Here is a 71515-nt window from a genome sequence, read left to right as displayed (position 1 = left end):
CACACCATGGTACCAGATGCACCCATCCTGGTAGACAGCTAGCTGGCCCTGCCTCAAATCACATAAGGTACCACCAGCTTCCATCTCAGGTGTCTGCTTTCAACCCCTGCATGTCCCCTCCACCACACCCTATCATCCAGACCAGCTAGTCCACCCAAACCATTTCAATGGCAGCAAATGACACACTTCCAGTGTGGTCAAGGAGGGGAAGGTGAGGGAAACTCTTGTCTACAATGGATTCTCAAGTCAGCACACCCACCCCAGCCTTCCCGCTCTTTGCTATTAGACAAATGATGAGACTAAGAGAGGAAAAAGGCCCTCCTTGGGATTACCCAGCAAGTCAGGAGCAGTCCAGGACTCTGGCTGCCTGCACAAGGCTGGCAGCAGTGGGACATGTCTGCCCACCTTTCATGGAAGCAGCCCAGGGAATTAGTCCCCATGCCAACGCCTGGCTCTGGGGTTCCTGACACCTTTTCTTGGATCTAGGCCCTTTCAAAAGGAGCATTTCAAATAGGAGCCATCAACACTTACAGAGGGTGAGTCTTAATCCACAGAGAATCATTAGCTTCACCCAAGTGATGGGCCATCCATCAGCACCTCCCCTTCTTCCACCAATTATGTATCTGCTAATTATCCGGGATTAAGAATTGACACGGAGTGACATGGTCATTAACCACATATTTGCACGGCTTATTCATGTTAGTGGGGAGTCTAATTGGACATGCCCACAATGCTGCACAACACATTTACATCAACCTGGTTGTCAGCAGCCAATGAAGGACCACAGGATGTGTTTGGTTCCAAAGGGACTCGGCTTTCGGCAGAAGCTTGTTTGCAGGCACACTGGGTGTCTTGGCTTTCTGGCACTGTGAACTACAGCTTAACTTAGAGCATACATTCAATCATTTCTCAAACAGGCACAGCACTGGCCCCAGGAGGGTCTACAAAGATAAACCGGGCACCATTTCTGCCACCTCGAGGAGGTTTACCTTCTGCTCTCCATGATGTGACTGTCTAGCAGGTCACCTCCTTCCCACCTGGGGCATGTGTGCCATCTACCAGCCCACTCCACATTCTCTGTGCAGGTCTCAGTGCTCTTCCTTCAGCCTGGAATTCTTGTGTCCATCTGGCTCTGTTTGAAGACGCCACCTCCTCTGTGAGGCCTCTCCTGATTTCTGAGACCACACAAATCTCTCCCTGGGCTGCATTTTCATGGCATGCTGCCTTCAGTCAAGGGAACGCATGCAAGCAGAGAGAGCTCAGAGGTGTGTGAGAGAGAAAAGCAGCATGTGTGGTCTCAGAAATCAGAAGAGGCCTCACAGAGGTGGCGTCTTCAGACAGAGCCAGGTGGACAGAGGGATTCAGGCTGAAGGAGTAGCACAGAGATCAGCAAGGAGAATGGTCTAGTGCATGGCACACATAGTACTGGTGGGAAGGGTGTGGCCTGGCAGACAGGGTCACGTCATGGAGATCTATGAGTGTTCTGTTAGGGTCTGGAAATTTCTCCTCTGGGTGTGAGGAACCATGGAAGAGATTTTGTTTTTTCAGTGTGTATGCATAGGTGGATGTGTTTTACTAAAGTTTTTATTGAAATGTGACATATGTATAGAAAAAGTACAAAATTTTTCACAAACTGAACCACATCTGTGTAACAGCACTCAGATTAAAACAACAACAACAACAACAACAAATTATTACTAAAACTCCAGAGATCCACTCTGGCCCTCTTTCAGGAACTACTTACATACAAGAAAAATAACCATCCTAACATCATAAACCAGTTTTTGCAATTTTCTTGTGTGTGGTTTTTTTCACTCCACATATGTTTGCAAGATTACCCCATGTTGCTAGACATACATGCGAATTGTTGTTGCTCATTGCTGGTTAACATCCCATTGTATGGATGCACTGCAATTGTTGATGAGCTTTGTGCAGTTTCCAGTTTGGGGATGTAAACCTTCCTGCAAATGCCTTTATGTGCTCCTCTGTGGGTAAATCTGCTGTGTACATACCTAGGAGTGGAACTGCTGGGTCATGGGCTATGCATATATCTACTTGAGTAGATACTACTAATTTCCCAAAGTTGTTCTACCCATGTACACACCCACCAGGAATGCACAGGAGTTCTCATTGCTCTATATTCTTGTCAACACTTGGTATTGTCAGTCTTTTTGTGTTTTATGCTTGTTTTTCTTGAGGGGAATGACCACCTGGGGGAGGTGAAGTCCCACTTGGGTTGAAGTATACTCACTCTGGCAGGAATGAAATCAGTGGTAATACAGCTAGAATGAAAAAGGCCAATAAAAAGAGACACCATAGAAGTGGAATATACAGGACTTGCACACAAGGTAGAAGTGAGCTTAAGAGGGAGATGGAGGAAGGTTTCTGTATGAGGTGGCTGGTGGGATGAGGGACATCAGATCTAAAGCCAGGAGAAAACATCCCAATTTAAGATACATCATGTTTGAAATGTAGGACAATGAGATTAAGATGTCCAATAAACTGTTAGCTATATGAGTCTGTTGCTTAGGGATGAGGTAAAGGCTGTAGACAGAGTTAGGAGTTATCACAGAGATGGGAGTTGAGGCTGGGGTGTGGCTGAGATTTCTCAGGGGGTTGTGTGGAATGAAAGAGAGAAGGGCTGAAGACCAGACACCCAGCTTAGGGGATGAGCGGAGGAAGAACAAGAGACAACATCGCTTCCCTCTGAAATGCTGGCAGGGACTGTGAAGCATGAGTCAGGCCCTTCCAGCCCCAGCAGCAGCCTCAACAGCCTGGGTCCATCTCACCAGCCACGCAGTTTTCTCCTGAATGAACTTGCATCACTAACCTCAGAAGCTGTGTTGCGAAATCCGCATCAGATTGCGTACCTCTGGTGGCGTCCTAGGGACAATGGGCACTAAAGACTGATAGCATCCTGGGGTTGGAGTCCTCCTCTCCACCTCCACAACATCCCTGCCAATCAGTTATCCAGCACCACAAGCAGGGAACTCATAACTTCCCACGGCATCCCATTTCCTCGTTGAGCAAGTGAGGATCTAAGAAAACCTTTTCTTGCAAATGCAATCTCACGATACTGAAAGTCAAAGGAAAAGATAACGCTATAACTTAATGGTAATGATCCACGACAGAGTGAAATGCAAGGACTCTGCATCCTGGAAAATCCATTTCTTTTTTTTTTTTTTTTTTTTTTTTTTTTTTTTTTTTTTTTGAGACGGAGTCTCGCTGTGTCGCCCAGGCTGGAGTGCAGTGGCCGGATCTCAGCTCACTGCAAGCTCTGCCTCCCGGGTTTTTACGCCATTCTCCTGCCTCAGCCTCCTGAGTAGCCGGGACTACAGGCGCCCGCCACCTCGCCCGGCTAGTTTTTTGTATTTTTTAGTAGAGACGGGGTTTCACCGTGTTAGCCAGGATGGTCTCGAACTCCTGACCTCGTGATCCGCCCGTCTCGGCCTCCCAAAGTGCTGGGATTACAGGCTTGAGCCACCGCGCCCGGCCGGAAAATCCATTTCTATTAACATACCCATTAGCATTTTCTTGTTGGGGTTAGGGTCATGGCGTTTGACTCCCCACAGGAAGCTGCAATTATTTCATTACCATTTACACACTGGTTGGGAATGTGCTCATCCGCTGCAGGCATTCCTCTGGCTTCATCAAGCAGTGAGTACAAGGGCCCTGGAATCTGGCCAGTCTCTCAGGACTGAAGCAGTGCATGCTACAGCACAAATCTACCAGGCTGGACACGTGGGAAGAATGAGCAGCTGTTAGATGAGAGCGAGCCCACTGCAAGGAAAGAGGGCAGAATACCATTCTGTTCACCATTTTTTCGTGTGTGTTTAGCAGCATGTGGTCTTGTGTGGGTCTCTGGAGAAGAAGAAAGAAGATGGAGCTAAGAAATGGTTGTCACCCAGCTGGGCGCCGTGGCTCACACCTGTAATCCCAGAACTTTGGGAGGCTGAGGCGGGCGGATCACAAAGTCAGAAGTTCGAGACCAGCCTGGCTAGCATAGTGAACCCTCATCTCTACTTAAAAATACAAAAATTAGGCCGGGCGCGGTGGCTCAAGCCTGTAATCCCAGCACTTTGGGAGGCCGAGACGGGCGGATCACGAGGTCAGGAGATCGAGACCATCCTGGCTAATACGGTGAAACCCCATCTCTACTAAAAAATACAAAAAACTAGCCGGGCGAGGTGGCGGGCGCCTGTAGTCCCAGCTACTCAGGAGGCTGAGGCAGGAGAATGGCGTAAACCCGGGAGGTGGAGCTTGCAGTGAGCTGAGATCCGGCCACTGCACCCCAGCCTGGGCGACAGAGCAAGACTCCGTTTCAAAAAAAAAAAAATACAAAAATTAGCCGGGCGTGGTGGCAGGCACCTATAGTCCCAGCTACCCAGGAGGCTGAAGCAGGAGAATCACTTGAACCAGGAAGGCGAAGGTTGCACTCCAGCCTGGGCAACAGAGCAGCACTCCATCTCAAAAAAAAAAAAAGAAAGAAAGAAAGAAAAGAAAAGAAAAAAAGAAAGGGTTCCCACCCTTGGGGAGACTGGCAGCAGAGGCAGAGACAGGCATGCAAAAGGAAGATGTAGCTGAATTTTTTTTTTTTTTTTTTTTTTTTTTTTTTTTTTTTTTTTTTTAAAGACAGAGTCTTGCCTTCTCGCCCAGGTTGGAATGCAATGGCACTATCTCAGCTCACTGCAACCTCTGCCTCCCAGGTTCAAGCGATTCTTCTGCCTCAGCCTCCTGAGTAGCTGGGATTACAGATGCACGCCACCATTCCCTGCTAATTTTTGTATTTTTTAGTAGAGATGGGGTTTCACCATGTTGGCCAGGCTGGTGTTGAACCCCTGACCTCAGGTGATCCACCCGCCTCGGCCTCCCGAAGTGCTGGGATTACAGGCATGAGCCACTGCGCCCGGCCCTTTTGCTTTATTTTTATAAATTAACTTGGCAGTGTTTTTTTTTTACAAGGTAATATTTATAAAGTGTTTTTATAATAAAATAGTATTGGCCAGGCACAGTGGCTCACGCCTGTAATCCCAGCTCTTTGGGAGGCCAAGGCAGGTGGATCACCCAGGAGTTCGAGACCAGCCTGGCCAACATGGTGAAACCCTGTCTCTACTAAAAATACAAAAATTAGCCGGGCATGATGGTGCATGCCTGTAATTCCAGCTACTTGGTAGGCTGAGGCACGAGAATCGCTTGAACCCAGGGGGCAGAGGTTGCAGTGAGTCAAGATTGCACCACTGCACTCCAGCCTGGGTGACAAAGTAAGACCCTGTCTCAAGAAAAACAAAGAAACAAAGAGATAAAAATAAAATAGTATTAAAATGATTTTTTTTTAACAAAAACCAGTGGTCCCTTGGCCTAGCCTGTTCTACCTTCAAGTCTTATTCTCAGGAGGTAGCAACTTCCAACTCTTTAAGCTTGCTCTTATGTTGGTTACCTGCATATTTCTAAGTCATAAGCTATGTCAGAGACTAACAGCTCTCTACAATCCATGTTTTCTTTTTCCTGGGTGTACAGCTAGATCTCATTCTTCAGCTCCTATTCCTGTCTCCTCTTACCCCTTCCAGGTCCCCAGCCCTGAAGTTAGAGGCAACTGGACTCTAGCCAATGAAATGTGAGCAGAAGTGCTACTGCCACTTCTAAGCCTGGTCCCTAAAACCACCATGTACTCCCATGTACTCCTCTATGATCTTTCTTTTTCTTCTTCTTCTTGTTTTAGTTTTTCATTTTTTTTTTTTTTTTTTTTTTTTTTTTGATGGAGTCCTATTCTGTTGCTCGGGCTGGAGTGCAGTGGCACAATCTCAGTTCACTGCAACCTCCATCTCACAGGTTCAAGCAATTCTCCTGCCTCAGCCTCCCTAGTAGCTGGGAGTACGGGCAAACGTCACCACGCCCGGCTAATTTTTTGTATTTTAGTAGAGACGGGGTTTCACCGTGTTATCCAGGCTGGTCTTGAGCTCCTGAGCTCCACCATGCCCAGACTATGATCTTTCTTCTTATGGCTGCCTGGAATGGAGACGATGTCCTGGCAGGCTCTGGAAGCCACATACTAAAGATGAAAGAGCATTCATTAAGCTGGGTACAGTGGCTCACGTCTGTAATCCCAGCACTTTGGGAGGCCAAGGTGGGCAGATTGCTAGAGCTCAGGAGTTCGAGACCAGTCTGGGCAATGTGGTGAAGCCCCATCTCTACTAAAAATACAAAAATTAGCCAGGCGTGGTGGCACATGCCTATAATCCCAACTACTTGGGAGGTTGAGGCACAAGATCATGACACTGCACTCCAGCCTGGGCAACAGAGTGAGACTCCATCTCAAAAAAAAAAAAAAAAGCATTCATCAGCCAGTGTCTGAATGAGGGAAAGAAGGAAGTCTGACCTACCAGTCTGCTTCTACCCGCCCAGTACCACTATGAAAAAAGAATTCTATTATGTTTGAGTTGGTATGCCTTTTGACATCTATTTGTTATAGCAATTAGATTACCCTATTACATATCCATATATTGATTATCAAGTAGAAAATGCACTAGTAACAGAAACCTGAAGATAGAGTGTTATTTTCTCTGACATCAAAAGTAGTTCAGAGTTAATATTGCAGTCTATGATGCCAAAAGGACCTGGCTCCTTACAGCTTTCCTTTTTATAGCTGTGATCTTCAGGGTGTGACCCTATACCTCTGTCTTAGTCTTTCAATAGAGTTGCCAGAGCTTCAGCCATGTCTGCAACTCGGGCAGGAAGCAGTAGAGGGATGAAAAGGCACAAAAGAAAAGTGCTAGTTGAGTCAACCGCCAGAGAAAGAAAGATTTATTAGGGACTTAGAGGGAGGGTGAAATAAGAAGTGACTGCTAATGGGTACACAGGATTTCCTCAAGGAATGATGAAAATGTTCTGGAACTAGATAGTGGTGATGATTGTAGAACTCTGAAACTATCCTAAAAAACACCTAATTGTACACTTTAGGCCAGGCACAGTGGCTCACACCTATAATCTCTGTGTTTTGGGAGGCCTAGGTGGGAGGATCGCTTGAGGCCAAGAGTTCAAGGCTAGCCTGGACAACATAGTGAGATCCTGTCTCTACAACAAGTTTTAAACATTAGTCAGTGTGGTGGTACACACCTGCAGTCCCAGCTACTTGGGAAGCTTAGGTGGTAGGATTGCTTGAGCCCAGGATTTCGAGGCTGCAGTAAGCTATGATTGCACTACTGCACCCCAGCCTGGGGAACAGAGTGAGACCCCATTTCTCAAAAAAAAATTAAGTCATCAAAGTGTACTAAAATGGTGAATTTTATGGTATATGAATTATGTCTCTCTCTCTCTCTTTTTTTTTTTTTTTTTTTTTTTTGAGACAGAGTCTCGCTTTGTCAGCCAGGCTGGAGTCCAGTGGCAAGATCTCAGCTCACTGAAACCTCCGCCTCCTGGGCTCAAGCAATTCTCCTGCCTCAGCCTCCCAAGTAGCTGGGATTACAGGCGTGTACCACCATGCCCAGCTAATTTTTATATTTTCAGTAGAGACAGGGTTTCGCCATGTCACCATATCATTGTCTTTCACCTCCATATTTTGTCCCACTGGAAGGTTTTCAGGGACAATAATACACGTGGCGTTGTCCTCTCCTATGATAACAATGCCTTCTTCTAGAATGCCTCCTGAAGGATCTGAGGCTATTTTACTTCCTTTTACATAAGTAGAAAGAGTATGCTCTAAAATAATGATTAATAGTATAATAAATACATAAATCAGTAACATAGTTGTTATTGTTGTTGTTATTTTTTTAATTGAAACAGAGTCTGGCTCTGTTGCCCAGGCTGGAGTGCAGTGGTGGGATCTCGGCTCACTGCAACCTCCACCTTCCAGGCTCAAGCCATCTTGCCACCTCAGCCTCCCAAGTACCTGGGACTACAGGCACACATCACCATGACTGCCTAATTTTTGTATTTCTTATAGAGATCAGTTTTCACTATGTTGCCCAGGCTGGTTTCGAACTCAAGCCATCCCCTATCTCAACCTTTCGAAGTGCTGGGATTATAGACATGAGCCATTGCACCCAGCCCATAGTCATTTATTATCAAGTATTATGTACCGTACATCGTGTATATGCTATACTTTTATAAGACTGGCAGCACAGTGGGTTTGTTTATACCAGCATCACCCCAAACACGTGAGTAATACATTGTGCTCTGATGATACAACAGCTGGATCTTGCTAGGCGATAGGAATTTTTCAGCTCCATTATAATCTCACGGGACCACCATCACATATTGCAGCCCATTATTGACCTAAACATCCTTAGGCTATGACTGTACTTGGGTTAAAGATGATAATTACTGTAATTGGTTGACTATTCTAAGGATAATAATTATAGATAAATACAAACATGTATGCAATATAATGGATATGATTAATGTTTATTTTTAAAAGTTGTTTGTTTAGTCAGCTAGTAAATATACATATATCTTGTTTTATTTAATATACTGATACTTTGTGTTTCAAAGCGATAGACATAAGCTTTAGATTTAGTAGTTATTTGTATTTTTATATAACAGCATATATCTAGATTCACATGTATAAAAGGATATCAGTAAATCATTTATTATACATCATTATGTAATGCTTATGTAAAATTACTCAAATATTTTATGCCCACATTAGTAAAGTTTCTTTGTCACCAATATATATATATATTTTTTTAACTCCTGGTGCTTTCTAACATACTTAGTTAAGTTCCTAATAATCATTGCTCCTAGGCCAGGCACAGTGGCTCAGCATGTGGGTGGGGAGGATTGCTTAAGCCCAGAAGTTCAAGACCAGCTGGGCAACATAAGGAGCTCTTGTCTCTACCAAAAAAAAAAAATAGACAAAAATTAGCCAGGCATGGTGGTGCACGCCTGCAGTCCCAGCTATTCAGGAGGCTGAGGTGGGAGAACCACTTGAGCCCAGGAAGCGGAGGTTGCAGTGAGCTGAGATTGCGTCGCTATACTCCAGCCTCTGTGACAGAGATAGACCCTGTCAAAAAAAAAAAAAAAAAAAAAATTGTTCCTTATTGCCATGTGTTACAATGTCACCTGCCTTGTCTTTAGATACTTTTTATACAGGCAAACCTTGCTTTATTGAACTTCACTCTATTGTGCTTTGCAGATATTTCTTTTTTTTTTTTTTTTTTTTTTTTTGAGATGGAGTCTCGCTGTGTCTCCCAGGCTGGAGTGCAGTGGCGTGATCTCGGCTCACTGCAAGCTCCGCCTCCCGGGTTCACGCCATTCTCCCGCCTCAGCCTCCCAAGTAGCTGGGACTACAGGCGCCCACCACCACGCCCGGCTAGTTTTTTGTATTTTTAGTAGAGACGGGGTTTCAGCATGTTAGCCAGGATAGTCTCGATCTCCTGACCTCGTGATCAACCCGCCTCGGCCTCCCAAAGTGCTGGGATTACAGGCTTGAGCCACCGCGCCCGGCCGATATTTCATTTTTTACAAATTGGAGGTTTGTGGCAACCCTGCATCAAGCAAGTCTATCGGTGCCCGTTTTTCAATAGCATATGCTCACTTCATGTCTGTGTGCCAGCATTCTTTAGCAATAAAGTATTTTTTACTTTTGTGGATACATAGTAGATGTACATATTTATGGGTTACATGAGATATTTTGACACGGGCATGCAACATGAAATAAGCACATCGTGAAGAATGGGGTATCCACTCAAGCATTTATCCATTGAGTTGCAAACAAACCAATTACACTCTAAGTTATTTAAAATTGTACAGCTACTATTAACTATACAGTCACCCTATTTTGCTATCAAATAGTAGGTCAGATTTATTCCTTTGAACATTTTTAATAAAGTATTTTAAATTATGGGTTTTTTTAGACATAATGCTATTGCACACCAACTTTTATGTGCACTGGGAAACCAGAAAATTTGTTTGATTCACGTTATTGAAATATTTGCTTTATTTTTATTTTTATAAAATACCTATAATATTTCCAAAGTATGCCGGTATCGTTTCTCCTCTAACTACACACACACACGCGCGCGCGCACACACACACACACGTATAGAGAAAGAGAGAGAGACTTGCTCTGTCGCCAAGGCTGGAGTGCAGTGGCTCCATCTCAGCTCCCCGCAACCTGCACTTCCCAGGTTCAAGCGATCCTCCTATCTCAGCCCCCCAAATAGCTGGGATTACAGGCATGCACCACCACACCCGGCTAATTTTTAGTGTTTTTAGTAGAGGTAGGGTTCCTCCATGTTGGCCAGGCTAGTCTTGAGCTCCTGACGTCAAGTGATCTGACTGCCTCGGACTCCAAAAGTGCTGGGATTACAGGCGTGAGTCACTATACCCGGCCATCCTTTAACCATCTTTTCTTGATTTTTGCCTTTCCCAAATCCAGGTCTCATATTCAAAACAACAAAATTGTTAAGTTGTTTTCATATCTAAACAACATTTGGGTGTTCTAAAGTAACCACCAGCTAACACAATGGTTTGCTCCTATACTACCTATGAAAAGAATGACAAAAGGAATAATTCGGTTTGTATAGAATATTGTGCATTATAGTCATAACTGCTATGAGAACTCCCAAATCAGGGTGGTGTGCAGGTTAGGGCAGAGTTTTGGGAGAGGTGAATTGTTCTGTACAAAAAGGAGAAGAATCATAATGCTGCGGGGAGGGGAGGGACCTGGGAGAGGGGAGTAAGCAGCCAGCAGGGCGGGGCACCGCCTGAATGAAGGACAGAAGGTGAGAGCCCTTAGGGGCACAGCAGCACAAAAGACTTTGGGAGAAAAGGAATTAATGAGAGGGAATTTTAAGTTGTTTGCCATGGTGTGTGCTATGGGCCTCCTTCCCTCCTGTCATCCTTACACTGTCTTTAGAAAAGTTATTTTTTGTGTGTGAAAGGGGATTCTCCTGGAAGTATTGAAGGATGCAGGAATGAACTGTTGGTTTGTTTCTGAGATGGAGTCTTGCTCTGTCACTCAGGCTGGAGTACAGTGGTGTGATCTCAGCTCACTGCAACCTTCACCTCTTGGGTTCAAGTGATTCTCATGCTCCAGCCCCCTGAGTAGCTGGGGTTACAGGCATGTGCCACCAGGCCTGGCTAATTTTCATATTTTTAGTAGAGACAGGGTTTCACCATGTTGGCCAGGGTGGTCTCAAACTCCTGACCTCAAGTGATCTGCTCACCTCAGCCTCCCAAACTGCTGGGATTATAGGCGTGAGCCACTGCACCTGGACTGCAAGGATGAATTGTATGTGCGTGTTGATGCAAGGCAAAAATACATCATGAAGGGAAGCTGGAATGGAAGTCTCCAGGGTAAATTCCTGGAAATGAGAAAGACTTTCAAAAGCTGTGGAATTGAGGGGGTGTCAAGCTGAGATCTCAAGGGGTAATGGACCCAATTAATGCCTAGGTTCTAGGTGGGAGAAACAGGAAGTAGCATAAGGGATATATCTGACATGATGAAAAGATGGAGTTGGAGAATAGGAAGGCCCAGAGAAGGATGGGGAGATTTAGAAGGAGCTAGAGGGTTAAGGGTCTTCTGGACTAAACAGTGGGGGTGGGGGAGACTATGAGGTCACCTGGCACTCTTTGTCCTTCCCATGCCCACCCTAGAGAAACTGAAGCGCAGACGCCAGCAGAGATTAAATCTTTTTTTTTTTTCGTCTCTCTTCCTACTTTTCTAAATGAATTATTACGTTAGTCCAGAGAGACAACTAAGATGGGAACTCTCAGGAAAGAAGACAGCATCATCTTTATGGACAGGGAGAGGTTAGGGTTGAGACTAGGGCTTCTACTCAACACTCACAGACCATCTATCTGGATGTGGTAGAGGGGTTCAGGGAAAATTCCCAGCCAGGGATTGAATTATTAAGAGTTCAGAATAACCGAGGGGAAGCAGAGTCTTCACCCTGTTCATCAGTCCTTTCCATTTAGTTGTGCTGGCCAAGCCTTTCTTTTGTTTTAGGGCTGATCTGAATAGCAACACTGAGCCTCTGAAAGCTTCCAGTCGGAGGCTGGAGCCCTAGTGCTGTCCTTGTGGAGCTGAATCCCATCTCATGGAGCAAACCCTATTAGAGATTTTGTCCCGTTCCTCAAGAGAGGAATACACAGATAACCCTCCTCTACGGTTTTCAAAAGAAGAAAATAGAAAACCGCTTTTACCCACGTTACAAATGAATAAAAAGGAAGTAACATAAAGCTCCGCTCCTGCAGTGGAGAAACACTATCCATGAGCACGGTCTACCTAGAGAGGAGAGACAGCACTGGACCTCAGCCCTCCTTCCTTTCTTGTCTTTCAGCATCAATGCAGAGAGAAGAGGAGCAGCAAAGAGGGTGCATTTCCAGGAAAGCGTCTTAGTCCGTTTGGGCTGCAATAACAGAATACCATAGGCCCATAGACTAAGTGGCTGAAATTGATCTCTCGCAGTTCTGAAGGGTGGGAAGGTCAAAATCAGGGCACTGGCAGATTCAGTATCTGGTGAGGCCCACTATGTCCTCCCATGGTAAAACAGACAACGGGGTTCTCAAGGGTCTCTTTTATTAGGCCACTAATCCCATTCATGAAGGCTCCTCCCCCACAATCTACTCACCTCCCAAAGGCCCCACTTCCTAATACTGTTGGACCAGGGATTAGGATTTCAACTCATGAACTGGGGGGATACAAACATTCAGTCAATAGTAGAAGGTTCTGCCTGTTCAGCCTAGAACTCTCAAGGTCTAACCTTAATCTCTCCTTTCGCATGAGGACCCCGGTCTACAGCCTCTAAGGCTGTGTCAGCTGCTAGAGCTCATTACTCTCAGAAGACAAAGCCCCCAGCAGGGACACTCAAAAAAAGGAATCTGAATCTGGAATACTTAGCTGATTGCCTGCTCTGTCCATCCCCTGAAATGAAAGAATGATAGAGATGGCCCATGGGCCTCACCCACTAGATGGCGCTGTGCGATGCAGTGGGAAGAGTAGCTAGAGGTGAACCTTTGAGGTTCTGATTTTGGACAAATCATTTAACTTCCCCTGAGGCTCAGATTCCTCCTTGAGATACACTTGGCCTGTATCCCCTACAGCACAGGTATGTAGATCACACGGGATAATGTGTAAGAAAGCACTTTTAAGTATAACACGTGGTGACATACTTGAGCTTGTGGACTGTTGTCACTGACCACTCCACTCTGTACCAGCGGCTGGGGCTGTCAGAGTCTAGTGTCCCAGGACCTTCCCCAGTCTTCTCTATGAACCCTTTGCTCCTACCTTCACCACATGTGACTGAGTCCCCTGGTTTCCCAGCTGGGAGAGATTGCCAGAAAGGAGCTTATGTTGACACTGGACTTGCTTGCTCTTTGGAAAAGCAGGTATTGATTAATCTCTTCGCCTTTCCTGTACCCCTTTTCCTAGCATGGCCTGTGTGACTCCAGGGCCCTAGTGCTGCTGGGGTTGGCATGGGAGGGGAATCCCACAGGAAGGGAATGTGAAAGAAAGCCCCAGCATGAGGAACAAGGGAAGTGCCACAATGCCCATGATGTGGCAGAATGTAACTCCCACCAGGCCTGCTGGGCCTTCTACCTATCCCCATTCTGCTTTTTTTTTTTTTTTTTTTTTTTTGAGATGGAGTCTTGCTCTGTCACCCAGGCTGGTGTGCAATGGTGCAATCTCACCTCACTGCAACCTCCACCTCCTGGGTTCAAGCGACTCTCCTGCCTCAGCCTCCTGAGTAGCTGGGATTACAGGCACCTGCCATCACACCTAGCTAATTTTTGTATTTTTTGTAGAGACAGGGTCACCATGTTTGCCAGGCTGGTCTCGAACTCCTGACCTCAAGCAATCCTTCTCCCTTGGCCTCCTAAAGTGCTGAGATTACAGGTGTGAGCCATCGTGCCCAGCCCCCATTCTGCTTCTGGCTGAAGCTTGTATCTCCTGACTTTTGCAGCCATCTGGGCAGGCTTCCTGATGAGGGCAGCTTGCAGCAAGATGATTCCTGCTGGGAGGGTCAAGTAGATTGACCATAGAAGCTGAACTTCTGCTGTTTATGGGGGCTGGGGAAGATGCTACTCCTTCCGGTTCCCCTTTAACTTCCACAGCTCCTCTGCCTGGGCCCTCTCTCCCTCAGACGCCTGTCTCTAGGCGACTCTGCCAGCAGGTGTTAAGATGGTAGCTTGTCTTCCTCAGCCCTGATATCCAGGAGCTCTAGAGATACAGGTCACAAAGAGAGTGCATTTCTAGGTTAAGGAAGAGAGAAATGCAGGAGGAGAGAAATCTTCTGGGTCTACTTTACAGTCAATGTCTTGCTGACATGCAAAACACCACAGGCTCCCAACTCTTGTGGAATACTGAAGACAAATCAGTCTGGACACTTCTCAGCAGCTCCCAGATCCCAAAACCTGGCAGAACCATATGCAACATGAATAGAGCCAGCTCTTCTGGGGTCTGCCCTCTGCACAGCGAGTTCCTGGAGGTTACAGTCCTGGTCTCTGGTAGTTGATCCCCACTAGATTTTCCATTTGTCTTATTCAGTGCTCTCCTAATGGCCCCCAGCCTAATTTAGGCTGAAGAATCTGCATTGCATCCCCTGTCCCTGTCCCAATCCCAGCCCCACCTCAGGCCCACCTTCAATCCTCTCTCCCATTCTAACTCTCACCCCAGATTAGGGCCTGTGGGGTATCTTTCCCTAGAGCCCAGGAAGAGGTAGAGTCTCTCAACCCAAGGGAAATTCAATACCTGAATTGGCACTTGTTGCAAAAGCAACTAGAATATTTGTGGCATTTACCTTTTTTTTTTTGGTCCAAAGATCTCAGGAAACCTTGAATCCTTCGGCTCTCAACATTGGCCTCTCAGACCTGAGCACCCATCTCCATCCTTGCTGGAGAATGTCCCATCAGCAGCAGGATCTGGGGGCAATAGGAGCACCACCATTGAAAAAGCATCATCCAACACCAGTCCCACCTGGCACAGATACAGCCTGAGAACAAATTCTCATCCAAAGGGCAAGCGTGGACACATACAGTCCTCTGTGGTAAGGGTCAAAGCAGCAAGGAAAGATCTAAGAAAGATGGCACCAAGGTGACTGGAAGCTTCCTGTGAGAGGCCCAGCAAAGTTCCAGTAGGGAATGACAGGCAGAGTATGGAGCCCAACTTGAGGAAGGGTAAAAAGGAAAAAAAAATCTATTCTGGTGCTTAAAAAGCTACCCCATGAGGAGCCTAAGGTCCGACTCTGAGGAGACAAGAAGTAGCTTGAAGTGTCACTAAAGGAATGACTTATCTGGGGTCCAAAAGAGAACCCAGACCAGAGCCATTCACTTGGACAAGAAGTTGGACGAATGTCCCAGGCTGGAGACCATTGACATGGCTCATGACTCTTGCCAACTATATACCGCCCCCTTCTGGGAAGTCCTGTATCTTCCTGGAAACTGAAACCTTGGCACCCTCAGTGAATCCAAATACTGCCTGAATACCTCTTGGAAGCTTTCCTTTCTTGATTCAAGTGCTACATAGGCACTAGAAGCCCAGGTGGTATGGTTTTGAGTGTGGCAGAGATAGAGGTATAGCTTACCTCTCAAGGTGGTTGAATCCATAAAACTTAAGGTGACAGAGGCCCAATCATGGCTCTTCCCAAGTCCACCTTTCTCCCTCAGCCACCCATGCTTCCATGATGGCTAAGCTGAGGTTGCTTAGATCCTTGAAAGAAACCGTTAGATAAGTTGAAGCCAGCAGACAAGAGGATCACAAAAAAATTCAGTCCTCACCCCAGAGATTCCTTCCCTGCTCCCTCAGCTATAAGCAGAAAGTCCAGAAGGCCCTGAGATTTGGTCACAGAGGACTGTGAGTCCAAGAAGTAAAGCAGGCAAACTTTTAAGCTCCTCTTATCATCTTCATGGACAAATCATGTCAGAGTGAGACTGTAAGGGGGACAAGAAAGGCAGTCCAAAATCACTTCAAGTCAGACAATGGCAGGACATACCCAATGGATGAGAGTGGAGTTATGTCCCAACAGACTCTGGCCATAGAGGAGCAGTACCTAGAGGCAGAGGACAGAGGGCAGAGGGTCTGAAGCGGCTCAGCACAGGGGAGAGCATCTTCTCAGAGTTTTCACTTTAGGAAAAAGATGTTGGAGATTTAGGGATTCCTTCAAGAGCCACGATGTCGAGGAGATAGGAAGTCCAAGGAGACTCCAACTACTAAACCACACCCAGAAGATGTCCTGAAAGCCAGTGAGCCAGGAGATGTCCAGAAGCTAAATGGCCATGAGTGGTCAAGGGCTCCAGTGACCAAGAAATGCCCCCCGTCACCAACAGTTCTGGTGCCCAAGATCTGGAATGTCTAAGCCTTAAAGATGATTTGAGGCTCAAACTGGAGGTAAAACTGCCAAGCCAGCCTCAGGCTTCACAATGACGTGCCCCTTGCCTCAAATAGCCTAGCTACTCCATTTCCTTTTTGAGTGAGTTTTGATAGTTTGTGTCTGTCCAGGAATTGGTCTATTTCATCTAAGATATTCAATTTATGAGCATAGAGTTGTGTGTAGTATTCCCTTAATCTTTTTAGTATCTGTAAGGTCTGTATTAATGTCATCTTTTTCATTCCTGATATATTAGGAATCTGTCTTCTCTCTTTTTGTTCTTGGCCAATCGGGCTAGAAGTTTACCAATTTTATTAATCCTTTGAAATAACCAGGTTTTTGTTCACTAATATTCCTCTGTTGTTCCGTTTTCAATTTCATTGAGTTCTGCTACAATAAATCATTTAATTTCTGTTTTGTAACTTTTCTCTGGATGCTTTCAAAATAGTTTTCACTACCTCTCATTTCCAGTAGATTAGTGATGATGTGTCTGGACATTGTTTTCTTTGAATTTATCCTATTTCAGATTTGTGGAGTTTCTTCTTTTTCTCTTTTCGTTCTTTTTCTTTTTTTTTTTTTGTTTTTTGTTTTTTGTTTTTAGACAGGGCCTTGCTCCTTCACCTAGGTTGGAGTGCAGTGTGCAGTGGTGCAATCATGGCTCACTGCAGTCTCAACCTCCCAGGCTCAAGTAAACCTTTCACCTCAGCCTCCCAAGTAGCTGAGACATGCCACCAGTCCTGGATTTTTTGTTTTTTCTTTTTTTTTTTTTTAAGAGACCTGAATCTCCCTATGTTGGCCAGACTGGTCTCAAACTCCTGGGCTCAAGTGATCCACCACCCTTGTTCTCCAAAGTGCTGGGATTATAGGTGTGTGCCTGGCCTTGCTGATTTCTTAAATCTATGTATCTTTCACCATATTTTAGGAGTGTTTAGCCATTATTTCATCAATTTTTATTTTTGCCATCTTTTTCACCTCTCCTTCAGGAATACAATGGCATGCATATGCATGACCTTTAATATTGTCCCATAAATTCTTGATGCTCTGTTCATTTTTTAAGTGTTTTTCCTCTGTGTTCTTCAGATTGGATAATTTCAATTTACCTATTGCAAGTTCACTGACTCACTAACTCTCTTCTCTGTCACTTTCACTTTGATATGGAGCCCATTAAACTGAATTTTTATTTTAGACATTGTAGTGTTTAATCCTAAAATTCCATAGGGTTCTTTTTTTGTAGTTTCTATTTCTCTCCTGAGAACTTCTATCTTTCCATTCATTTCAGGAGTGTTCACCTTTAGTTCTTATAGGATAGCTATAACAACTGCTTTAAAGTCTTTGATAATTCCAACATCTGAGTCATCTTGGGATTGGCATCAATTGGTTGTCTTTTCCATTGATAATAAATTTTCCTAGTACTTTTTTGAGTGATTTTGGATTATAGCTTAGACATTTTGAATACATCATATGTCATTTAATGACAGACATATGTTCTGAGAAATGCATCACCACTTTTGTCATTGTGCAAACACCATAGAGTGTACTTACACAAAACCAGATGGTATAGCGTACTACACATCTAGGCTACATGGTATATCTTATTGCTCCTAGGCTACAAACCTGTACAGCATGTTACTGTACTGAATACTGCATGCAATTGTAACACAGTGGTATTTGTGTACCTAAATATATCTAAACAGGAAAAGAAACAGTAAAACTATGATATTAGGATCTCAAGGGACCACTGTTGTACATGCAGCCCATTTTTGACCAAAACATTGTTATATGGTACATGATTGTATTATGCTGTGAGATGCTGGATCCTATTAAAGTCCTCTGGAGAACACTGATTTCTTTTTTAACCTAACAATTTTTCCCAGTTAGGTTTAGACCACAAATTATGACTCACTTTCTGTGGGCAGAGGTTCCAAAATCAGTTCAGTTTTCAAAGCCATCCCCTGTCTCAGCCTCCCATTTAACATCACTTGCTTTCCCTTGGCTCATTAGTTTTAATCATTAATTATTTACGTCATCCTACTGTATTTTTAAGCTATTTTCATATGTGACCTTGTATGTTGGCAAAGATCAGATATTAGGCAAAAAACTAAGAAATACAAATCTCCAGCTCCAGGATGATGAGGAGGTCCCTGCCTTGAGGTCCCTGAGTGCCCTGGATACCTTGCCTATCCCCTCTTGGACTCAGATCCTGCCTTGGTTCTGCCAGTTCTCTCATATCTCAACTCCTCCCCTAATCCCAGCAGAACCTGAACTCCCAAGTCCGTTGGCAACTCTACTGCACCTCCAACACAGGCTCTGCTCCATCACCTGCCAACATTACAGCATGGCCTTTCTCCTAGGTCTGCCCACCTCTGCATCAGTAGAGCCACCTTATCCAGAGGGGGCACAGCCAATCTTGGACTCCACGCCTCCCCTTTACTGTTGACTCAAGTGACTGAGCTCAGACTTCCCATTCTGACAGTGGCAAGGTCCAGCCCTAGGTATGCGGGAAGAGCAATTCCTACCACTCACATAGTCTAGCTCACTACATGCAAGTAGACAGTGAACCAGTGTGTGGAGCTGACGAGTGAGTGGAGGATCTGCAGGCAGAGACTCCAGACTGGATGAACCACACAGTTTTGGCAAGCATTGGGTCAAGGAGCTCTCTGGTGGCTCAGACCTGCCAGCAACATCATCCACATGGGCGCCTGTCTTCTGCCTGGAGGCACAGCACCTTATTCATAACCCTGTCTCTGGAAGAACAGAAAACATCAGTGCACCCTCAGGGACAAAGTTGCCCAGACTTAGCCAGTCTGCCTGTTCCAAACTAGCTCAGCTCCACAGCCAATGTATGACCTGGGTGGTTTTTGGTATTGTGATCCATATGTTACGCTCTAGGAAAAAGTAAAAATGCCTCTAACCATATTTACTAAATGGAAGAGAGGGAAGATATATAGTTATCTATTTAAATATATATGTCTTATTTATTTAATTAATTAATTTATTTATTGAGATGGAGTCTCGCTCTGTCACCCAGGCTGAAGTGCAGTGTGCGATCTCAGCTCACTGCAAACTCTGCTTCCCAGGTTCAAGCAATTCTCCCGCCTGAGCTTCCCGAGTAGCTGGGATTATAGGTGTGTGCCACCACACCTGGCTATTTTTTGTATTTTTAGTAGAGATGGGGTTTCACCACGTTGGCCGCGCTGGTCTCAAACTCCTGACCTCAAGTGATCCACCCACCTCAGCCTCCCAAAGTGCTGGGATTACAGGTGTGAGCCACTGTGTCCGGCCTAACTTATTTATTAAGATGCACTAACATATCCAATCCATTCCAGCTTGAGTTCTAGACATTTTACTTTCCTCATGTTCCACATATAAAAATAACGCATGTTTGTGATTAGACAGAAAATTCATAATGTACTGAACAGAATAAAGCAAAAAGTCCCCTTCTGCAGTGAGTCCCGAGAATCCGCCCCAAGGTAACCATTGTTAGCATATTTTTGTTTATCCTTCTAGAAATTTTCCACAGATGTGCAAACATAGGTTTGTATAACCTCCTCATTTTACATATATGAATGGGATAATACATACTTGCCATTTATATCCTATTCATATGTTTTCTCACATGGCTACATAAATACATCCTTTAAAAATAAACACTCTCTGACTTAGAAGCATGTGATATCCCAAAAATGTAACCTTTCTGTAGTAACCTTTCTGGAACTCAATATAACCTTTCTGTAAATAACCTTTCTGGAACTCAAAATGAGTTTCAGAAAAATAATGTTCTAAATCGAGGAGTGGGATCAGGGGTTTTTCTGTAAAGGGCCAGATTGTACGTTCAGTTTTGCCCACCAGTCTCTGTCATGTCTTCTTCTCTGGGTTGTTTTTGTTTTGTTTTGCTTACAATCCTTTAAAAATGTAAAGACCAATCTTAGCTCTCAGGTAGTGCCAAAACAGGCTGTGGGCCAGATTTGGACTTTGGACTATCATTTGCTGACCCCTTTTCTAAATGGTGGTTAGGGCTGCAGCTTAGCTCCCAGAAGCACAATTAATCCATAATATTACTGAGATACCAAACAAGATAATATATTTTAAAATGCATTGTAAAGTCTATACTAATATGAAGAATTATATAGTTTTTCAGAGTTTAGCATGGGATAACTTTTAAAAACAAAAGTTAACACAGAATTTAAAAATGTTTTTTATATCTTCAATTGGATGAAGAGTTAGATATATTAGTGAAGAATCTCAGAATTTTCAAGCTATCTATGAGGCAGAAGATAACATTGTATTACATCTAATCCTACTTTTTAAATTTTTATTTATTTATTTTTTTAGATATGGGGTCTTGCTCTGTTGCCCAGACTGCAGGACAGTAGCATGATCATAGCTCACTGCAGCCTTGAACTCCTGGGCTCAAGCAATCCTCCTGCCTCAGCCTCCTGAGTAGCTGGGACTACAGGCACACACCAGCATGCTTGGCTTCCTACCCTTTTTGTCACCACAACATAAACACACATTAACTCAAATGTGATTCTTGTGGTGTGAGTTCATATGCCAAGTGCCCCCCTCCACTGAAAAACAGAGCATATCACTGAGTTTCTGCACTGCGGGCATTGAAAATGCTCTTCTTCCATCTGGTGTTCACAGCCACATGCACTGGCCTAAACCTTGAACCTTCTGTGAATTGCATCTGCTGGAACCTACAAAGGCAGAGAAGGGGCAGAAAGGGTAAGAATAGGGTAAATGCTGGAGAGTCATTTTATGACTTACCTAGATCAGGAAACTAAATTTTTTGTTTTTGTCTGAGATAGGGTCTTTGTCTGCGGCCCAGGCTGAAGTTCTGCACCATGATCTCAGCTCACTGTAGCCTTGACTTCCTGGATTCAGGTGATCCTCCCACCTCAGTCCCCCCACCCCCTGAGTAGCTGGGACCACAGGCATGAGCCACCATACCCCGTTTTTAAATTTTGTGCTTATATAAATATATATACATTTGTATATATATTTGTATACCCCAAAAAAATTTTTTTAGAGATGGGCTTTTGCCATGTTACCCAGACTGGTTCCAAACTCCTGGCCTCAAACGATCTGCCCACCCTCAGTGGCCCAAAGTGCTAGGATTACAAGCATGAGCTGCCGTGCCGCAGCAGGAAACTGATTTTTAACAACATAAACATCTCTATTATATATTTAATTGAGCTTTAAAACTTATGACTTGCCCTTTCTCCATCATAGAGGTAGGGCTTGTTTTAATAACCTCCTGCCATAATTACAATTTTATTTTCATATATATATATTTTCATATATATAAAATAAAATTATTTATTTTTTTTTTGAGATAGAGTCTCGCTCTGTCACCCAGGCTGGAGTGAAGTGGTGTGATCTCGGCTCACTGCAAACTCCACCTCCCGGGTTCATGCCATTCTCCTGCCTCAGCCTCCCGAGTAGCTGGGACTACAGGCACCGCCACCACGCCCAGCTATTTTTTTGTATTTTTAGTAGAGATGGGGTTTCACTATGTTAGCCAGGATGGTCTCGATCTCCTGACCTTGCGATCCACCTGCCTCGGCCTCCCAGAGTGCTGGGATTACAGGCGTAAGCCACTACACCCAGTCTATTTTCTTATAAATGAAATGCAGAGATTTTCCTACAATACCTGGGCTAGGATTAGGAAAGAAAGTAGGAGAGAAAGGGTACTAAAAAAAAACCTGTGAGGAAGGGACTGAGCTGGTGACTGCCTGCCTGGGCAGTGAAGGTGGTCCATGGTACTGCACATCTGTAACCCCAGAAAGGAAACCCAGATGACAGGGGGAAGATGTTTTGTGGCATAACTGAATCCTTTAGGGAGGAGCACTTTATGATACTTCCTTTAGCAAAACATCATCTTGCTTGGTAAACATAGTCATTTTAATTTTATGTATTTATTTATTTTGAGACAGAATCTGGCTCTGTCACCCAGGCTGGAGTGCAGTGGCATGATCTCAGCTCACTGCAACCTCCATCTCCTGAGCTCAAACAATCCTCCCACCTCAGCCTCTCGAGCCCAGCCTGAAAACATATTTCTATAATTAAAAAGACAGGCTGGGCACGGTGGTTCATGCCTGTAATCCCAGCACTTTAGGAGGCCGAGGCGGGCAGACCACTTGAGACCAGGAGTTCGAGACCAGCCTGGGCAACATGGCAAAACCCTGTCTCTAACAAAAATACAACTAGCCGGTCATGGTGGCGTGTGCCTGTAGCCCCACTACTCGAGAGGCTGAGGTGAGAAGATGGTTTGAGCCCAGGGGCAGAAATTGTAGTGAGCCATGACAGAGCCACTGCATGCCAGCCTGGGCAACAGAGAGACTCTGTCTCAAGAAAAAAAAAAGAAAAAGAAAAAAAAATTAGCCAGGCATGGTGGCAAGCACCCGTGGTCCCAGTTACTCAGGAGGCTGAGGCAGGAGGATTACTTGAGCCTGGGAGATCAAGGCTGCAGTGAGCCGTGATTGCACCACTACACTCCAGCCTGGGCAACAGAGCAAGACTGCCTCAAAAAACAAAACAACAACAACAAAAACAGAAGTCATTCATACACTGAATTTTAGGGACCCCCTAGGTCCCCTTGAAGTCTGCTTATTTAGCCAGGTAAGCCAGAACAGAGTGGTAGAGAAAGGCTATCAATAAAGAGAAGGACAATAAAAAATATTACCTAGGTTTACAGGTCATTGAAGAGTTCAGAAGACACTTTCCCAAGCATTATCCTTGCAACAACTCTGTAAGGTCACAGAGCTGGAGGCAGGGTGCAGCGACTTGCCTAGCCCATGGCAGGGCAGAAAGTGCTTGAAGTTTCTGAGGCCAAGCCCAGTGCTCTTCACATTTCCCATCCTGCTTCCCAGGAGGTTCCATGCAGATCCTGTGGGAATGGGTGTTTCTGCGCTTATTCCTCTGTGCATTCTTCGTGAGTGGTTGGATTTCCATGGACTTCACTCTGCCAAAGAGTCCTGTGCTGAATCATATGAACTGCTGACCTTCCAATAAACCAGCATGATTTGCTAAGCATCTGCTCTTGTACTAAGGCAGGCGGTAAGGCCAGGCTAGTGGGTTAGAATCCTAGCCATGCAGCTGACCAGCTTGAGCACGTTACTTAACCTCCACCCAATGTATGAAAAGTGCATAGTCCAGTTCCAAGGACATGATAAAAGTTCAGTAATGCAGACTTTCATTTTTATTGAATCTTCTCCTGCTTTCTCTGGGACCGTAGCATTTAAAAAACCCTACCAATAAGAGGGCGACTCACGTCAACTTCATTTTCTTCTCTCCAAGAGAAAAAGTCACAAACACAGAAACAAAGTCAATGCCTTGTCCATGTGTGTTCATGGGCTTAGCTAATGAGTCACCTGGTTGTGCACAGATCCACTGCTGGAATAATCAGTCCCACCCCTGAAGCCAAGCTTACAATTTACGAAAAATTTAATAAGTGCCACTCGTCCTTCTAATCTCTTCTCACATGTGACTGACAAGCATCAGTCAGCACTGCTTGTACAAGTTACTGTTCTTCAAAGCTGGGGCAGGTGGGCCAAATGCCAAAATTACCTAACCAGCTTGAACTCCTGGCGTTTTCCTCCAAGCCAGTGAAGGGGGAAAAAAAAATCTGCTATCAAGGGCTCCCCCTACAGGTACCAAAAAGCAAAGGCTAAAAAGAACTGTTTCCTTTCTTTTTTTGAAAAAGTTTCTAAGGCAGTCCTGAAACCGTAACTTTACTTGTTGACATAATCCCTTTTCCAAAACTCTGGCCAAAGAGTCTTAAGAATCTAAAGGACCAAGAATCAAGCAACCTCTTCCTCTTGATGTACTCACCTCCCACCTATAAAGGACCTCCCAAATGTGAATTTGATACAAATAGGACACAAAACGACTCTAGAGCTGTAACACTATTTTTGATAGTCATAATTATGGCACTTTTGAGTTTTCTTGTAGCTCATTTCCATCTCATTTTTAGGATTAGTGTATATTTGTGTGTGTGTGCATGAACACACCAAAACAACTTCGATTCCGGACATAAAATCAATGACAGTTTTTAAACCACTTGATGGAAGGTTTGAGGGAACTTTTATCATTTACTTATTTTGTGCTACATTTCAGGTATATTTAATTTTCTGGGTTCATGGAATAAGTTCCACGAATAGGTTCGTAAATGGTTGCCTGTCTTGAAGGCTTCAAAAAAAAAAAAAAAAGCTTGGATGGATAAATAAAAAGTTTCCAAGACATAAAGGAACAGAGAGCTTGTTTCAAATTTGTGCTTCTATTTCTCTCTGAGGGATGGAAGTTCACCAACCAGAGATGCACATTTCCTCACAAAGGACACTTGAAGTTGTGCCCACAGAGACAAATGCTCATACGGGGACTCAGGAAGGACTGGGGTTCAGAAGAGGCTTGAGATCGTGTTATGAGAAACAGCTGAAGAAAAATGGGGTACTCAGCCTAGGTAAGACCAAGGGGTGGTATGACAGGCTAACTTGGGAGGGCAACCAGCCTGTGTGGCCTCTCTAGTGAGCAGAGCTGTCAGAGGACAGAGTGGATCTCATGTTCAGGAAGAATGTTTTAATAATGAACACTGCCCATAAAGAATAAGCTGCATAGGTCATGGGTGCATACCTCATCTCTGAGGGTGTTTAGGCGGGGCCTGGAAAGGCCAGATACTGGGAACATTGAAAAGACTCAAGAACTGGCAGAAAACGGAGGAGCCAGATTATATTTAATATCCTTTTTATTTTATTTATTTATTTATTTTTTTGAGACAGGGTCTCATTCTGTTGCCCAGGCTGGAGGGCAGTGGCACGATCTCGGCTCACTGCAACCTCTACCCCCTGGTTCAAGCGATTCTCCTGCCTTAGCCTCCTGAATAGCTAGGATTACAGGCATGCGCCGTTACCGCCCAGCTAATTTTTGTATTTTAAGTAGAGGTAGGGTTTTACCATGTTGGCCAGGCTAATCACGAACTCCTGACCTCAAATGATCCACCTGCCTCGGCCTCCCAGAGTGCTGGGATTACAGGCGTGAGCCATCGAGCCCAGCCTAAAATCCTTCTTAGCTCTAAAATCCTGAGACTGTATAATAAAACCCCAAATAACTTAATAGTCCTCTTGTTATAAGGCTGGTTGGTTACCATCCCCCAGAGTCATTAACCTATTAAACAAAACATTTTGTGCTTCAAGCCCTGATTAAGCTTCAAAATAACTTTTCAAAAGAAAAGACAACAAAATCAAACTAAAGTGTAGCCTATACCAGTGTCGACTTCCTTCCTTTAATGTTTACTATAGTTATGTAAGATGGAACCACCGGAAGAAGTTAAATGAAAAGCCGGGTGAAGGGTACCTGGGACCTCTACTATTTCTGCAATTTCCTGTGAACCTCTGATTATTTCAAAATAAAAAACTTTAAAAGATCAAATTAGCCCAGGCACAGTGGCTCATGCCTGTAATCCCAGCACTTTGGGAGGCTGAGGAGGGAGGGTTGCTTGGTGCCAATAGTTCAAGACCAGCTTGGGCAACGAGGTAAGACCCCTGTCTCTACAAAAAATTTTTAAAATAGTGGGGCATGGTGGCATGAGCCTGTAGACCCAGGTACTCAGGAAGGTGAGGTGGGAGGATTCCTTGAGCCTGGGAGGTTAAGGCTGCAGGTGAGCTATGATCAGGCTACTGCACTCCAGCCTGGGCAAAAGAATGAGACCCCCATCTCTAAAAACAAATCAAAAACCAAGAATCATATTAAAGATACTTCCCCAAGGAGTTCTAAGTAACATCAAAGGCAACTACAAACCAGTTTGGCTTAGGAGTACAGTGTCATCAGCCACAAACGACTCTGCACAAGCATCCACAGGCAGTAGGGCTCATTTCAAAACTATTCAAGACTATTCCAATCAGCTCATTTCAATCAGCTATTAAGATTTACAATCATGATTAGGAAAGCATGTATCGTGTTGACAGGCATCTAATTTGGTTATGTTGATCATAAATCCTCAGTTATCTGGGATCACATCATTAAAATCACCTATAGGCAACACATTCTTACAACTGCTTCCTATGTGATACTACAGAGGACCCATGTATAATTACTGTATTTCTAAAACTATAATACAGTAATTTGTTTATGTCTTTTTTTTTTTTTTTTTTTTGGAGACGGAGTCTCTCTCTGTCGCCCAGGCTGGAATGCAGTGGCGGGATCTCAGCTCACTGCAAGCTCCGCCTCCCGGGTTTACGCCATTCTCCTGCCTCAGCCTCCCGAGTAGCTGGGACTACAGGCGCCCGCCACCTCGCCCGGCTCGTTTTTTGTATTTTTTAGTAGAGACGGGGTTTCACTGTGTTAGCCAGGATGGTCTCGATCTCCTGACCTCGTGATCCGCCCGTCTCGGCCTCCCAAAGTGCTGGGATTACAGGCTTGAGCCACCGCGCCCGGCCATTTGTTTATGTCTTATTTCTTCTATTAACCACAACTTGCAACAAGAACTACATTTTGTTCATCTTATTTTATCACCAAAACCTAACCCATAGTAGCTTCTCAATAAATAGTTGCAGAGTGAGTATATTAAAAAACAGTAATTATAGGCCAGGCACGGTGGCTCACACCTGTAATCCCAGCACTTTGGGAGGCCGAGGTGGGCGGATCACGAGGTCAGGAGTTCAAGACCAGCCTGACCAACATGGTGAAACCCCATCTCTACTAAAATTACAAAAATTAGCCAGGCGTGGTGGCACACGCCTGTAATCCCAGCTACTCAGGAGGCTGAGGCAGGAGAATTGCTTGAATCCAGGAGGCAGAGATTGCAGTGAGCCGAGATCATGCCACTGCACTTCAGCCTGGGTGAAAGAGTAAGACTCCATTTCAAAACAAAAACAAAAAAACAGTAACAATTTTCTTGAACTTCTGGGGGTGATTTCCTTTTCTGATACAAAGACATCCAAATAAATCTCAGGGAGTCTCTATTTTAGAATCAGTATTAAATATATATACATATATATGTGTGTGTGACTATGTCACAGAGTCTCTGAAACACAGAAGTTTAATCTCAAAAACTATCTCCAACTACTTGCTTCTTATTTATTAGTTTCCTAAGATATAGGTTTGATTTGGAATCAAATAGAAAGGTCACGCTTCTCCAGACAGACAGGAAAACCAGTATGAATTATTAAACAGATCCCCTCAACTTGAAAGTCTCTGCTGGAATGACCTTTGTCTAATTTTATCAAGTGCACCAAGAACAGCTTCTTTCAGAAATTAGAGACAGCATCACCTTTGGATTCTTTAATATCGACAGATCAAAAAGCATTTGGTGATTTCTCTGTATTTTATATCTCTTAGTTAAGTTTATTAATTGCATTTTTCAAATAAACATTTTGAATAGCCCAAATCAACAAAAGCCATGAGATCACAAAGTGTTGCTTCTCGGCACAACATTAGCTTGTTCAGAAAATCCAAAAGCCACATCCAAAAATCAATGATGCTATCTTAAAGACATGAGGGAGGCTCCTTAAGACCCTAGAGACACCAAGGACCCCACAGGGTCCATCATATAAACAGGCTCAGAAGCCGGCTTGATCCTGAGAACCTCTGCAAAGCCATCACCAAACCAGCAAGTGACATGCGCTATGTCTATGGTAAAGTAGAAAAGGCGGTCCTGGCAAAGCTTCCGGCGGTACACAGACCGAGGATCTGCTGACAGCACAGCCTCAATGGCACGCTTTGCTTCCTCTGCTGACTGAAAATATTTAAATGACGCCTGACCAACATCTGCAATGAAAAAAACACAACTCAATGAGCACTATCATGCAGGTTGAATTTCATTACAGCAAACTTCAATATGGAATTTGGTTGGTTCCTTAAAGATCACTTGGCATGGAAAGGGTTTGGAAATCTATTTGATCATTACGGAGACTGTCACCATCAAGAGGTGTTTATTGTCATTAGGTTTAACTTATACACCCCCAAAGTTTTGTTTTACTGAACAGAAAAATCATGGTAGTATTTTTCCTTAGTCTTCTAACTAGGAGAGGTGAGCTTTCATTTTCTGTCAACCAAAATGTCACTTTTCTGACAACCAAAATGTCACTTTTCTATACTCAATGTAGACTTTAATTCCTTGTCATTTTCTTCTCAGAACAGAGACAAGGAAATGCATGACAGTCCCAGCATCCTCAGAAAGCCACAAGAAAGAGAACTAAACCCACACACACCCAGAGCACCAGCTACAGGCAAGAGAGGCTGCACCAGAAAGCTGGTGTCACAGCCCCACAGTTACCAGTAACGTTCCTTTGCTTTGGGACTCTCTCACATTTGCTGTCCCGAAGGAACAGCAAAATTTCCTATGTTTGTAGGATTTTTAATGTATTTTAATTTTTTTAAATAGTGTATATAAAACATAAATTTTTTTTTTTTTTTTTTTTTGAGACAGAGTCTCGCTCTGTTGCCCAGGCTGGAGTGCAGTGGCGCAATCTCGGCTCACTGCAAGCTCCGCCTCCCGGGTTCACGCCATTCTCCTGCCTCAGCCTCCTGAGTAGCTGGGACTACAGGCGCCCGCCACCGCGCCTGGCTAATTTTTTGTATTTTTTTTTTAGTAGAAACGGGGTTTCACCGTGGTCTCGATCTCCTGACCTTGTGATCCGCCCGCCTCGGCCTCCCAAAGTGCTGGGATTACAGGCGTGAGCCACCGCGCCCGGCCAAAACATAAATTTAAAAAGTAACTGTGATCTAGTTTTTCATAACTACAATATCACATACATCCAAATGAAGGCCGGCCCCTTCCAGGGAGGCAGAGACCTTAAAAACACTGTCCCTGCTCAAAATATCATCTCTGGTGGCAGTGGATCTTTATCCCTCTTAGAATGGATTTGATTTCCATAAGTAGCCAAAAATCACTGTGGGCCATATCTAATAAGCAAGTTGGGTAAATAAAGCCATGAAGTACAATTTTTAGTCAAAAATCAATTATATGGTCTGGGCACAGGGGCTCATGCCTGTAATCCCAGCACTTTGGGAGGCCAAGGTGGGAGGATCACAAGGTCAGAAATTCAAGACCAGCCTGACCAACATGGTAAAATCCCATCTCTACTAAAAATACATAAAAAATAGGCCAGGCGTGGCGGCTCATGCCTGTAATCGCAGCACTCTGGGAGGTTGAGGCGGGCGAATCATGAGGTCAGGAGATCGAGACCATCCTGGCTAACATGGTGAAACCCCATCTCTACTAAAAAAATACAAAAAAAAAATTAGCCAGGTGTGGTGGCGGGTGTCTGTAGTCCCAGCTACTCGGGAGGCTGAGGCAGGAGAATGGCGTGAACCCGGGAGGCGGAGCTTGCAGTGAGCCCAGATCGTGCCACTGCACTCCAGCCTAGGCAACAGAGCAAGACTCCATCTAAAAAAAAAAACAACAAAAAAAATATTAGCCAGTGTGGTGGCACACACCTGTAATCCCAGCTACTCAGGAGGCAAGACGATCACTTGGACCTGGGAGGCAGAGGTTGCAGTGAGCAGAGATTGCACCACTGCATTCCAGCCTGGGTGACAGAAAGAGACTGCATCTCAAAAAAAAAAAAAAAAATCAATTATATGGCAATAAGATTCCTTTACTGCATGGCTCATAGAAAATGGCTCTGAAGGCGACTCAAAAATGAGGAAAGCTCATCACACTCCCCAGTGATGGCATTTCTAGGAGAGGCTCCAGGCCTCTGGTTGGCCGTCCATCTGGCATGGGTGCCTTCTCCCAATTCCCTGCCTACTCATCCTGCCAGGCTCCGCTCAAGCACCGTTTCCTCCCACACTCCCTCCCAGACCCAAGTCAGGATTCTCCTCTCAGAGTGCCCACAGCACTCTGCCCAGACCTTTACTCCAGCACCAAACTTCCTTCCATTTCAACACCTCTAACCTCTTCTAGACTCAGAGCTTTCTGAAATCACTTCTTATTTCTGCAACAGCTCTCAATTTTGCTGTTTGCTATCAATTAGTTCCTGTTTTGTAGTTACACTGCGTAATTTCTCATTTTAATCATTTTTTTAATCAATAAGGCATATTTCAAACATCTGACACATATTGCACTGTAGTTTAAAAAAACAAAACTTTCCAGGCCAGGCGTGGTGGCTCACGCCTGTAATCCCAGCTACTCAGGAGGCTGAGGCAGGAGAATCGCTTGAACCCGGGAGGCAGAGGTTGCAGTGAGCCGAGACCGCGCCACTACACGCTAGCCTGGGTGACAGAGCGAGACTCCATCTCAAAAAAAAAAAAAAAGGAAAGAAAAACTAAAAGAAAGAAAAACAAAACTTTCCCTAGTAGGTTGCATTCAACAATAACCACAGGACAAGTGGTAAGTGTAAACATAAAGTATCCAGGAGACAGGACTGTTTCGTTCCACCACAAAATCCTTTTACAGCTGACCAGCCTCCTCCCATCAACTGTATACAGTGATGAAATTATTTCTATCAACAAAACTTTTAAAAACAAAGAGATCAATTTTTAAATCAAAAGCTCTGTTTAAAAGTAAAGCCTTAGGGAGGAACGAGAAGCACAACCCTCAGGTGGCATCGGCACTCATGACCACGCGACTGCCACATCCAGAGGTGCAGGGGGTGCTCAGCATACAGCACCTGGCTGAGGTTGGCATGTTGGGGCTAAAACCAGTTCCTGGGCCCTGGCAGGTGGCTGCCTCCACCCAGAGGAAGGGGTGGCTTTTCCTTTGCAAAAGGCAACAGTGTAGGCTGGCTGTGGCTCTGACAGGAAGAAATGGGGAAATCTTAGTGTCAGTTGGCATGTGTCTCTAGTCCCAACTTTTAGACTTCTTTTGCCATCAGAAGAACCTCCTTCAGGTTGGAGTATCAAAGCCAAATACCCCCCTAGCCTCTTCATTCTCTCCCTGCTAGTAAAGCAGGGGAAAATCTAGTATATTTGGTTGTGTAACCCTTTATTTTCTGGATATGGAATGAAAGTCTTCATTTTCTCAATAAGGAACTCCAGCTTGCCTTTGCATGTCACTGAGATGTGACATCCCAGAAATCACACACGTAGTGATCTGACCCCAGAGATGGCCCCCTGCTCTCCGGGGATACCGACATCAAGTTCCTCTGCCTTTTACTTCTCCCAAGATCAAAACTCAAGTCCTTATAATGGCCTATAAAACCCTTAGGTGACCTCATCCCTTTTCTAGTGCCTCTTTGACTTCGTATCCTTCCACTCAGCCCTCCTCAGTCCATTCTGGCCACCTGACCTCAAACATGCCATGCCCCCTCCACCTTGCGGCTGTGCGCTGGCTGTCCCTCAGGCCAGCATGTCCTTTCTCCGGACAGGCTGGCTCACGTCTTCACTTCTTTGACCTTTGCTCGTATGTGTCTTTCTCAGTGAAAGGCTCATATGGCCCCAGTGGGCCACCTATTTAAAACTGCAGGCCGGGCGCGGTGGCTCAAGCCTGTAATCCCAGCACTTTGGGAGGCCGAGACGGGCGGATCACGAGGTCAGGAGATTGAGACCATCCTGACTAATGCAGTGAAACCCCGTCTCTACTAAAAAAACACAAAAAACTAGCCGGGCGAGGTGGCGGGCGCCTGTAGTCCCAGCTACTCAGGAGGCTGAGGCAAGAGAATGGCGTAAACCCGGGAGGTGGAGCTTGCAGTGAGCTGAGATCCGGCCACTGCACTCCAGCCTGGGCGACAGAGTGAGACTCCGTCTCAAATAAATAAATAAATAAATAAATAAATAAATAAATAAATAAAACTGCAACAGGCTAGGTGCAGAGGTTCGCACCTATAATCCCTGCACTTTGGGAGGCTGAGACAGAGGATCCCCTGAGCCCAAGAGTTCAAGACAAGCCTGGGCAACAAAATGAGACCTCATCTCTTCAAAAAAAATCAAAAGAGGCCGGGCGTGGTGGCTCACGCCTGTAATCCAGGCACTTTGGGAGGCCAAGGCGGGCGGATCATGAGGTCAAGGGATCAAGACCATCCTGGCTAACACGGTGAAACCCTGTCTCTACTAAAAATACAAAAAATTAGCTGGGTGTGGGGGCAGGCACCTGTAGTCCCAGCTACTCGGGAGGCTGGGGCAAGAGAATGGCATGAACCCAGGAGGCAGAGCTTGCAGTGAGCCGAGATCGAGCCACTGCACTCCAGCCTGGGCGACAGAGTGAGACTCCGTATCAAAAAAAAAAAAAAAATCAAAATATTAGCCAGGCGTAGTGATGCACACCTGTAGTCCCAGCTACACAGAAGGCTGAGGTGGGAGGACTGCTTGAGTCCAGGAGGTTGAGGCTGCAGTAAGCCATATTCTTGCCACTGCACTCCAGCCTGGGTGACAGAGTGAGATCCTGTCTCAAAAATAAAGTAAAATAGTAACAACACCCCAACCCTGCTGTATTCCCTCTTAAATGTTTCAGTAACTCTTATCACCTTCTAATATTATATAATGTTGAGCATGTTTGGTATAATAACTTGATTGCTTATTATGCTTTTAGTTTGTTTCTCTCCTCCCCATTAGAATACAAGCTCCGCAAGAGCACGAATTTTTAAAATCTGTTTTGTTCACTGATGTATTCCAAGAACCTAGACCAATGTCTGGTACCTAGCAGAAGCTCAGTAAACAACTGTAGAATGAATAAATGAACTTCCCTCTTTATATGGCTAGGCTGGCTCCTTACTGAGTTGTAACACAAAGAAGAGCTTTTTGCAATCTGACATCTCCTTGGCAACCAGCTTCTTCTTTTTGATGGAGTCTCACTTTGCCACCCAGGCTGGAATACAGTGGCACCATCTCGGCTCACTGTAACTTCTGCCTCCTAGGTTCAAGCAATTCTACTGCCTCAGCCTCCCGAGTAGCTGGAATTACAGGCACCTGCCACCACAACTGGCTTTCTGTATTTTTAATAGAGATGGGGTTTCATCATGTTGGCCAGGCTGGTCTTGAACTCCTGACTTCAAGTGATCCACCCACCTCGGCCTCCCAAAGTGCAGGGATTACAGGAGGGATTACAGGAGTGAGCCACTGTGCAAAAGAGGTATGATGTCCCTCCAGTGACTATGCTTTTTGTTAGCTCTGCTGCTGGCCAGAAGACTCACTCGAGAGACTCTCCTGGAAGGCTTGCTGAAGTAGGCAGGCATGCTGGGAAGCCCACGTAGCAAGGAACTGCAAACAGCCTTTAGACGCTGAGGGCAGCCTCCAGCCAACAACCAGCAAGAATCTGGGGCCCCCAGTCCTACTACAACTGAAACTAGTTACTTCTTACGGGTATCACTGTATCCACATCTTAACAGCCCCTTCCTTCATCCCAGGCTACTGCTTGGGATCTGCTGTGAACTGGGGGAACCAGATAACATTTGTTAAGAACCATGTGTTAAAGTAAGCAGGCTCCATGTAAGAGCCCTGTGGCCTCTCTTCTGCAGCAAAGTGTATGCCTCTAGCTGTGGGACTTTGTTGGGGCAAGTTCTGTGCTAAGAGACTCTTCCCCTCTGACTCTGGGCTCCTAGAGTCCTCTGTGCCAAAGGCTAAGCTGTCTTATCACTTCTTATTTCTGCAACAACTCTGAATTTTGCTGTTTGCTATCAATTGTATCAGAATACAATGCAACATTTCTCTAGTAAGACAGTAAAACAAATAAGAAAACTTTAGGTACATAAGTACAGAACAAGCACAATTCAGCTTCTGAATGATGCTTGAAGACTCTAAGAACTACTGTTAACAAGCAGACAAGGCGCTGTAAATCATGGGCCACCTCGTGAGGCAGCAGCCACTCTCTGCCAATGCTTTGCTGACAGCCTGGAACTAACTGTGCTGACCACACAGTTGTCCAACAAGACTCATCGTATGATGGTGCTGCAAAAATATTATTTTATACCTGTTTCCTAAAAACCAGTCACACTGACAAACACTCCATATAACTGCCCTCACAAATACCAAACTTGGCTAAATCTCAAAGTTCATCTCTCATTTAGAATGAAGAAACTGAAGATACCTGATTCACCCTGTGAACTGAGCTGCCCAAGGTCCATCTCGGCATGAGGAGTAAACCGCACTTCTAAAGTGGCCACAGGGGCCTCTGTCACCCAGGCAGGAACCACGCTGCAGGGAGCTCCATCAGCCCTTCCAGCAGGTAAGTGAGGGGCCATGGGCTGTGTCTCTGCCCTGCTTCCTTGCAGGACTGCTGCTCCTTCCACTCTCTCTAGCTTCTTGTCTGTACCTTTCTCTGAAAAGCTCTTCTCCAGGCCATATGGGCCAATTTGTTCTTCTGACATACTGGAACTCTGATCACATCTTGATTCCAAACCAAAATCCACTGCTATCTCCCTGTGCATAGGGAATGCTTGCTGAATTCTGGCTGTGTCACTGTGTGTCAGGTAGTTTTCTTCTGAAGTTCTGTCTTCAGGACATTTAGGTTTCTCCTTAGTGCTACGGTGAGGTTGTGGCTCATCACACACTGACAGCTGTCGCTGGTCACAGCTGTCAGTCTTGCTGTCAGACTGGGACGCAGTGTTTGGTGTATGTTGGTTATTCTGTAAATTAAAGTCTGCTAAAGGCTCCATCACATTTTGCGGCGAGTCATACTCAGCTATGTAGGGCTTGATGTCTAGTACTGGTGTGCCATGTATCATGTCAATTCCAGAAAGGTATATAGCTCCACCTATGACATAAAAACGTGAAAAATGAAGAACACTGCAAACACTTGGAGAATACAATCACACCCCAGAATCCTCTAACACTGTCTGCTTATGCCTCACTGCGCTTACTCATAATTCTCTCACATAGACCTGGTACCAACACACATCCTTCTTGCCACCTGGTAGCCTATCCTCTTCTCTACCTATCAAACCCCTACTTGATCTTTGAGGCCCTCAAAGCACACCTTTTACAAAGCCTTTCTGGCTCCTCCAGACAAAAGCATTCTTTCCTACAGTCCCCATAGAGAAGCCTGTGCACAAACCTCTGCCAGAGCCCTTTCCCTGTGGTAGGGCAGTGACCAGCTTAGAGTCTTTATCCCTAGACAGCAGGCAGGCCCCTTAACACAGGCTGGGGCCAACTCATCTCTGTATCACTGGTGCTTCTGTTCCAGGGATATAGTAGTCCTCAATATATCTCTGTGGGACCAATGAAGGTTTCTACTGTGGCAAACAGATCCAAAGGTGGCCCTGTGACCCGCACCTCCTGAAGTTCATGTCCTTATATAATCCTCCCCCTTCAGTTGTGACTGGCTTCTAACCAATAGAATATGGCAAAAGAGGTATGATGTCCCTCCAGTGACTATGCTTTTTGTTAGCTCTGCTGCTGGCTGGAAGACTCACTCGAGAGACTCTCCTTGAAGGCTTGCGGAAGTAGGCAGGCATGCTGGGAAGCCCACGGAGCAAGGAACTGCAAACAGCCTTTAGATGCTGAGGACAGCCTCCAGTCAACAACCAGCAAGAATCTGGGGCCCCCAGTCCTACTACAATGGCAAGGAAATCAATGTGGCCAACAGTGTAAGTGACTTGAAGCAGATTATTCCACAGTCAAGCCTCCAGATAGGAACTCATCTCAGCTGACAACTTAATTGCAGTCTGGTGAGACCATAAGCAGATGACCTAGTTAAGCTGTGCCCATCCTTCTGACCCACAGATACATAATAATGTTTCAAACACATAATAAATGTGTGTTGTTTAAACTGATGATTCTGTGGTAATTTGTTACACAACAATAGAAATCTAATACATCCATGAAGACTCAAAAGATTAAGCAGCACATAAGTCAGCATTACCAAATACTAAAGACAAGTCTCCAGCTGTCCCACTGGACATATGCTGTCCAGTTCCTGCTACACAGTCATCTACTAACCTTACTCTTGGAAAATAGGTCAAATGAGAACAGAAAAACGGCATGCAGTCATATTTGACTTCGTCTCCATTTAAGAAAAATGTAACTAATACAGGACCCTGATTTCTGACACATGCTTATTATGAATGAGCCTTGAACTCTGGAAGGATGATTCCAGACTTGCTAGATGATGAATTACACCTAATATCTGTAGGAAAAAGAAAGGCACTGTAGCATAAGTTAAAACTTCAAAAGATTTAGTCAGATGACCACCTGGCTGGATGCTATTAGACAGATTATCTAACATTAAAGAGCCCTGGTTTCCTCACCTATGAGATGAGGATTGCTACTGTGTCAAACCCACAAAGCCACTGTGAGATAAGGTACGTGAACACTGTTTACTAACTGTAAAGCACTGCACAAACACTAGTCGTCATACAGCTTATATAGTAATGTCTACAGTGCTACTGTGTTTGCCTTTTAACCTTTCTGACTTGACCTCCCCAATTGAAACATTAAGTTCTTTAGGGCAAGGATTTCTATTTTTATCTGATTTGTTTACCACTATAGCTCCAGCACCTAGGACAATGCCTGGCACATAATCAGTGCTAGAAAATATGTGTGGGTTGCATAAATAATCATAAAATCTTCTAGTACTTGCTACCCACGTTGGTTAGCTATTATAAATGATAAAAGTCAAGGTGGATCAGCTACTGAATTTTTCTGGGGAAACTACCTAAGGCCCAGTTGAGTACAATCCAGTGAGAGAGTTCAAGTTCTGGGAGAGAACAAACAAAATAACTGCTCTCATCTATTTAGTGTCCAATAGCCTGAAAAATTAGTTTCAGAACTTTTGTCTTACAAGATTCTCAAAATATTCTGTTGAATCACAGAGGAAGTAGGTCCTTCTCCTTTTCCCACTTCACAACCAGCAGGCTGAAGCCTGGAATGGTCTCCTGACTCCTAGTTTACCTGCCATTTCATCTGCTGCCTGTTAGGTCAGAATGGACTGCTTTTCATAAATGTGTAACTAGATTATATAAGAACACACGGTTAAAACTAGTTAGTTTAGAACTTCTACAATCTGACCAATGTTTGTCCTTGTAGTGTGATTCATCCCAGACTCCTGCCACATAGCACAGTTGATATCAGCACAGCAGCCATGATGTCTGTCCATTTCCCCAAGACTGCAAGGAAGGAATGATATACCACCAGTCTATGTGTCTTCCATATGTGCATGTACAATGAGTTATTGTGTGTTAAATTGGAAAGTGTCCATTTAATCATTTTGTATTCACTGCATTCCAAGTCAGAGAAACTGTGGTGACTAATTTAATGATTATGAAATTTTTGTTATTTCTAAATAATTTAATAGTTTTGGATATATGCAATAACATAAACAAACTCTGAGCATCCTATGAGAGTTTATTTCAACATTTTTCAATGCTAACATTCTTTTAATCATTGTATTTTCTTCAATGTCTGGTGGTTCTCAGAAAGTTAACATCATTGGTACTCATCTGAATAAACAGCCAGTGGTGAATGCTGTGTTTATTTTATAAGGCTTTTCTGCGTAAAGAAAAAGGTAAAAGTAGAAATGAAATGGGTTACCTTCTACCTTTTCCAGCTTGGCCAGGGTCAGTCCTATCGCATTGGGACGATGAGGGCTCCTTGTGGAAAAAACTCCAGTCTTTGCACCATTCAGCCTAGGAGGCTGCACCTTTGCCTTACAGCTCAAATGACCATTTTTATGAAAAACAAACAAAATCCTATAAAAAAACAAAACAAAACAAACCATGGAATAAGAAAAGAGCACAAGTTATTTTACCACAATGATCTGATGGGGGAAAAAATGCAATCTTTCACAAATTAACAGAAATCATGTTTTAAATAGTATTAACTTGTAATCTAGCAGGAAGAAAATAGCACCATCCCCCTTCCTTCTCTCCACATCCTTTGCAGCTAACACAACAACTGGCACACAGTAGGAACTTAAGAGATGTTTGTCAAGTGCCCAGTGAACAATATTTACTGTCTGCTGTTTGTCAGGTAGTACGGTAAAATAATTTTACACTCACTTCATGCAATCTTCTTAACTATCTTAAATAATATAATTTATCCCCCATTTTTGGAATGAGGAAATTGAAGTTCAGAAATGTTAAATAATTTTACCAGACCTTCCTTTTTTTTTCCATTGGGCATGACCAGACCTTCCTAAGTAAGATACGAAACCAAGAAGCCATGAAGAAAAACTAACAGATTTGAACTCATGAAACCACAACATTTATGTACTACAAAATGTCAGCCTAAGAGAAAATGTTTGCTACATACATAATGGACCATAGGTTAGTATCTGTGGCACATAAATTGTTCCTACAGATTACTAAGGACAACCCAATATAGGACACTATGCAAAGAACATGAATAAGTAATTCACAAAAAAATGACAAGTAGCTAAGAACCATATGAAAAGATGTTGAGCTTCACTAATAATTAGAAATTTCTAAATTTAGAAATTAAGCTAAAAAACCAAAATATTCTTTTTTCCCATCAGGCAAAAATGTAAAAAACTGATAACATATTGTGTTGGGAAGGGTGTAAGAAAAAGGCCATTTGCATATATTATTGAAGTACACATTGGTTAATTTCAGAGGATAATTTGGAAGTAGTTCTCTAAAATTCTAAATATGCTTACCTTCTAGTCCAATATATCCACTTCTGACATCCTGTCCATAAAAATACACAAGTGGCCAAGAATGTTTCTAAGGGAGTTTGTCACAGTATTATAACAACATAGCCCTCCATTAACAAGAGTGTACATGGTACATCTATATTTTGTAATAATAGACAGCTATTAAAGCAAAAAAAAAAAAAAAAGGTAAATCTACTGTCATGAAAGCTCTCCATGGTATATACTGTTATGTGAAGAAAACATACTTTTTTTAAAAAAACAAATACCCACTCTGTATGTATAAATTTGTTTCTATGTGTATTTGAAAAAGAAAACATTAAAAGGTCTGGCAGAATCTACACCGTGCTGTCAACAGTAATAATCTCTGATGAGGGGTTGGGGTTGGGGAGAGAGGAGGAAAATAGGAGGGATAAGGAAAAATCTCTTTCTATACTTCTGAACCCATGTTTTACATCATCAATAACTTAAATAATTCAATCAGGGTCATAATACAAACTAGGTCAGAACACACATTTTCTTTCTAATCTAATCTTGTCCCCAAATTAACATGAAAAATAAACTATTTCAGAATAAACACTTAATTTTTAGGTCTCTACCAACAAAAACAGACCGATTTAAACTGCTGATGTTGGGGTGAAGAATGAACACAGACAGAATTTGAAAAGACCACAAACAATGCTAGTATAACACAGGCCCTAATATAGGTAACACTTAAAGTATCCAGATTTCTACAGCATCTTGTCTTTTAGGAGTATATTTAATTCTACATGAGTCTAGAGCAGGATCTGTAAACTTTTTCTATAAAAGGTCAGGGAGTAATATTTTAGGATATGTAGGCCAACCAGTCACTACAGAGACTATTCAACTCTGCTGCTATAGCACAAAAGCAGCCACAAACAATACATAAACAAATGGACATGACTGTGTTTCCATAAAAATAATTTACAAAAAATGGGCCATAGTTTACTGACCCCTGGTCTAGAGGGCAGAATAATGACCCAGGGGCAGAGTCAAGGAGGTCTGTAATTTCCACTCCACAGAAGGCATTCATCACAATTAGAACCAACTGCAAATGGAACATGCCACTTCAGTGGATCCCAAGCCTCCCTGAGGATGTCTAAATGACACAGACAATCATATGCACAAATACAGTACAAAATTCCATACAGGCTGGTCCAAAGGTAATGAGTTATCTCAATCGATTGTTACAGACAGTTACAGATTGAACTTTTTGTTCTACTTTTCCCCCCTTCTCACTACTGCACTTGTCTTAAAAAATAAAAAATAAAAAAAATCCACGCAAAAGATGAGAGTTCCAGCCTGGGCAACATGGTGAAACCCCGTCTCTACCAAAAATACAAAAAAGAATTAGCCAGGCATGGTGGTGTACACCTGTGGTCCCAGCTACTCAGGAGGCTGAGGTCAGAGGATACCTTGAGCCTGGGAGGCAGAGGTTGCAATGCGCTGCTATCTCACCACTGTACTCCAATCTGGGTGACAGAGACCCCGTCTCAAAAACAAAACAAAACAGAAAGATGACGGTGGTCTGGATGGCAGACTCCAAGGTTGCCTTCAATTGGAGTACTTTATTTGGGGGTAAGTTCTGGCCCAAAATCCTACATCTAACTATAAAATAACTTACCAAACATGAGAAAACTGTTCTAGGCCCATCAGGGAATGTTCAGGATTATTAAAGATGCTCTTTCTAATCCTCAAACAGGCTCGAGAATAGCTACAAATGGATGGCTGTCTTGGAGTACCATTCTTGGCCAAGAAACAGGATTCCAAGTAGCCGATTGGCTCAGTTAAAAGATTCCCTATAGGAGAAAATTAGTTAAGAAATTATTAGTCAAAAGGTCAAACCAGGTTGTAAGAAAACATGTTTTCTCTAATGCATTGGTTTCATAGTTTTAAAATATTAGTGTTGTACAACTATAAAAATGATTTTTATAATGTTCATGAATACGTATATTCTCATCATTACACACACACACCATTCCATACATAGTAATATCCCTTTAGGTATACTAGAAATAATGGTCCAAGAAAGAATGAAACGAAGGGGGCATTTTCAGAATACCTACTATGACCATAATTAAAATTCTATGCTACCAGTACTAAGTCATGTGACTTTGGCCAGGGCTATGAGGGCTTATTTATTTATTTATTTATTTATTTTACTTATTTTTTTTTTTTTGAGATGGAGTCACTCTGTTGCCCAGGCTGGAGTGCAGTGATGCGATCTCGGCTCACTGCAACTTCTGCTTCCCAGATTCAAGCATCTGTCCCGCCACAGCCTCCTCAGTAGCTGGGATTACAGGCACCTGCCACCACACCCAGCTATTTTTTTTTTTTTTTTTTTTTGTATTTTTAGTAGAGACAGAGTTTCACCGTGTTGGTCAGGCTGGTCTTGAACTCCTGACCTCATGATCCGCCCACCCGGACCTCCCAAAGTGCCGGGATTACAGACATGAGCCACCATGCTTGGCCTATGAGGGTATTTCTAATAGAGGAGATAGTGTACACAAAAGTGAGAAATGTCATAGCATATCCAGGAAACAAGCTATTTTGATTGGCTGGAGTATGAAATAAGAGGCAGAGAATAATGAAAGATGAGGAAACACTGGGTATACATAAGGATGTCTTCAATTGAAAGCAACAGAACATATGAAATAAACTAATTTAAGCAATAAAGACAACTTATAAGCTCATAGTGCTAAAATATCTAGAGGCAAGGTAGATTTCAAGTGAGGCTTGGTCCAGTAGCCTGCTGCCCCTCTAGAATGTAAGCTCCATGAAGGCAGGAGTTTTTCTGTCTTGTTTATCGCTGCATTCTCACTGTCTAGTACATTGCCTGCAAGGGAGTAGGTACTCAAAAAATTCATGTTGCATGGAAGAAAAGATTATATATGTCTAAGCTGATTAACGTGGAAATTGAAAAAGTAAAAGAATAATATGTATATAATCCCACTTATGGAAATTTGTTATATATTTATTTACCTTCTTAAACATGCACAGGTATGTTTGGAAAGCTATCTGGAAGGATATGCACCAAATGTGTGTTTTTTGTTTGTTTGTTTTTTTGAGACAGAGTCTCGCTCTGTTGCCCAGACTGGAGAGCAGTGGCATGATCTCGGCTCCCTGCAATCTCCACCTCCCAGGCTCAAGTGACTCTCGTGCCTCAGTCTCCCAAGCACGCACCACCATGCCCATCTAATTGTTGTTGTTTTTTTTTTTTTTTGTAGAGAAGGGGTTTTACCATGTTGGCCAAGCTGGTCTCAAACTCCTTACCTCCAGCAATCTGCCCATCTCGGCCTCTCAAACTGCTGGTGTTAAAGGGGTAAGCCACCACACCTGGCCAATATTCACCAATTTTTTTCAACAGTGGTTTATCTGGGTGGTAAGATTTTTAAACTACCTTTAAATTTAACTTTGTAATTTCTATAATATTTGAAATTTTTTCAATAATCACAAATTAGGCCAGGCACGGTGGCTCATGTCTGTAATCCCAACACTTTGGGAAGCTGAAGCGGGCAGATCACCTGAGGTCAGAAGTTTGAGACCAGCCTGGCCAACATGGTGAAACCCCATCTCTACTAAAAGTAAAAAAATAAAAATAATAATAATAATAATTAGCCAGGCATGGTGGTGCATGCCTGGATTCCCAGCTACTCGGGAAACTGAGTCAGGCGAATCACTTGACCCTGGGAGGCGGAGGTTGCAGTGAGCCAAGATCACGCCACTGCACTCCAGCCTAGGTGAGTGAGACTCCATCTCAAAAAAAAAAAAAAAAAAAAAATCAATTTTTTTAATAACATATTTCAAAAGAAAAAAAATGGCCAGACACTATCAATATAAATTTAAAGTCTAAGGTTTCCATGGCTACCACTTTGAATTTATCGATAACTTTTTTATTTTCACATTTCATGGGAGCGTTATCAATTTCTCAAAGTTGACATAAAGACACTTCAGACTTTCATTTTATTTCCTGCTTCCTTAAATCTACCCTACCAGCATAAGCAGTAAGACTCCAGGTCCGGGGCTGTCCCTCACAGTATCTTTCATTACTCTTCACTTCTAGAAGCTATATTATTTGATACATATATTATATGCAACATACATGTAAGTTATACAGCATAATACAATGAAACCCCACGTACACACCACCCATCCCAAAAACTAGAGCATTACCAACAACTTGTGTCTTTTTAGGTTGTTTTCCTCTTATCTCACACCCTTCTTTTCCCTCTGAGATAAACAGAAGCCTGAATTTGGTCTTTATCACTCACTTCCTTTCAAAGTATGATTTTGTTACATGTACATGCATGCCTAAACAGCATTTCATTGATTTTTGTCTTTAAGATCTATAAAAACTGGCACCAAACTGTAAGGTGTCTTCTCAGACTTGCTTTTTCTCTCTCAATATTATGAGGCTAAGATCCATCCATACTCTGTATGTCTTTGACAACTTTAATTTTTCTCTAAGTATGTTTATAGGCATTGTTTTTTGTTTTTTTGTTATTTTTCTTTTTGATCTTCATCCATGCTTCTGTGGAACAGATATAGCAGACATCTTAAAAATGAAGAAACTGAGGCCAAACGACCTGGTGCATCTTCTTTATGTCTGGAAGATAAATGGCCAAAAAAGACTCCTAACCCAGCCACAAAATTCCTGTGTCTCGTTTTCATTTGTTCAAGGGACATTTTCTGGCTGATACTCTGGGCACACTGCCTATGAGTTAGCCCTGCTCCACTCAGAGACAGAGAGAGACAGAGAGACGGGGGGGGGGGGAGGGAGAGAGAAGAAAGAAAAGAAAGAAAGAGAGAGAAAGAAAAGAAAGAAAAAAGAAAAGAAAGGAAAGGGAGAGAGAAAAAGGAGAAAAGTAAAGAAAGAAAGAAGAGAGAAAAGAAAAGAAAAAAGAAAAGAAAGGAAAGAAGAAGAGAAAGATGGGAAAGGAAGGAAGAGAGAAACACTATTTTCCAAGTGTCTACAATTGCCAGACATTGTGTTAAGTTTGGAGAAAAGATACAAACCAAGAACTCCTACTACAGTGGAATTAATGGTTGGGGAGACCCTCACACCATACTTCAATATCATGGAAAATGTCCTATCAGCAGTAACGTAATTAAAGTCGTCCGCCCTTGACTCTTTGATTTGGAGCCTAGGAATTTATATTATAGCTGATTCATCACTTCACTGAATCAGTCTATGCCTGTTTTTCAGATTACACATATGATATGGCTGCCAATTAGATTTATTTCTATCCTCTTTGTGCATCTCCTTAAGAACATAAGCAAGACAACACTAGATTAGCAACGAACTGAAAGTATACTGAAGAGGTACTTTGTAAGAGTTCTTCTAACTCTGCTACTCTGTTTGGGACCAATCTCAAAATATCAAATATCCATATTCTAATACGTCTGAACTCTTCTGGGACATATTTATATATTCTTTGAATATATATATATATATATATATATTATTCTCTGAATATAAATATATATATCCCCAGGAGGCTGGGGATAAGGCTATGAAATACAAATGCTATTTGAAGCAGAGACCTGACACTGTTTGTCCAGAGGAATTCTGGTCTTCTTGCCTATCTCAAAACAACAAAAACCCAAAAGAACAGTAAATACCTACCATTTGGTAAGCACTGTGCTAAGGATTTGGGGGTACAAATAAGAACCAGTTCTCATCCTCAAGGGTTTCCAGTATATTGACAGAGAAGGACAAGTAAATCAACAATTCTAGCTAGGCGCCTTTGCAGGAATAGAGATAAATGAGCACAGGTATACCAAAAACCAGCACAAGAATCTCATGGAAAAGGGGAGAAGTGGTTCCTCAAAGGAGCACGAGAATTAGGACTGGTTTCAGAATGGAGAAAGGATAAAAACAACACAGGGCCACTACACTAGCTCTGTGACCATGGGAAAAACTAGCTTCTCTCTCTGAATCCGTTTTCTCATCTATAAAACAAGGATAATACCTACTTTGGAAAGCTGTAAGAGTACTAATAAAATATGGAAAGCATCCAGTAAAATAGAAAGTGCCCAGCAAGGAGTGCTTTTTAAAGTCCCTGCTCAGGCTTTTTCCTCATTTAAATATTACAACTGTATTAACTGCGTAATAAGTAAAAAGCCAGTAAGTAATCAACGTGGGGTTTTTTTTGTATATAGGATTGTCTACATATCTTGCTCTGAAAATAAGTTCAGGTCCTTTTCCTTTCTGCCTGGACTATGAAATTACCCTTCTTAGGCTTTCTGTTTCCACTGCAAGTTCTTCCCCTTCTCAAAATACTCTAGACCAATCCTCAACAATCCTAGAGTTTCTCGTGTTATGCTAACTCTTTAAACTTTTCATGGTCTCTACTGCTAACAGACTTTGTATTTCTTAGCCTGGCACTCAAGGTTCTTCACAATCAGAACCCAAAGGTTCTCACCTCCCTGCTCCATCTAACACTTTAGACTTCTAGCTCCCCAAACCTATACTGTGTAGACTTCTGAGCCCTGGCTGCTGCGTTTTCCTTCCTGTCAAAATATTAGACCTGTTATCTGGCAGTGTGCAACAATTTTTTTTTAAATAAGCACATTTGACCAGGTAATAGCATTTCCAAGAAATTTAACAAAGTTCAAACTTTAGAATGTACACAAACATTTCGGCTTCAAGAGCTTTCTTTTAGAACAATGCAAACTGAAAATAACCTAAATGCTCAGTAACAGGAAGCTGGTTACACGAATTAGAGTACATCTCTAAAACAAAGCGTTATGCTGGTTGCAGTGGCTCACGCCTGTAATCCCAAAACTTTGGGAGGCTGAGGCAGGTGGATTGCTTTTAAGCCCAGGAGTTCGAGACCAGCCTGGGCAACGTGGTGAGAGCTTGCCTCTACAAAAATTAATAATAACAAAACAAAGTGTTAAAATTAACATTAATTGCCCTGTTAAGTTTTTTTTAAATTCTTTTAAAGTTACTAAACAGTAAGGTCGTATAGTATCTCACTTTTCAAGTGTGTATGCAAAGAAACAAGTATGGAAGGTAGACACCAAGATATTGACAATGGCTTTCTCTGGCAGGCTATTTTAATTCTCTTCCATTCGCTTTCTAGTTTCTAAAGCTAAAATATTCCTCTATGAAAACGTGTGAGTAAACAGAAACAAATTCATGCCTTTCTAGGCCCAATTTAAAACTATTTTCTCCGACCGAAATTTTCCCCTTCTCTCTCCTCGTTCCTACAGCGCAGGATGCCTCTCTCCTATGGCATTTACTAATTCCTAACCCGCCTAACACCACCCCCCATATACTATGGCAACGAAACCCCTAAGAGAAAAGCCGCTACGCTACACTTAGCTGCTCCAGCTACTGAGCCAAGACTAGGCGGACAGCGCAAGCCTTGTAACAAAGCCGAACAACCCCGATGACGTCATCCCACTCGCCGAAGCACATCACGTGGTCGCCGCAGCACATGACCCGTGCCTTCGCCGTAGGTAGAAGAATGACGCAAGTCAGTTCCAGATCTTGCGTTTCACACCCCGCTTGGCAACGAAGACCTCTCCAGAGTGTGGCACTGCCAGTCTCTTGGAAGTTACCTGTCTCCAGAGCCGGCTTCACGCAGCCGCACGGGGTCGCTGTAGGCCGACGACCCGGCTCCTCCAAGCCGCGCATGGCTACTGGTTGCTGAGGCGCCTACTCGACGCATCCAACCTTCCGCTTCCGCGCTCCATGCCTGACGCATGCGCAGTAGCCTCGCCGGCGGGGTCCCGCGAGCCCAGGAGAGTGCGCGCGCGCGCAGTGTGGCGCTGAGGGACGTTTGGAGGTCTCCATGGGGCGTCGAACCCCTATCCGGGGCGTGTTCCTTTCCGGGACCCCAATCTCGTTTATCTTAGACAGAACTCCTGCAGTTGCCCGCCCTCCCAGGGCAGGCTGCGGCTCCGGGTTCCCGCGCTTTCTGAGAGGCAACACACCTCGATGAAGAACTCGCAACTATGTGTCTCTCGAAACATTGTTAAGCAACCTACACGTCCAGTATGACCCTAATTTTTAAAGGATGTGTATATGTAATTACCACAGAGCGGAAGGACTGGACGTTAAGAAATGTTAAGAATTCTCCTCTAGCGCCTGTGGTCCCAGCTACCCCGGAGATTGAGGCGAGAGAATCGCTTGAGCCCAGGAGTTTGAGGCTGCACTCCAGCGTGGGTGACAGAGCGAGACCGTGTATCTAAAAAAAGAAAAAAAAATCTCTTTGGGTGGTGGGAAAACAGATGTGATTATCCTTTTTATGCCTCAATTTTTCCATAATAGAAGTTATGCTTTGTCAGAAACAACCCCAAATAAGTCTTATTTCAAGTGTGGCGAATATTATAAAGGAGCCCTACTATGTGCTAGGGGTTAAGGAGTGGGAACTGTTTCTTGTGCTCCACACCTTACCAGAACTGAAGTGAGAATGGAATTTTAAGAGTCAACATGCCATGTATATTGTGGGGATTATTGTCGTTTCTGGACAGCTCTGAGAAGCTAGGAGCTAATATGAATAATTTTTTAATCCAATGCAATGACCAGTTGTCCTTGCAATGATAGCCTATCTTTTACCCACTTGTAATGCTGTCTCTCACCTATAGCTAGTTTCTATGTACATAAATCTCTTTATGGGAGAAAATTTTTAATCTTTTATCTTTTTATCTGTTAACATCTGCAGTATAAAATATTCAAAAGCATATGAGTCCACAGATTGAAAAGCCTAAAAACCATGAAAAGATGTTTCCTTGTCTGTCCATTTGTCATTGATTTCTAGTAGAAAATAACCAGCAGTAGGAGCCAAATAATTAAAGATTGTGGTTTAAAAAATGAAATAAAACTGATCAAATGCATATAGTGTCTTTTGGCAGGTCATTTTTACATGACAACTTGGAAAAGGCTGCCTTTTTTTTTTTTTTTTTTTTAGGAGGAACAGTTCTGTGCAGCTGGAGAGAAACAAGTTTGAAAACCAGTGTGTATGTATGTGTGTAAAATTGGGCCGGAATTACTGCACTTGCCACTAGATGGTGATGTTGCTGAAAATGATAGTCCCGCTTAATTTGTGGAAAGAGTAGACTTGGAGAGAGATACTTGCCCGCCTGGAGGGCATGGTAGATGTTGATAATCACACACAAAAAATATGTAATTATTAAGTGTGACAAGTACTGAAATGCAAAGCTTATTTGAATATACTAGTGAAATAGACTGATACCTCTTTTAAAGGTAAAATGTCTCTTGACTGAAAACAGGAACTTAAATATGCAGCACATTTATTAGTCTATGATTTGAAGTTCTTATTATCTTGTCTGGAATTGTATGTGATTATTTGCAGTTTGTAAGACTTAACCTCTCCTCCAGAGGTAAGACCTAGAAATCTGCCTTAAAGAAATGACCTAAATAATTATGTGGTCTTCAGCTTGTACTTTGAGAAGCACTTCTCAGTAGAGTGATTCTTAACCTCTCATTTGGGTGAAGGACCCCTTTGAGAATCAATTAAAGCTTTGAACCATCTCACACATCATTTTGGATATAATATCATAGGGTTCATGGATTTCTAAGAACCTGAGAGGAGGGCAGCACAAAGTCAAGCTAGGATTCTTGGAGAAGTTTAATTCTATCACCTCAAGGTTCTAAGCCAAGAACGCCAGAAGAATTTTAGATGCATACTGATGTTTGAACAAGAATGGTGAGAAGGCAGAAGTTGTGTGTGAATACAGGAGTGATTTAAGAGGGCAAGCAGAAAGGGTCCTGAGAGGTGGAGAGAGAAATTCTGCTTCCTCTAATGTACTGCATTCCTCTTTCCCTCTACTCCCCCATCTCATTTTTGTGCTGCTGTACACTGTACATATGCAAATCTCTTAACGTCCATCTTAATGCAACACTCTTAGAACTTGAGACTTCAGTTTACTTTTTTTTTTCCTCTAATTTTGGCCCACTCTGGCAGGTGAAATTGAGACAGAAGCACATTCCAAAGAAGAAACAAAAAGCACTGAGGAAGTCAGATGTGACTTTGGGTGAGTACCTTCCCTCTATGATGTTATTCCCTCATCTTTAAGTGGGGGTGATAATCACCGCCTGGCCTATTTCACATACTTTTGTACAGATCAGATAAAACAGTTTATGTGAAAGTATAAATCTTGAAGTGTCATCGAGAGGTAAGAAACTATTACATGGTTGTGGCCGGACGCAGTGGCTCACGCCTGTAATCCCAGCACTTTGGGAGGCCGAGGAGGGCGGATCACCAGGTCGGGAGATGGAGACCATCCTGGCTAACACGGTGAAACCCCGTCTACTAAAAATACAAAAACAAATTAGCCGAGCGTGGTGGCGGGCGCCTGTCGTCCCAGCTAGTCGGGAGGCTGAGGCAGGAGAATGGTGTGAACCCAGGAGGCGGAGCTTGCCGTGAGCCAAGATGGCGCCACTGCACTCCAACCTGGGCAAGACAGCCAGACTCCATCTCAAAAAAATAAATAAATAAATAAACTATTTTGTGGTTGTGCTGCCCTCAGTATGTTGTGTAATAAATATAATGGGGGTATGAATCATTGTACAATGAATATATCCTGATGGTAAAAAATTTAACGTACACACAAAAGGGAGTAGGCAGATAGGAGGGAAACAATATTGTAACATCCCACTGTACCAGTGGTTCTCAACCCTAGCTCCACTTTAGAATTGTTGGGAGAGCTTTTAAAATAAAAAGCTCTGGATTGGACCCTGAAGCCAACAAAGGACATTAGTGGAAAAACTCATGAAAACGGAATGTCTGTAGTTAATGATAGTGTAACTATCCTGATTTCTTGGTTTTGACAAATGGGCCATGGTTATGTAAGACGTTAACATTGGTGTAAACTGGGAAAAAGGTATATAGTAACTTTTGTACTATCATGACAACTTTTCTGTAATTCTAAAATTATTCCTCCAAAAACTATTATTTGAAGCATAAAACAATTAAAAAATAAATATACCTATGCCTGTATGTCACCTAGATGGGGGAATCTGAATCCCTGGGGGAGAAGTCTGGACATATATATATTTTCGAAACCTTCCCAGGCGAGTCTAATGTACCAGGAGAGTTGAGAGAACCACTGCTCTCTCATGTTCATTATACCATGAATGCCTGAGGGACTGGGACCCTGTCTTGTTCTTTGATGTAGCTAGTACCTAGCACAGTGCCTATATGGAAAGCTTGTGCAAGTGTGTTCTTGCTGAATGAACCTTTATTTGCAAAAATTTCCTTAGTCCTCTGTAATAACAGAAGGAAAACTGAAAACAAAAAATACCAGGGTAGATTTTCAGACATCTTCCCATCCAGAAGAGTTTCTATTCCTGCCCTGGTCTCTTGTCGTTTTCAGTTAATCTTTGCCATTATCACCATATTTGTCATATTCCTAAAATACTAAAATTGCCATTCTGTTGTTCAAAAATCTTACTTCATTCCCCATTATTTAACAAGTGATATATTTCTTGGTTAGGTATGCAAAATTCTCTGTGCTCTACTAATATGAGCTTTTTAGCATGCAAAGCCTACTGCTATTTCATATGGACTCTATATTAACTGTAGTTTGCCTGCAGTTTTGAACATGTTTTGAACTCACCGTTCTCTTTGTCACATACAATAATGCTGCTATCCACATCTATGCAAATCGTTTCCATCTTTCAAGGCTTCATGCCTGTGTAATTTTTTCAGGTCACTCCAGCAAAAAGTGAGCATTCTCTGTTTGTATCTACCATTCAAATGGCACCAGCACTTACTATTTTCTTTTGTAATTATTTGCTTTCTGTTTTATTTCCCCAGGAAACCAAATTAACCCCACCGTGGGGTGTTAGATATGTCTTCTTACCTCCACAGTTCTTAACATGATGTCATCCACACAGTTAAGCATGTAATAATGATTTAATGTACATTTTGCACAAATACAATATTTAAAAAGTAAAAATAGAAAATCAAATTTCAAATACAAAAGTAAACTACATTCATCACTCCAAAATATCTTTTAAGGAGAATTGTTAAAACTAACCAAAAGAGCCAACTAAAGCCTGAATAAAAATTTGATGCTACTGTTTCATTAGTAATGAACAGCATTTACAAGAAAACTATACACTCCCCAAAATGTAAGTGTTCAGTCTTAGTCACTTATCTGCTCTTAAGACTTAAATAAATGTTCTTAGGGGGGAAAACCAATTATCCAGTCCTCCCCGCTTCCTTATTTGTCTCTTCCCACCACTATCCTCTCCCAGACATATACACACATACACACACACATTCACACACACTCTAGCATGATATTGTCTATGTGGCAAAGCCTTAAAAAATGTTATTTCTTTCAGATATGGTCTACAAGTAGAAAAAATAATATTAATGAGCATTGTCAAAAGTTTTACAATATTTTGAGAAAATCACGCATAAACTGTTAAGCTCTATGTTCCATTGGACCCCAACTTTATGGTTGAGCATTGTTAAAACAAAGCATAACTATAGACATCATTTTCTGGATGAATCTCGTTCAGAATTGCTGGTATTTCTGGCTCTTCTTTGGGTTTTTCTTTTGTTTCTGTAAAATCAAATAAAATGAAAAAATAGGTTCAATAAATTGTATTGGGACAATTGACTAACCATTTGGAGGGAGAAAAACTGCTTCACAACATACACAACAACAGACCACAGATGGAGTAAATATTTAAATATTTAAATACCATAAAGTTATAGAAATAATAGTGTTTTTAGTAATCTCAGGATTCTAAGCAGAACACAGAGACCAGAAACTGTAAAGGAAAAGACTAGCAGGTTTGAATATCTAAAAATTAAAATTATATATGGCAAAAACCACTATGAACAAAGTTAAACCAAATCAAAGACAACTGGAAAAATATTTGCAACATATACATAGTAAAAACCATTATTTAAAGAGATTTTTTAATCAGAAAAAGATAGAAATCAAAGATGTTGAATGGGACAAGGATTCAAACAGGCAATTCTTTAAAAATTATATTTATAATAATTCTGAAAAGTTGTCTAGTAACATTAATTATAAAAGGGGGTGATTAAGACCGTTAGGTGAGTTTTATTTTTTAACCTATCGCTTCTTGGCCTTTTGGCTAAGATCAAGTGTATTTTTTAACCTAGCAGACAGGCAAGGATTTTTAAAATGTCATAATGTACAGTGCTGACAAGGGTGTGGGGAAAAGGCACCTGTCTTGTGTGAATCACTACCATGTTTCTGGAGGCTAGTCTGACTGACTGTATATTCAGACTTTAAATGTGGGTACCCTTTGGCCCAACAATTCAATTTCTAGGGATTGATTCAAAGGAAATAATCAGACAAACTTAAGCCTCCAGTGCCTCCATTTCCTTATATTTAAAATGGGAGTATTATTTATCCAGTAGAGCTTTTGACATTGAATAAAGTAAACCATATAAAATATATAATATGGTGTCTGGCACGTAGAAAAGTACCTGATAAGTGTTAACTAAATAAATGTTATTCCCAATGATGTTCATTGAACATTGTTGTAATAGTAAAACTTGGCAGTAAACTGAGTGTTCATCCTCATAGAGACTGGTTGAATAAATTATTGCACATACATATAGCATAGTACTATGCAGTTGCTACAAAAGACATCATAAAGATGGCTCCAATACATATTGTAAATGAAACCAAAAACAAGTTACAGAATAGGATGAGTACTGTCTCATTTGTTGAAACAGAACAACCTTAACATTGGGAACTGGAGATAGAAGATGGTATTAAAGGAGACTTTTACTTGATATTCACTTACATATTGCTTTATTACAATGAACACTTACTACTTTATAATCAGCAAAAATAGATATTGCCATTTAGTTGGTCAAACAAAGCCAAAAATAAAATGAGCATTAATTAATTGACCATATCGATCTTGCTGGGTTTAGAATGAAGCAGTTAGGAATCAGGACGCTGTGTTGGTTAGAGCTGCTTCTCCAGCAGGGTACTCTGTCAGTGAACGTACTGCTTCACATGCCTGCTTTTTACTGCAATGTATTTCTTTAAAGTAGTTCTTCAAAACTGGTATTACTTGGAAACCAGCTAGCCCTATGTTTTTGTTGCACTCATTTTTTAGGATAAAGAGCAAATAAACTACTGAAGGGATTTCTTTAGAAATCAGTTTCCTGGGGATAACTATGGTCTGATAGACTCCAGTCCATTTCTTACACTGTCTACAGTATTGTACGAAGAGAAGTGAAGTTCTCAGTTATGTCTCTGAGGCAAGTGAATTAAAGAACGGTTGCATTATTTTCAAATTGCTATACTTAGAAAAAAGTTTTTCAGGAACAAATCTTGAAATAGAAACGGTTTCCGGTAAACCTGAAATCCTACAGGAATGAGTTCCCTAGTAACAGCTTTGTATTTTACAGCTTTGTAAAATATACAGCTGTATGTTTTACAGCTTTGTATCTCCCTCGGTACTTTGTACTATGAATTTACCTGCCTTCCATTTATCAGGCAAATTAAATTTTCTAGAAAAAGTTCATTCATCAAGCTTTCTTGTTAATGTAGACTTAATTGTTTTTTAAAATATTTTGCAATAATTCACCCTATACTGGGTTCATTTCACTGACTATAGCATCTCATAATGGATGAATAGTATGAATAAGTACTACTGTACATGCTTACATTTTAATTTTTTAACTCTTTGAAATATGCCAAGACATACATTGGTTGCATGAACATATTGTTTACTTAAAACTAGTCAATAAAATTAATAGTATCCATTGACATAACTGAGAATAACCCAGGATTGTCAGAGAAGGTTGTAAATCACTACTCCGGGGGAGATATACCTACCTTGGTGCTATAAACAGCCCTTACCTTGAGGAAAAGTATAAACATCTTTAGCATCTTCCTGGTGTGCTTTAGGATCCTGGCCTTGGGGCCCACCTGTTTCTTGGTATGGTTCTGGAAAGCATTCTTTAGGCACATCCTTATTTTTATAGGTCTTAGTAGAGAGGTCTTCAGGCCCCGGGGTTTCTTGGTATATTTCAGGTGAATATTCTTCAAGCTGGGGTGTTTCTTGGTATATTTCAGGTGAATATTCTTCAAGCCCAGGTATTTCTTGATACGTTTCAGGTGAATACTTTTCAGACCCAGGTGTTTCTTGGTTTATTTCAGTTGAATAGTCTTCAGAATGAGGTGTTTCTTGGATTGTTTTATGAGAGGGAGCTTTAGGCACAATAATTTCTTTATGTGTTTTATGAGGAAGGTGTTTAGGTTCAACTGATTCTTGGTGTGTTTTTGTGGAAAGGTCTTTAGGCTCGGCTATTTCTTGTGTTTTAGGAAAAAAGCCTTCTGCCTCAGCTTTTCCTTGATCTGTTTCATTGTATTCCTCTGGTTCTGCTGGGTTTTGGTCTGTGTCAAGAATATAGCCTTTAGGCACATCTGGTTTGGGGTACGCTTGAAGGGAGCATCCTGCCAGATCAGCTGTGTCTTCAGATGTTGGACAAGGGAGGACTTTGGGTACAGCAGCTTCTTGGCACATTTTAGGAGACAGATCTTCTCGTTTAGCCATATCTTGGTACATTTTGAAAGGATGGTCTTGAATTACAGCTATTACTTGGCATGCATTAGGAGAGTTGTCTTCAGTTTCCACCATGTCTTGGCATATTTTGGAAGAATTGTCTTGAAGTACAGATATTTCTTGGTACATTTTAGGAGAGAGGTCTTCAGGTTCAGCCACATGTTGGCATGTTTCAGAAGAATGGTTTTGTACTGCTATTTCTTGGTACTTGGAAGAATTCTCCTGATGTATAATACTTTCTTCACATATTTCAGAAAAGTGTTCCTCAGGCACAACTTTTTGCGGGGAGGCTACTGAAGGAAATACTTTGGTTATGCTCCCTAGTGGCTCAGTTTTTTTCTCTGTAGGTGCCAGTACTTTCTCCACTATTTCCTTTTCTATCTGTGACTGAGGCTCCACCTTCAATTGTGTATTTTGTTGTCTCTTTCTGCCTCTTTGATTTCCTTTTCCTGTTCTCTGCTGCTTGCGTTTTTTCTGTTCTCTGCAGAAAGAACAGAATTAGTGTCAGCAATGGTGCTACAGAATTCAAATAAATGCTTGTAATAACAGTGCCAGGTCCTCTACTGCCTCATTGCACAAGGATCATGAACTCATCACTTAATCTCTCTGGGCCTCAGTCTCCTTGTTTGTAAAATGAAGGAGCAGCTCTAGGTGTTCTCAGTTCTTAGGAGAGGGAATGTTTCTCCAGGACCTCTTGGCATTGATACCTTCCTTACCAGGAGCCTTCTTGGTGAGGGTAGTGGATGCGCGCGTGTGTATGAACGCGCGTTTGTGTGTGTGTGTTACAGCATATTCTTAAAGTTTGGTTATGGAAAATAAATAATTCCCATTACAAATTAATAGAGTGGCATTCTGGTTTATACACTAGTCTCTTTGCGTTTAGTCTATGTGTGTTGCTTCCCTACGCCTGAGTAAACTCATACAAACCAAGTTTCTAGACCTGCAATCCAGGCACGGCTCCTCATCTGTGCAGGCTGCAGGTGGAGGCTATATATTGCTTGATTATCAAATACATTGTTTTGTGTAAAGAATTCTAAGTTGCTACAATATCTCTCAAATGAGAGATATTGTAAGTGGGTCAAAGGCTGCAAAAACACTTCTTGAAGTTAAGAAACCTGGTAGATAGGCATGAGTGGCCATATTATACTTAATCCTAATTAACAAATTAAAGATCTAGAAGATGAAAGGATATGCATGGAAATTGCAGCCAGTGACAAATTGTTAGGCACTGCAAATATAACCAAATACAGATGGCTAATACAGATGGGCTGGGGGCTGGGGAAAGTACTATAAATAAGCATTTCATCATTTTTCTTAATCTACTGAAATTCTGTTTCATGCTACCCGCTCTATGGAGCCTTCTCTAACAGACTACAGGACTAAAATGTTCTCCCAGCTTAGCTCTCCTATAGGACTTACTGTGAGTACCATGCTAAAGACTAGGAATGCAGGCTGCCTCATACTGTAGTTATTTCTGAAGAAACTGTATTTCTTTTAGTAAACATTTTAGACATTCTTTGGAGATAAAAACCAGAGTTTTTTTTATATCTTTATAGTGCCCATCGTTCCTTGCATATTTAAAAAAAGTATGCCCTGTTCCATTTTTTTGTATATATTTGAAATTTCCATTGTAAATAAGTGTTTTTAAAAGATTACCTCACCAAACACAGTTTGAAGTCAATATCAAAAAAGCATATATGTTCACTTCTAATATGAGGCTATAGAAAAAAGAAAAAAAAGGTACAGATGTAACAGAACAGTCTAAAATAATATTGAAAATTATATTTAAAAAAGGAAATCTAGGTCAGGCATGGTGGCTCACGCCTTAATCCCAGCACTTTGGGAGACCAAGGCGGGTGGATCACGAGGTCAGGAGTTCAAGACCAGCCTGGCCAACATAGTGAAACCCCGTCTCTACTAAAAGTACAAAAATTAGCCAGGCATGGTGATACGCATGTGTAATCCTAGCTACTTGAGAGGCTGAGGAAAGAGGATCGCTTGAAACCAGGAGGTGGAGGTTGCAGTGAGCTGAGACTGTGCCACTGTGCTCCAGCCTGGGTGACAGAGTGAGACTCCATCTCAAAAACAAAAACAAAAAAGGCCGGGCGCAGTAGCTCACACCTGTAATCCCAGCACTTTGGGAGGCCAAGGTGGGCAGATCACGAGGTCATGAGATCGAGACCATCCTGGCTAACACGGTGAAACCCCGCCTCTACTAAAAATACAAAAAATTAGCCGGGCGTGGTGGCGGGCGCCTGTAGTCCCAGCTACTCGGGAGGCTGAGGCAGGAGAATGGCGTGAACCTGGGACATGGAGCTTGCAGTGAGTCAAAATCTCACCATTGCACTCCAGCCTGGGCGACAGAGCAAGACTCCATCTCAAAAAAATAAATAAATAAATAAAATAAATAAAAAGGAAATCTAAAGATGACGGTTATGGCACCTCAGCATTTTGAACTATTACTACAAGTAACCAAGGTGACAAGATAAATTATAAAATTCTTATAAATGTTTTGAAAAAGATATTAATAGTATACCCAAATTCCTTAGGAAACACATATTTTTTCCTAGATATTAAATGTGAAATAATTCATTATTTAGGTATCTATGTGAGGAGATCTGAGTAATATAATAGTCCATGTCTTCCCTGGTAGTTTTTCAAAAAATACAAAAAATACCTATGTGGCCTAAACTTTAGTCTGTAGTCTCTCATGATTGTAGGCAAGTCACTTAACCTCTACATGCCTTGGTTTCCTTGTAGGTGAAATAAGGTAAATAATATCTGCCCAATTTCATGTGGTGGTTATAAGAATTGGATATAATTACTTACATGAATTAATTATTCAAATATAAATTAGGACTCTAATATGAATATAGGAAACTCTTATAGTGCTTGTGTATGTCAGGCACTGTTTAAATAATTTAGTTATTTTGTTATCTCATATAATCTTCACATCAGTCTATGAAGTAGATAGTATTATTTTCACTTTGCAAATGACAAAACTGAAACACAGAGATGTTGAGTAACTTGCCCAACACTTGTATTTGATAATCAAGCCATATACATTATCCACCTGCAGGCTGCACAGATGAGCCGTGCCTGGATCGCAGGTCTAGAAACCCTGAGTATGAGTTTACTCAGGGGTAGTGAAGTAACACACACAGACTAAATGCAAAGAGACTAGTGTATAAACCAGAGTGCCAATCTATTAATTTATAATGAGAATTCTTTCTTTTCCATAATATTTCCAAGGGTTCTGGCTACGAAGTAGGGGAACCAGGCTACAAATCTAGTCATTGTGGCTTTAACAGCCTGGCTCATAACCATGCGCTCTGCTGCCTCTCTCTGAAACTAATAAAATTGCACTGTATGGTATGTTGTAGTGAGAAAAGAGGGCGCAGGCCTCAGCATTATAGAGATGTATCACCAGAGCAAGTCCAGCCAGCTGCCAAGAGGCTCACCAAGGTGTTATCCATTTGAGTGAATACCCTCAGCCCAGCAAGCCCAGAAACCTGACTCTGTTAGCACACTGAGACTACTTCCATTTATCAGGGGCAGAGCTCATCAAGCAGATTTAAGGAGACTTACATATAAACCTAAAGACCAATTTTTAAATGAACAGAAATACAAAGTCACATAGTAGAAAATACCTGGGCTGGCCAGGCACAGTGACTCATGCCTGAAATCCCAGCACTTTGGGAGGCCAAGGTGGGCGAATCACTTGAGGCCAGGAGTTCCAGACCAGCCTAGCCATCATGGTGAAACCCCAGCTCTACTAAAAATACAAAAACTAGCTGGGCATGGTGGCCGGTGCCTGTATTCCCAGCTACTTGGGAGGCTGAGGCACGAGAATCACTTGAACCAGGGAGACAGAGGTTGCAGTGAGCCGAGATCTCTCCACTGTACTCCAGCCTGGGCAGCAGAGTGAGACTCTGTCTCAAAACGAATGAATGAATGAATAAAAGAGAGAGAAAAAAGAAAAGGAAAGGGGAGGGGAGGGGAGAGGAGAGGATGGCTGAGGGGTGGGGATGGGGAGAGGAGGGGGAGGGGGTGGGGGCAGGGGAAGAGAGAGGAAGGGAGGGGAGGAGAGGAGAGTACCTGGGCTCTGGGCTTGCAAACAAATGCACTGTCTCTGTAGGTAGGTACTTGGGAAGCCAGATAATGATTGGAAGATTGCTTAGTGGGTATGGAATTTGGGAGCTAATTGGATAATCTTCAATAGACCTGCCACAGGACCCTAGTACAAATATTTCTACTGTAAAATAATACACCTGTTCCTAAAAATCCTCACTTTCTGCAAAATCATCCTCTATAAAGTTACAGTGGTTGTGAAGGTGGGGCAAATAGGCTTGGGACAAATGATTCAAAGCTTTTGCAACATTTTAACGCTAACTAAAACAATAATTGGTACCAGGAGAGAGAACTTGCTTGGTCCAGACAAGTAGTTTACTGTGGCTGGAGGCTGCCTCAGGGGATAGTAAATACAAATATAGTGTAATTGCAGGCTTAAAGCTGCTGAGACCTGAGCTCTGAGCCAGCGGGGTTGCCATTAAGTTGGGCACAGGAGAGAAGTGCAAGCTGCCACTTGGTGGAGAACTGCGCAAGGCTGGTGTTGTGCCTATCTGGGGAAGGAACCCTGCATGCCGGCTGAAAAGAATCCTGCCTATACAACAGCCAGGCTGAAGGCTTTTTCTTTCCAACTGAAGGCTTTAATTCTCTTCCCACTATTCTGGCTTCTTTTGACTAGGAAAAAATCATGAACCGACACAGCTCCCACATTATACTGACATCGTTCTCCTATTTATCTATCATATGTGAACTTGGTGTTATAGAAACATCTGTTGTAGCAGAACAGACAGTGCTCCATAGTGAGGTTTAGGGGTTTAGAAAATGCCCTTCATTAGGAAAAGTGCTTTGCTTAAATTAGTGGTTCTCAACTGAGGGTGATTTTTCCTGTCTCCCGGCAACCCCACCCCAGGAGACATTTGACAATGTTTGGAGACATTTTGTTGTCACAGCTGGGGTGGAAGGTGCTATTGGCATCTAGAGGCCAGAAAATGCTACAAAACATCTGCAGTGCACAAGACAGCCCCCGACACAACAAGAAGTTCTCCTGCCCCCAGTGTCAGCAATGCCAAGGTGGAGACACTTTGGCTTAGATGGATGCTGCACTTTTGGCTCTTTGGGCTCCCCTTCCAAGCAAGCAAGTCCCCAGTTGTCACAATCATATTTGAAATGGATGCAATTAGATGCCGCCTAATTTACAATCATGTTCTTGTACCCCTTTCCTGCATTTACATACAGGTGAACATACAGGTTATCTAAACTCTTTGTCACTCATTTACAGGGAATGTTTTGGCTCACTCCATGGAGAGTTAATCACACTCATTCAGTAAATATTTAGCTAACAGAAAGCTTGGAGAACAATCTTGGAGGCTTCTTCAGTGATGCTTCCCACTCCCAACAGGGTGCTTCTATGTTTATATTACCATAGGAGCTAAACGCCAAGCTTCTCTACAATATAATTTGGTTGCTCAGTGCTTTAATTAAAAGAGACCAGGGAAAAAATTATGTTCCCACCATGTTACCAGCTGTGTGTGTGACTTTCGGCAAGAGATTTAACTCACTGGAGGCTTAGTCTCTGTTTTTCTGTAAAATAGGGACAACCATGCGTGATTTACAGGATTGTTGGAAAGATAAAATACAGTGTGTAAAGTGCACAGCACTACTTGATGCATAACATCCTCAATAAATATATCAGTTCCCTTTCTCTTGTGGTGCTACCATACCCAAATAGCCATTGTGACGTTTCCTTTTCTTGCACTTCAGCTTTTCTTTTTCTAAGTCGTTCTCTGTTTCTCAAACTCCAGGTTCCAATGACTTCTGTAATAAAATGAAAGTTATTAGAGAAAGTGATGAACCATGGTGTTTATCAGCAAAAGTCCTGTAGCCAAGTGGCAGAATCTCTATGCTAGGTTTTTCTCCTAGCTTTTTGAGGACAAGGACTGCATCTCATTTGTCCTTGTATCTCCAGAAAAAGCCTGGAAGCAGACATTCAGCAAATGTTTTTGAATGAAAAGGTCAGAGACCTACTCATACATAGTATTTGTATGTAAGTGTGCTACCAACCTATTAATTTCTTCAAAATAATTTTATATATTGTACAAATAATGAAAAAAGCAGCCATATTTTGCTGTCTTTAACATGATAATGTGTTTTCCTTTTATTCCTCACTTCTATCCAGTGCTTATATTACACAAAGTTGTAAGAATAGCATAGCACACTTTTATCCTTTTATTAACCTAGCATTATATTAGAACTATTTTCCATGATGTAGTCTTCATAATGATAATTTTAATGACAATATGATACATAGTCTGGTTAATGTACTCTCATTTACCCAATCATTCCTCTTGGATTGAGCATTTAGGTTGTTGCTAGTTATCTTTGCCTTGTATATCAAATTATAATAAGCATATTCATTGCATATAGGTTTTCTTTTGGATTTCTTCCTTAGAATGGTGTTTCTTCAAGTTCTTTGGAAAATTAAGAGTTTGATCAAAAAAGTTTTTGCTGCCATCTAAGGTTGAGAAAAACTAATGAGTCTTTGATGTAGAGCTTCCTAGAGCCTGTGAAGTGATACAAATCCACACTGGGACCTCTAAAGAATAGAGCATGCCCCTTGAACAATGGTTCCTCTTGTTCTTGGGATAAGGGTTATTTATAGTGAAAAATTCTACCTTTATTTTTACTAACCTCTAATTAAAATTGACAGTTCCTTCAATTATGAATGTAGGTAACAAACCACAGTAGTTTTGGCAGTATATGACTTTTTTTCAACTTTTATTTTAAGTTTAGGGGTATATGTGCAGGATATGCAGGTTTGCTACATAGGTATACATGTGCCATGGTGGTTTGCTGCACAGATCATCCCATCACCTAGGTATTAAGCCCAGCATCCATTATCTATTCTTCCTGATGCTCTCCCTCCCCCTCAGCATGTGACTTTGTCCCTGTAAAGAAATCACACATTTTTATATCACATTATACTTGTTGCAGATACCTTAAAATATTACCTACAGGCTATGATTTGACTTGATACTATTATTAGACCCACCACTGGATATTGTAATCTATAAATAATCATATATATTACTATATCACAATTTTTTATTTTGGTATTTGTATCTTAATATAATTATTTCCTTTGGAATCTTATATGTTTAATTTTATGCCTTTAAAACTTCTCTTCAAAGAAGGAGTCTCTGGGTTCATCAGAATGCCAAAGAGATCCATGTAGCAAAAAAAAATTTTAAACAATGTCTTAGGGTATCTCAAGGACTAAGGTTCCACAAAACATTTTGAGAAATGCTGCTTTAGGATCGATCCAAGGGCTGAGATTAGTGAGTCAAAAGAATAAGCAGTATTATAGCTCTCACCGCTTATTGCCAGATCTCTTTCCAAAAGTTAGACGAAATTTGTGCTACCATAGTTTTACCACAACCATCTAATGAAATTATTGGATGAACTACCCGATGAAACTATTGGGTAGTTTCATTAGCTTTCATTTAAGTATATTTCCTTTTTTTTTTTTTTTTTGGCCAGATCCATTGAAAAGAGAAAATTATCATACCCTGAATTCTTTTCAACAGCCACCAGCTCTTAAGGTATTTTTCATTACCTGGAGAATGGTTCTCTTCTTGGTGAGGATCAAGTGTCTGATGGTGCTTCAAATGAGATTGGTCCTTTCCCAAATCCATCTTGCTGCAATACCTTCCTGCTATTTTGGTCTGACTTCCACAAGCAGCCTAGATCCTTTTTAAAAATATCAAAAACAACTAACACTTAAAAAAAAAAAAAAAAACCACACACACAAGTTTGCCTGTCACTTGACTTCCCGCCTAAAAGTTTTATCTGGTTGGACCACAACTGCAGGCTAATTCTACTTTCTTTATCACACTGCACAGGTGTGAGTAGGGGAAATGGCTGGTGCTAGCAACCTCTAGCATAGCTTGCTATTTATACAGGGAAACTCTCTGGCCACAGCCTGGCATGGCACAACCTCCAGTCAGCACTCTTTCGGTTCTATCTGCCAGGAAGTGTCTGGATCCGATGTTCCTTTTTACAGATGGAAGTGGCCTGGTGTAGAAAGAACACAATCTAGACTCTAACCAGCTCAGTGGCCCAGGGCAAGTCACCTCCCTTTTCTATGGCTCTCTTTCTGCATTTGCAAAATGGGTAAATAATTCTTGCCTGCTTCATATGGTTCTTGTTAAAGTGAAAATAATGGATGTGAAAATTTTTAGAAAGTGTGATATATATTAATCTTACATGGTTTTCTGTATGTGGCTTTTTTCACCTTAATCTGTTGCAAAATAATGTACAGTTTTGCTGTGTATGCTGTTAGACAAGAAATAGACATAAATAACCAAATTAGAAATTCACAGCAATTTTGTACGCCTTTTTGCTCACCGAATCATTCACAAGTGACTCAAGATAACTAGTGAAATCCATTGTTACTCATGTAGGGGAAGGTGAAAGATTATTTCTTAATGAAAATATCACCACATTATATCCCAGAAATTAAGTTGAAATCATCAAAGGAACCATCCTGCCTCCAAGCAGTCACCCCATTTGCGAAGAAAAGGAGCCACAGACTACTATGGTTCAACTAAGGAAGAAACCCTGAGCACCTCCTGATAAAGGAAGCCAGTCTGGGAGATGCAGGGTTAATATATGTGTTCTGGATTCAGATTGAATTGAAGTGAGTTTGAATTCCAGTATTGGCATTCCCTAATTCAGTGACCTGAGGCAAGTTAGATAGCCTTGGAGTCAATTTATCTATCCATAACATGGGGACAATATTGGTATCTACCTCATAAAGTTACTAGGATGATTAAGACCAGTAATCCATATGAGGCATTTTATGTGTGCCTAACATATCGAACTTGGTCAATAAATGTTAGCTACCAATAAAAATACAATAACCAGATTTTGGTAAAGCAAGTCATAGTTTAAATGCACTAAAGAAAGTAAGTCTGAAGAGGATTCTTTATAAAGAAAGACCTTTGTAAAGTGAATAGATGCCCACTACTTCCATGGAGTCTTAAGGCATTAGAACTGGAAGAGCCCAAAATCATCTAGTCCCTGCCTATTTTATATACAAAGAAACTGAGAACCAAGGAGGAGAGTTGCCTATACTCAGTATTTTATTACTTATTGCCAGCAGCATCTCTTACAGGTTAGGAGATGGGTCATCATTTTGTGTGCTTGATCTTTCCTTGGTATAAAAATGTGTGTGTCATGTAAACATATTAGAGAAACAAGCTGTCAAACACACTAAAGGGTATCAAGAACGACGTAACAAACACCCAAGTATCTGCCACTAAAACTTAACTTGGTTTTTAATTACTAAATCCTAATATTTAGCTTTTTACCTCTCTCAGTTCCCCAGTCTTTCTCTTAAGTAAATCTCTGTACCTAAAAATTCAGGTAACTTCAGGGAGCCCCTACTCAAAGTAATCCTGCACGGAACAGCAGACATTCTGTGTAATTTATCTCTTGAAAATTTGGATTTTCAGATATGGGGTTTAAAGAACTCAAACTAATTTTAAAAATTACAAAATAGTATTTTTTAAAATATTGATTCCTTTATTTGATATGTTTTAATTCTTATTAGTTAGGTTGTTTCTTACATTAGGTTAGTTTAATAAAATAACATTATAGAATCCCTCTGGGACACCTCCAGTGGATGCAGAGGTACTTCTTGAATAAAATTATCCTTACTAAGAGCTTGTAACACCCAGTTCAACAATTCAGCAAATTTTACTTAATGCCCCCTCTTGTGCTACGTACTGAGTAAGGCTGTGAGGCTATAGAGATGGATGGTGCAGTGCCTGAGCCCTGTGCCCTGTAGGCTCATAGAGGAGAAAGTGTGTACATTTGTATTGCAAGGAAATAATACTCTTTATGTCCTGTTACAACCTACCTAAGTCAATTCCACCCCTGCACCGTGTTCCCTGTATCTAGAAGCAGAGTGTGGAGGGTCTGTAAGAGGGTGGGGTTTCAAGTTAACAGTAAATTGAAGGTAATATTGGGTGGAGGAGGCCAGTGGAGAGATACTTTGGAGCAAACTAGATTGGAAGTCAGGCAAGGTGTCTCTGGCATGATAAACAGGCCAGAGCGGGAATTTGAGACAGAAATAGCCTACAGTAAGTTTACAAACCATAGTTCATGGACCCTTCTCTCTGTAGAAAATTCTAATTAGAAATTTAGTTAGAATTCTCTAACTAGAATTTCCAGAATGTGTGTTAGGCATTAAAGTCCACATGTTTTTTGACAAATGCTGACTTGTTCTAGAGTTATTTGCATGTATACATAAACCTCTCTCTAGGCCACAAACCCTTAGAGAGCAGATACAGCTTCTGATTCACTTTTCTGTCTCCACAGTATGAGCTGGTGGGAGGCTTGGCTCACTGTAGTCCCCATAATCGCCCTCACTCCCTGCTTCATGAACATGCAGCCTGGGACAGTACTTTATACACTCAGGGCTTGAGGCTGCTGTGACTTAATAGCAGCAATATCATCATCTGTGCCAGAGCTCTTTCTCCTGTCATTCATTCTGTGCCCAGCACTGTCTTATGGGCTAGAGATAGAATAATTGAACAACAAAGTCCCTGCCTTTATGAAGTCTACATTTTAATGGGGAGAGATAAACAATAAGGAAATAAATAAAATATATAATGTATCAGATGGTGATGATTGCTTTGGAGAAAACTGCGCTGGGCATAATAGGATAAGGAAAAGGAGGTTGATGGTGGCTGCTATTTTAAATAGTATAGTCAGAGAAGGCTCGACTGATAGGATGACAGGTGAACACAACTGAAGGAGGTGAGGGGCCAGACATGGCATGCTGATATCTGTGAGGGCATTCCAGGTATAGGGGCACCAGCAAATGGCCCAAGGAGGGGAGCGTTAAGGAGGTGGGATCAGAGAGAAAGCCTATTATTCCCCCTTGTAGGATTTCTACTCTGAGTGAGATGGATAGTCATGGCATGGTTTTGGACAGAGGAGTGATACTATCTGACTTATGTGTTTAAAGAATTATTCTGGCTACTGTGTGGGACAGGGGCAGAGGAAGCAAGAACAATCAGAATGGTATTGCAATGATCCAGATGCGAGATGATTAAGGTTTGGATGATGGCAGTGGTGAAGCCATGGTCAGATTCTGGATTAACTTATAACTTGTATATGGGGTGAGACATAAAGAATCAAGATAAAGATTTGTTGTGAACAACTGGAAGGATGGAGTTAGCGTTCACAGGTGAGGAAGATTGGGAGAAGCAGGCTTGGAGGAGATGATCAAGAGTTTCATTTTGGATGTGCTAACAGGTTAGGGAGAAAACAGCAAAGGAGCAGCCAGTGAGACAGAGGAAAACTGGAAAAATGTAGTGTCTTGGAAGCCAAGAGGAAAGACTGTTTCAAAGAGGAGGGACTAATCCACTGTGTCAAACTTTGCTAAAGTAGAGGAAGGATTGAGAATTGTCCTAACAATTGATTTCCTAACAATTCAATTCGTTTCAATTAATTATAGATTATGGAGGTGAAGTAACTTGGCCAAGGGCATGCAGGTAAAACCACCCATATAATTTTGGGGGCGCCCAGTGCAAAATGAAAACACAGGGCTTCTCCTTCAAAAATTGTTAAGAATTTCAAGATGGCTGTAGCAGAAAATTAAACCCAGCAAGTGTTTCACTGGATCCTTGAAGCAGACTTATAACATAGCTATTATTGTCCTCATTTTTTCTGATCAAGAAAGTGATGCTCAGTGCATTGAGTGACATAACTAAGATCACAGAGGGAGACTGGTAGTTTGCACCAGAAGCTGGGCCTTCAGCCTCCAATTCCCCCTAATTCCTTCTTTTTTCTTTTTCTTTTTTTTTTTTTTTTTTTTGGAAATGGGGTCTCACTGTGTTGCCCAGGCTGGAGTGCAGTGGCACAATCACAGTTCACTGCAGGTTCTACCTCCCTGGGCTCAGGTGATCCTCCCACCTCAGTCTCCCGAGTAGCTGGGACTACAGGCATATACCACCATGCCTGGCTAATTTTTTGTACTTTTTTGTAGAGATAGGGTTTTGACACATTGCCCAGGCTGGTCTCGAACTCCTGGGCTCAAGCAATACCCCTGCCTTTGCCTGCCAAAGTGCTAGGATTACAGGTATGAAGCTACCAAGCCCGGCCTGGCCCTCTTCCTACTAGAACAAACTAGGTATTGAGGGAGAGAGTTGCTTTCCTGCCTCCTGATCGTCTGGAGCAGCTGTAAGTATCAAGAACTTGGTCATGCATTTCAGAGGCCTGACTGAACTGGGCAAATGTAGGAGGGAAGGAAACAGATTGCTGAAACTTCTGCCCTAGGGCCCTTTAAGATGGGCGTGAAAAGGGAGCACAGGAAAAACTAGCTCAGGCCATGTACTGGATGCTGTTTAGTCAAAAACAAGACTGGGTAAAAGTGCCTCAAAGTTAATGCCATTTTAGGCTATATTGATAAAAAATTATAGAGCCTCCAAAACCAGAGAGATGAGAGTCCTGGTACACCTTGGTTTGTCATGCCATAGCCAGAGAGCCATACTGTGAAGACCATATTACTTGAAAGCATACACTGAAAAGAACGAGGGGTACAGGGCTCTATCATTTTCCTGGCTGGGTAATTTGGGGAAAATCACTTAATTCTTTCTGATCCTCAGTTTCTTCCCTTGTAAAATAGAGAAAGGTAATACCTCATGGGGATTCTGTGAGGATAAAAGAGATCATGAGAGCTTTTTATGAAATGAAAAACACTGCAGATATAAGTCCCATTAACCTGGACGGTGTTAATAGTGATATTAGAGTGTTCTAATCATGCACCTGGGCAATTTTCTAAAATACATTTAGGTGGAAAAGTAGTGGAAAGGAAGACAATGGACATTTGTTTTTCTTAGCATTCCTTCCTTGCTGACATACTTTTTCAAAGCTTTTAAATACTTTTCAAAGACTGGATCAAGCTTTGTTTTCCTAAGTGGAGAAGGAGAGTTTCTTGTTCCCCTCTCTCTCAGTCTGTTGATGCATGATAAATGACTTCTGTCTGCTAAAACAGATGCTGCTGTACACATACAGATAACATGTTCTATAACCTAGAATGGCTGTAGCCTGCCTTTCAGTCTAGTTTGTCCCAAAGTCCCTCCTCTGGAATCCTCCCACAAATACTGCCTTCTATTAGAGTATAGACAAATAAATATCTCTGAATAAACACTGGTGAGTGGTCATTTATCTGGGTAAGAGCAATTCTGGTCTCACCTTGAGCCTCCCCCTTATCTCTGTCCTTTCATTTCTGAACTTCTGGAACTAATAATGTATTCTCAGTGCCTCCTTTTCCCCCTACACCATTTCATTGCTTTACATCTGGAATCTAGCTTTTTCTTTCACACATTCTCTCATAAATCATCAATGATTTCCTAATGGCCAAATCCAGTGGTCCATTCTCGGTTCTTTCTTTTTGACCTCTCTGCAGCTCATAATTCCTCTGAGTACTCCTATCCTCCATAAAACTTGCTCCACTTTTGGCCTCTCTGATGGTGTGGTGTCCTCTACTCTCTCTCCCTTCTCCTCCTCCTTGCTCACAGGCTTCTCTTCCACTCCCCTAGGTGTGGGAGGTGTTTTCTAAGAGTCCCTGATCCTTTTGAGTTAATACTCTTACCCAAAGACAGTTGATCCAACTGTATACTTTTAGCTACTACCTCTTTGCAGATGTCTTCTTTTTTTTTTTTTTTTTTTTTTTTTTTTTTTTTTTTTTGATACGGAGTCTCACGCTGTTGCCCAGGCTGGAGTGCAGTGGCGCGATCTTGGCTCACTGCAAGCTCCGCCTCCCGGGTTCCTGCCATTCTCCTGCCTCAGCCTCCTGAGTAGCTGGGACTACAGGCGCCCGCCACCGCGCCCGGCTAATTTTTTTTGTATTTTTAGTAGAGACGGGGTTTCACTGTGGTCTCGATCTCCTGACCTTGTGATCCGCCCGCCTCGGCCTCCCAAAGTGCTGGGATTACAGGCTTGAGCCACCGCGCCCAGCCTGCAGATGTCTTCTAAGTAAGTATGTCTGAGTTCTAAGATCACATTTCCTAGTGTTTCTTGGTTATCACTTATTACCTGGATGTCTCACTGCACCTCAAACTTAGCATAACTAAAAGCAAATTTATCTTCCCCATTAAAACTAGGCTCCCTGTGCTTTATTTCTGTTAGAATAGTAGTACCATGCCTGGCCATCTAGTTCTAAGCCTTCAAAACTCTCTTTGACTCTGCCTCTTCACTTTGTCTCTCACATTCAGCTAGATACAGTTCTGCCAGTTCTTTCTTCCCAGTGTCCCACCTGCTCATTCCCTCTTTTCCTGTCCTATACCACCATCCCAGAGAGGGGCCTCAACTTCTCACTGGAAGCATTGGAAAAGCTCCGTAAGTGGCTATCTGCTTTCATTTGCGCTCACCCTCCCGAGTCCATCCTGCACCAACATCCAGAGTATTCCTGCTACAGCTGGCTGTGAACCAGTCACTTCCATGTTTAGAATCCTGTAAAGCCTGAGTATTGCCTGCAGAATAAAGACTAAATTTCCGAGTCTGGCATTTAAGTCTAATTTCCCAATGTTTTTTCCCATTACTTTCCTGGAACTACCCAATGTTTCCATTAACTAGTGCCACTTGCCTTCCCTGTTTTGCCGTGAATCTTTCTAACACCTGCAGTACCTATCTTCATAACTTCCAGTTGTTCAGTCTTCTTTCGTATGTCTGCGCATCCAGATAGTGAGTGCCTTCATCACAAAGCCTTTGATGATGATGATGATGATGACGACAATGACAATGATATGATGAGACTTACAAACTCTACAAACTCTACAAACTCATAATGGGTAGCTGACACTTTATATGCAATATCTCATTTCATTTTTCCAACTAATATTATCCCCATTTCACTGATAACAAAACCATGGTTTAAAGAGGTTATATCCCGAGATCACATAAGCTCATGAGTGGCAGAATTAGGGCTCAAAACTAAGGCTGTCCAACTGCAAAGTTTAGGGATTTAACCATTCTGTTCTATTGCCTTTAACTGCCTAGATGTGGTCTCTCCTTTCTGAGCTATAACTGTGCTTGATTTTAGCCATTTTGTGGTGAATATTACATCAATTTTTTGCACATTTTTACAATATATATATAAAATACTAAGTTCTAGGGTACATGTGCACAACGTATAGGTTTGTTACATAGGTAAACATGTGCCATGTTGGTTTGCTGCACCCATTAACTCGTCATTTACATTGGGTATTTCTCCTAATGCTATCCCTCCCCCAGCCCCCCATACCCCTACAGGCCCTAGTGTGTGATGTTCCCCTCCCTGTGTCCAAGTGTTCTCATTGTTCAATTCCCACCTATGAGTGAGAACATGCAGTGTTTGGTTTTCTGTCCTTGTGATACTTTGCACAGAATGATGGTTTCCAGCTTCATCCATATCCCTGCAAAGGACGTGAACTCATCATTTTTTATGACTGCATAGTATTCCATGGTGTATATGTGCCACATTTTCTTAATCCAGTCTATCATTGATGGACATTTCAGTTGGTTCTAAGTTTTTGCTATTGTGAATAGTGCCGCAATAAACATGTGTGCATGTTTCTTTATAGTTGCATGATTTATAATCCTTTGGGTGTATACCCAGTAATGGGATCGCTGGGTCAAATGGTGTTTCTAGTTCTAGATCCTTGAGGAATTGCCACACTGTCTTTCACGATGGTTGAACTAATTTACACTCCCACCAACAGTGTAAAAGCATTCCTATTTCTCCACATCCTCTCTAGCATCTGTTGTTTCCCGACTTTTTAATGAGCACCATTCTAACTGGTATGAGATGGTATCTCATTGTGGTTTTGATTTGCATTTCTCTGATGACCAGTAATGATGAGCAGTTTTTCATGTGTCATAAATATCTTCTTTTGAGAAGTGTCTGTTAATATCCTTTGCCCAATTTTTGATGGGGTGGTTGTTTTTTTCTTGAAAATTTGTTTAAATTATTTGTAGATTCTGGATATTAGCCCTCTGTCAGATGGGTAGATTGTGAAAATTTTCTCCCATTCTGTAGGTTGCCTCTTCACTCTGATGGTAGTTCCTTTTGCTGTGCAGAAGCTTTTTAGTTTGATTAGAGCGCATTTGTCTATTTTGGCTTTTGTTGCCATTGCTTTTGGTATTTTAGTCATGAAGTCCTTGCCCATGCCTATGTCCTGAATGGTATTGCCTAGGTTTTCTTCTAGGGTTTTTATGGTTTCAGGTCTAACATTTAAGTCTTTAATCCATCTTGAATTAATTTTTGTATAAGGTGTAAGGAAGGGATCCAGTTTCAGCTTTCTACATATGGCTATCCAGTTTTTCCAATACCATTTATTAAATAGGAAATCCTTTCCCCATTTCTTGTTTTTGTCAGGTTTGGCAGAGATCAGATGGTTGTAGATGTGTGGTGTTATTTCTGAGGCCTCTGTTCTGTTCCATTGGTCTATATCTCTGTTTTGGTACCAGTACCATGCTGTTTTGATTACTGTAGCCTTGTAGTATAGTTTGAAGTCAGGTAGCGTGATGCCTCCAGCTTTGTTCTTTTTGCTTAGGATTGTCTTGGCAATGCAGGCTCTTTTTTGGTTCCATATGAACTTTAAAGTAGTTTTTTTCCAATTCTGTGAAGAAAGTCATTGGTAGCTTGATGGGGATGGCAATGAATCTTTAAATTACTTTGGGCAGTATGGCCATTTTCACGATATTAATTCTTCCTATCCATGAGCATGGAATGTTCTTTCATTTGTTTGTGTCCTCTTTTATTTTGTTGAGCAGTAGTTCGTAGTTCTCCTTGAAGAGGTCCTTCACATCTCTTGTAAGTTGGATTCCTAGGTATTTTATTATCTTTGTAGCAATTGTGAATGGGAGTTCATTCATGATTTGGCTCTCTGTCTGTTATTGGTGTATAGGAATGGTTGTGACTTTTGCACATTGATTTTGCATCCTGATTCTTTGCTGAAGTTGCTTATCAGCTTAAGGAGATTTGGGGCGAGATGATGGGGTTTTCTAAATATACAATTATGTCATCTGCAAACAGGAACA

General features: G+C 42.1%; 2 protein-coding genes and 1 long non-coding RNA gene across 22 annotated transcripts; all 3 read right to left on the bottom strand.

The window, feature by feature from the left end:
• Window positions 1-1566: 1566 nt before the first annotated feature.
• Window positions 1567-3780, bottom strand: LOC141408632 (uncharacterized). Its single transcript, XR_012424542.1, has 2 exons — window positions 3595-3780; window positions 1567-3076 (listed from the first exon to the last, which is right to left on the bottom strand). It is a non-coding gene; the product is annotated as an uncharacterized lncRNA (long non-coding RNA).
• Window positions 3781-13561: 9781 nt separating this feature from the next.
• On the bottom strand, window positions 13562-46477 carry TRMO (tRNA methyltransferase O). 20 transcript variants are annotated; one of them, XR_012424540.1, is made up of 6 exons: window positions 46375-46477; window positions 40430-40604; window positions 37707-37864; window positions 34267-34932; window positions 22993-23271; window positions 20617-21004 (listed from the first exon to the last, which is right to left on the bottom strand). XR_012424540.1 is itself a non-coding variant. In XM_074017015.1 (6 exons), the coding sequence occupies exons 5-6, from the start codon at window positions 34901-34903 to the stop codon at window positions 27811-27813; spliced, it is 897 nt and encodes a 298-aa protein (XP_073873116.1). In that variant the 5' UTR covers window positions 34904-34932; window positions 35591-35730; window positions 37707-37864; window positions 40430-40604; window positions 46130-46477; the 3' UTR covers window positions 27570-27810. The 20 variants fall into 20 exon arrangements, 18 of the variants coding, with proteins under 18 accessions (XP_045229441.2, XP_073873120.1, XP_073873114.1 ...); XM_074017015.1 differs by lacking the exons at window positions 20617-21004; window positions 22993-23271 and adding exons at window positions 27570-28070; window positions 35591-35730 and having other exon boundaries at window positions 46130-46477; XM_074017017.1 differs by lacking the exons at window positions 20617-21004; window positions 22993-23271 and adding exons at window positions 27570-28070; window positions 35591-35730 and having other exon boundaries at window positions 37714-37864; window positions 46130-46477.
• A 4200-nt stretch (window positions 46478-50677) lies between these two features.
• HEMGN (hemogen) lies at window positions 50678-62150 on the bottom strand. The gene is made up of 4 exons (XM_005581226.5): window positions 62037-62150; window positions 60145-60238; window positions 53650-54836; window positions 50678-51354 (listed from the first exon to the last, which is right to left on the bottom strand). Exons 1-4 carry the CDS (start codon window positions 62113-62115, stop codon window positions 51260-51262), a joined length of 1455 nt encoding a protein of 484 aa, XP_005581283.1. The 5' UTR covers window positions 62116-62150; the 3' UTR covers window positions 50678-51259.
• Window positions 62151-71515: the final 9365 nt, after the last annotated feature.

This window comes from Macaca fascicularis, chromosome 15, assembly GCF_037993035.2.
Source record: "Macaca fascicularis isolate 582-1 chromosome 15, T2T-MFA8v1.1".
In the NCBI taxonomy this organism is placed as follows: Eukaryota; Metazoa; Chordata; class Mammalia; order Primates; family Cercopithecidae; genus Macaca; species Macaca fascicularis.
This window is presented reverse-complemented; position numbering and strand designations above follow the sequence as displayed.

Coding starts and splice junctions, on each gene's coding strand:
- TRMO (XM_074017008.1), bottom strand. CDS start 46,450: ATGCGCGGCTTGGAGGAGCCGGGTCGTCGGCCTACAGCGACCCCGTGC. Junction 37,865..40,429: donor GAACAGTTTTCTCATGTTTG/GTAAGTTATTTT, acceptor GTTTTTTTATAG/GATTTTGTTTGTTTTTCATA. Junction 34,933..37,706: donor CAAGCTGGAAAAGGTAGAAG/GTAACCCATTTC, acceptor TTTATGTCATAG/GTGGAGCTATATACCTTTCT.
- HEMGN (XM_005581226.5), bottom strand. CDS start 62,115: ATGGATTTGGGAAAGGACCAATCTCATTTGAAGCACCATCAGACACTT. Junction 54,837..60,144: donor ACGTCACAATGGCTATTTGG/GTATGGTAGCAC, acceptor TTCTTTCTGCAG/AGAACAGAAAAAACGCAAGC. Junction 51,355..53,649: donor TGTTTATACTTTTCCTCAAG/GTAAGGGCTGTT, acceptor TTGATTTTACAG/AAACAAAAGAAAAACCCAAA.